This window comes from Xiphophorus maculatus, chromosome 8, assembly GCF_002775205.1.
Source record: "Xiphophorus maculatus strain JP 163 A chromosome 8, X_maculatus-5.0-male, whole genome shotgun sequence".
Lineage (NCBI taxonomy): Eukaryota > Metazoa > Chordata > Actinopteri > Cyprinodontiformes > Poeciliidae > Xiphophorus > Xiphophorus maculatus.
In genome coordinates, this window is record NC_036450.1 from 15236620 (window position 1) to 15305820 (window position 69201).

General features: G+C 38.1%; 7 protein-coding genes and 1 long non-coding RNA gene across 11 annotated transcripts in view; 3 read left to right on the forward strand and 5 right to left on the reverse strand.

Annotated features, from left to right (window-relative positions):
- Window positions 1-1247: 1247 nt before the first annotated feature.
- sapcd2 (suppressor APC domain containing 2) lies at window positions 1248-14517 on the reverse strand. The gene is made up of 6 exons (XM_014470504.2): window positions 13547-14517; window positions 9622-9755; window positions 5721-5867; window positions 4998-5099; window positions 3327-3446; window positions 1248-3252 (listed from the first exon to the last, which is right to left on the reverse strand). Exons 1-6 carry the CDS (start codon window positions 14313-14315, stop codon window positions 3124-3126), a joined length of 1401 nt encoding a protein of 466 aa, XP_014325990.1. The 5' UTR covers window positions 14316-14517; the 3' UTR covers window positions 1248-3123.
- On the forward strand, window positions 13911-18165 carry LOC102232619 (microfibril-associated glycoprotein 4-like). Of its 2 annotated transcripts, none has more exons than XM_023338763.1 (6): window positions 13911-13992; window positions 15897-16052; window positions 16826-16864; window positions 17008-17104; window positions 17193-17360; window positions 17715-18165. In XM_023338763.1, the coding sequence occupies exons 1-6, from the start codon at window positions 13957-13959 to the stop codon at window positions 17966-17968; spliced, it is 750 nt and encodes a 249-aa protein (XP_023194531.1). In that variant the 5' UTR covers window positions 13911-13956; the 3' UTR covers window positions 17969-18165. The 2 variants fall into 2 exon arrangements, with proteins under 2 accessions (XP_023194531.1, XP_005803802.1); XM_005803745.2 differs by lacking the exon at window positions 13911-13992 and adding an exon at window positions 15482-15733.
- Window positions 18166-21818: 3653 nt separating this feature from the next.
- Window positions 21819-23879, reverse strand: tmem141 (transmembrane protein 141). The gene is made up of 5 exons (XM_005803746.3): window positions 23708-23879; window positions 23484-23550; window positions 22558-22641; window positions 22346-22462; window positions 21819-22213 (listed from the first exon to the last, which is right to left on the reverse strand). Exons 1-5 carry the CDS (start codon window positions 23759-23761, stop codon window positions 22152-22154), a joined length of 384 nt encoding a protein of 127 aa, XP_005803803.1. The 5' UTR covers window positions 23762-23879; the 3' UTR covers window positions 21819-22151.
- A 4953-nt stretch (window positions 23880-28832) lies between these two features.
- On the reverse strand, window positions 28833-33905 carry zmynd19 (zinc finger MYND-type containing 19). Its single transcript, XM_005803747.2, has 6 exons — window positions 33664-33905; window positions 32237-32296; window positions 32031-32137; window positions 30513-30653; window positions 30210-30390; window positions 28833-29011 (listed from the first exon to the last, which is right to left on the reverse strand). Exons 1-6 carry the CDS (start codon window positions 33712-33714, stop codon window positions 28868-28870), a joined length of 684 nt encoding a protein of 227 aa, XP_005803804.1. The 5' UTR covers window positions 33715-33905; the 3' UTR covers window positions 28833-28867.
- Window positions 33906-36387: 2482 nt separating this feature from the next.
- On the reverse strand, window positions 36388-38294 carry LOC111609456. Its single transcript, XR_002753131.1, has 2 exons — window positions 38226-38294; window positions 36388-36604 (listed from the first exon to the last, which is right to left on the reverse strand). It is a non-coding gene; the product is annotated as an uncharacterized LOC111609456 (long non-coding RNA).
- On the forward strand, window positions 36601-44549 carry bspry (B-box and SPRY domain containing). Its single transcript, XM_005803776.2, has 6 exons — window positions 36601-38711; window positions 39129-39227; window positions 42708-42938; window positions 43076-43101; window positions 43195-43319; window positions 43547-44549. The coding sequence occupies exons 1-6, from the start codon at window positions 38196-38198 to the stop codon at window positions 44080-44082; spliced, it is 1533 nt and encodes a 510-aa protein (XP_005803833.2). The 5' UTR covers window positions 36601-38195; the 3' UTR covers window positions 44083-44549.
- Window positions 44550-46729: 2180 nt separating this feature from the next.
- Window positions 46730-55678, reverse strand: coq4 (coenzyme Q4). Its single transcript, XM_023338819.1, has 7 exons — window positions 55502-55678; window positions 54127-54279; window positions 53040-53136; window positions 52337-52439; window positions 52066-52195; window positions 51816-51909; window positions 46730-50150 (listed from the first exon to the last, which is right to left on the reverse strand). The coding sequence occupies exons 1-7, from the start codon at window positions 55575-55577 to the stop codon at window positions 49961-49963; spliced, it is 843 nt and encodes a 280-aa protein (XP_023194587.1). The 5' UTR covers window positions 55578-55678; the 3' UTR covers window positions 46730-49960.
- A 1109-nt stretch (window positions 55679-56787) lies between these two features.
- LOC102233408 (TNF receptor-associated factor 2) overlaps window positions 56788-69201 on the forward strand; it is a 12486-nt gene continuing 72 nt past the window's right edge. Inside the window, exons 1-11 of one of the 3 annotated variants that reach the window (XM_005803748.2) lie at window positions 56788-56907; window positions 61297-61502; window positions 62341-62419; window positions 63007-63105; window positions 64904-65065; window positions 65170-65244; window positions 65651-65725; window positions 66899-67111; window positions 67677-67980; window positions 68228-68376; window positions 68473-69201. The exon at window positions 68473-69201 is cut by the window's right edge and continues 72 nt beyond it. In XM_005803748.2, the coding sequence (XP_005803805.1) occupies window positions 61327-61502; window positions 62341-62419; window positions 63007-63105; window positions 64904-65065; window positions 65170-65244; window positions 65651-65725; window positions 66899-67111; window positions 67677-67980; window positions 68228-68376; window positions 68473-68691 (1551 nt within the window). In that variant the 5' untranslated portion in view covers window positions 56788-56907; window positions 61297-61326 and the 3' untranslated portion in view covers window positions 68692-69201. Of the gene's footprint in view, window positions 56908-57224; window positions 57347-61296; window positions 61773-62340; window positions 62420-63006; window positions 63106-64903; window positions 65066-65169; window positions 65245-65650; window positions 65726-66898; window positions 67112-67676; window positions 67981-68227; window positions 68377-68472 lie in introns of those variants that run through there. The other 2 variants (XM_023338867.1, XM_023338868.1) reach the window with 2 other exon arrangements.

The window sequence follows — 69201 nt, forward strand, 5'->3', positions numbered from 1 at the left end:
CATACAAAACCCAAGGAACAGACCAGGGAGGAGATCAAATCAGGAAGAAGCAAGTTTCAAAACAGGTTGGTTTGAGCTTTAAAGGACGCTCAAACCTACCATGTTCTGGATGTCTACCTGATCTAATGGGCAGGGAGATACATAATCAAAGAAAAGGTCAATTACCTCTGAACCTCTGGAGGAGATTCAGAGGTGATTCACTTTAGGTATTCTGCTGTCCTACTCTAATCCTGAGCAATTTGCAAAAACAAGTAACATAAATTTCATTGTCTAACTGTGCAAAGCTAAGAGCAGCACACCTAAGGTGATGCAGCTGTAAATACAGCAAATGGTGTTGAATCAGTGGGAGCCCAATTCAAATGCATGCCACACTATTCAGACTATTTGTAAAAAAAAAAAAAAGAATGGTTAAAAAATATATATATAATAATAATCCTTTGTTTTTCTTGACTGTTGCCATACTCCCTAAAGAAGCAATAAAATGCATTGAAATGTGTGGCCGTGGTTTCCAGGGGAACAGTTAAGACATAGTAAAAGAAGTAGGCATGTTTTAAAGTACTCAACAAGAATCACCTCATAACCTCCTGTAACCTCTGGCCTTATTACTCCAAATTGTCCTAAATTTAAAAGAAAACTGTGTGTAGCAGTCACTCTCTGAAGTTCACTAAGTGAAACAACATTAAACCCATTTTTCTGTCTCTCTTTACTCTCCTGCCAGTTGTGCTGCATTTATGGTGATTAACTTCCGAGGTGGTTTCAAGCTGTTTGAACTGTTTTATTGCTGGAGTTGGACTGTGATTTGTTTATCTTTGTGTGCCCCTCGCCTCAACTTGTTTGCAGAGGTGTTGCGTTTAACAGAAGGAGCCTCTCTTTCCCACATGGCAGAAAATTTCCACTGGTTTGGTAAATTCTGCAGAAGTGGGAGAACACACTCCAGATGTTGCAGCAACACAGCTGTTTTTTTGGAGGTGGGGGTTTATCTACTATTGTAGATACCGCAGCTGCTTTATGAATTTATCAAATTTAAAAATAGTACTTTGCATTCTGTAAATTAAAATTATTTAATTTTGGCTTACAATTAAGGAGATATCCTGAAAACACAGTGGTAAAGAAGGAATGAAGTTAGGATTGTTAGTCAATCCTCTTGTTTTTATCCATCTTTTCTTTGACACTTCTGTGCATTACTGTGTAGAAAGCAGCAAACTGCAGACATTAAATTACGGATGCAGAAAGAAACACAACCAAAGTTGCTGCTAAGGAAGCACTTTTATTCATTTCAATCACCTCTTACGGAGTTTGGTACCCTCAGTGGAAAGAAAAGGGGCTCCACATACCATAAGGTGAACAGCAAAAACCCTAAACAAGTGGGAAACAGACCTGCGCAGACATCCCAGCAGTACCATTAAAAACTATCTCGGCCGTACCACCACCCACCAACTAAATCCTTCTGTAAACTTGAGGATGGCTTCATGCTTTCAAACATCTACACGCATCCATTTCGGGGAAGAATCTGGGAAAAGGGAACTCGTACAAAGACAATGCAGGTTTTCCATGCTAATCTTTAAGCTCTACATTTCAAAGTTAAATCTCTCAGTGGAAAATATTTTTGAGTTCTAAACAAGATCCAAGCAAAAAAAAGAAAATAAAAATTTCCACTGTAGCAACATGCAGATGGCAGGTTTTGTTTGTTTTTTTTTAGCTCTTTTTGCTTCTGGTATAATGTCAGAATCTTGTTGCAACATATTTACCATCTATCGAACTTATTCTCATAGCTTTCTTTCACATGCAAACTTCCAGGTTTCTCCTCATCTTCTTGTGTTACACCTCTCAAGGGCTTGTAGGCCAACCCTGAGTCATTTTCACACATGCGTCGCAGCACTGAAAGTGTAAGTTATCCTTTTCAAGAAAGCAAGTACGGAACATCTCAGAGCTGCCCTTCAAACAGAGTGGCAATAAAATATTAATGAGCTCATAAGGCCCCAGAGGAGGAAATTTCCAGTTAATTAACTTGTGCTTGTAGTGAAGGACATATAATCTAAGCAAACCATGCAGATGCAAGTCTAGTATTCAAAAACATGAGTTTATGTCCTACCTAGATTGTTAGATCATGTGTTTACTCTTCAGACTGATTGAGTAATTATGAGACTGATCGATTTCTTAATACAATCTAGTCTTGCTCAACTTCATGACATACTACTGAAATGTCCTACCTTGTATATTTTTCATATTTCTGTTATTGTCCATCAATAATTTCAGTAAAGTCTTAGAAACTGTCAGTTTCCTCTTTGCTCCTTTAGGAAGTTATTTCGAAACCTTCCTGGTTATAAACCCAAATATGTGGGAGGCATTCGATAAGTTTCTACGATGTTCCTCTGAACTTCATGTGTGAAAAAGACTCAAAGTACAAAACAAGTCTGAATATGTAACATCCTAATGTAAAATATATAGAGATTTTTTACTGATTTATCTTTGTGTTTGTAAAAACACTTCAAAAACCAGACAGAAATATAATTTGATAGCAAAAGGAAGGGAATACTAAAAGTGAAGGAACATTCCTCTCCTATATCGATTATATATATATAAGTATGAAACTAAAACAATGACTGCTAGGTCACAGCAACTGAGTGATAGCATTAGCTGGAGTATGGCGTGTTATTCCAACAGAATCCCCCCCAAATCATCCCCGCTGTCCAAACAGCCTTCTGTGCCATTTTAACTGAGCTTTGCTCTCAGTGAAGTTTGTGTTTTGTTCCTTGTGCAGCTGAGCAGCAGAAATACAAGTAAGTCCATAAGGAGGAGGAGTGTTAATCTTCCAGGTGTGGATCCTCGAAGAAATGGAGTGATTGGGATCGTGAGACCTGCGTGCTTTGACGAGTCCTCTTGTTTTTCAGCGTAAGAGGAGTTTGTTCTCAGCTCTCGCAGGTCAGGAGTGTTCACATCCAGGTAGCCTCTGGTTTGACTTGTAGTTGACTGGTCTCGCTTTCTTGTGTGCTGCACCTAAAAAGGTGCATTACTGCCATTAAAGTTCAGCCAGGTAAACAGAAATCTCCCAGCTCTCCCTCAGACCAGCACAGACGCGCTGGCCGCACAATGAATCGTCTCTGATGATGATTTGGAAGCCAATCAGATGAAGGTGGAATCCATGGTGCTGGCGTCATGTGCGCTGCGAGCTCGAGCCTCAAAAAGCTGCTTTATCAGAGCCGACTTCTCCTGCTCGAGCTGAGTAATGCGCTCGCTCTTCTCCGTCACCTCCTGAAAGAGCAGATGGAATAGAGACCATCAGTGGGACAGTCAGGAGGGACTTCAGGTGAAGATTTGTGTCGAACCTGAGTGAGAAGTCTGTTCTGGTCCTTTAGTCTCTGAATGGCTTGAGGAGGAGCTGGGGCCGGGGGCTGGGAGTTCGCTGAGAGCACTGCTGTCTGAGCACCACCACTGGGAAACGACGGCTAGGAGACAAACAGGGAGCAACGGGAAGAGGACAAATTTCAACATATTTAAGAATAAGAAAATGTAAAACATAAATAAGTCTCATTTAAGGGACACAAGTAACTTCAAAAGTGGAATTTTGAACCTTAAACACTGAAAGCCCCCATCATATGGGTGATGGTAAGGGGTAGCAGCATAGGTAGCAGCTTTGTTTCATACAGAAAACACTGATTTCTTCACAAAAAAGACCAATCATCTGGAATATGTTTATGGCACACAAAACATAATTAATTTCACAAAATATCCTATTTAGACCTAAGAGAATAGTTTGATTTTCTCCACTGAAAACACTTTTTGTCGAAGGAATATGAAACCAAGGGCGGAGGGTCAAAGTTAATCAGGAGACCACAGGTGTGTTTGTCAGCTTAAAGTTTAAAGGTTAAATAAATGTGTTTGATAGTGGCTTTCATTTTTGATGACTCTTCTATCAATTCAACATATCCAAACCAAATCATGGAATTGAATCAATAACCGCTCTATTCCCCGATTAGAGCGTCGTCACTGTAGTGCAGGGAAACCCGTATAAGTTAAACACTGTCTAATTACGTGTAGAAAAGGGAGACTTTCAGCTGCTTCCATTCACTGATGCTTTGTAACAACAACATAGATCCTGGTGACTAGACTGTTGGGAGAAATGGGACAAAATCAGACTGGACATGCAAATTACAGTATTTGTATTAATCCTGCCACAATTTTTTGTCATGTCGGTCTCTATGTTATTATTAGGTTTTCACATATAGGAGATGGAAACTTTGCAATTAATAATTTCTTCTTAAATATTTTGAGTTAATGCATTGAGTTTTGTGTTTTATATTCGTTGTTGACTATCAGCAGCATGTTCGACTAAATTCCTTTGGGGTTTTTTTTTTCCAAGTTTCTCAGCTTCACATATGAAAATGTGATGCTGACAACAGCTGAACTTAAACTCTACTTTAATATTTAAGCTGCAACAATGTTTCCTGTCTTGTATTTCAGAGTAGAATCTGAAAGGAATTCTACTTTTTGGGTACTTTTTAGTGGCAAATTTACAAATTCTTAGTTACTTATTGAATTTCTAGTCAATATTTCAAGGAGGCTTTGTGGATTTGTAATCAGTAGAACAGGAGGCAAGTATTTCACATAATGTTCCCCTGAAAAATCCAGCCAATTTCCATCCACATGGAAACAATCACAAAGAGAGACTCCAATTCCTTCTGAGATGGGGAACATCTTTAGCCTTGTTCACAGAAAGCAGACATTGGTTTGGATCTAAACTGGATCTACACTAAAATGTTTTAAACATCTCAATAGATAATACGCTGTTACAAGTTTCTGCTATCTGAATTTACTAAAATAAAGAAAGAATAAACACTTGTTATATTACAACAAAATTTAATATTGCACTTTCAGTGAAGAAACTAGACCAGAATTGTTAGTAGGAAAGACAAATATTGTAACCCACACAAAAATGTTAAGTCTTACACACGATTAGATTAAATTTTACCCTGTATTTTGAAGTATTTGACACTTACCATCCCACTGCAGGAAAGCAGGTCATTAAGGCAGCGATTGACTTCTTGCAGTTTAGGAATGAGAACATTCATGCGACTTGGACTGGCATCTGTGAAGAACTCCTGGAACAAATCAAACAGTTTGATGGAAAAAAGGTGAAGAAAACAAAAAAAGTCAGGACAGACAACGCCAGTCTCCAAAACACTTCTTTGCAATCGCAGTAGTTTTTTTCCTTTTATTAAAACCAAACATTTATGACTTGATATTTTAACTCCTTCGTGTGCAACCTAAGAAAATGGATTATATTTATTTTCACATTTATTTGCATATTTACAATGCTTAACTTTGTGAAAAGGCTTTTGCAGAGGACTCAAAGTTTTAAAGGACTGCAGCAAAAACACAACATCTTGGAGTTACCAGGAATCCTGACATGCTGTTTAAAAAAGTAAATCTGTCCTACCAATACAAACAAAAACATGTGGCATTTTCTATACATTGCTGGAGTTTTAACTGGATCTGTGTACCTCCGTCATATGGGATGAATGCTGAGCTTTTTGACAATAAACACTTGAGGACATTATGGCATGAAACAAAGAATATGGACAGGTCTGCTTTATTCAGAGGAACTGTCAGAAACACTGGAAGGTGGTGTAAGGATTTCATGTTAGACAGTGCTTGTCCACTACTTATCCAGTTATTTTTTAGGTTATTTTTTCCTGGACTGGAGCTGCATTTGAACCTACCGTGCAGTGAGAGCTTTGTCCGACTTGCCGCTGTCTCTCTGTGACATTGTGGATTTGGCCTTGGTACCACTCTCGGGCCCGCTCTACCACTTCCAGGCCTGACAGCAGCGAATCCTTTTCCTGCTCCAACTCCTTCATTTGCTTCAGCTGTGTGAGATGAAGCATAAAACGAGGAAGTGATGCGGGACAGTGAAAGGGAATCACAGGGAAACTAAAAGCATGAACTTCTTGCTTAAAGTTGAAATTTTATATATAACGTATAAACAGACATATGACCTAATCTCCTGCTTTAGATGCATTAGCAAAATGATTTCTATTTATTTTTATTGGCTCAAATATTGTGGGTATCCCTCCATAAGCTCCTCACAATAATTTGCTGGAACTTTGGCCTGTTTCTCCAGACTGAACTTCTGTAACTGAGTCAGGTTTGCAGGTTGCCTGACTCTCATGAACATCTTCGGTCTTGTCCACAAATTTCCAACGGGCCTGAGATCAGAGCTTTGTGACATACACCATAAAATATCGACTTTGTTATCCTTAAGCTAACTAATTTCATGGTATGCTTAAGATCATTAATAAAAGACCCATTCGTAAACAACTTTTAACTTATTTCGCTCAAATCCTAAGATGTTTCTCCAATAATTCCACATAATTTTCTTTCCTTATGATGCTATCTATATTTTTAAGTGCACCAGTCCCTCCTGCTGCAAAAGGCCCACATATTATGATCCGGCCTCCTCGGAGCTTCACAATGGGAAAGTTTCTTTTTGTTGTTTTTTTTTTAGGCCAAAATGCCTCTCCTTTTTTTCTTACCATTAAACAGTCAACTTTATGGTTTAGCACTTCAATTTTTTATGTCTCAAAAAATTAATCTTTGTCCATGAGTGCATATGAAAGCTGTAATCTGTTGCTTTTGAAGTAATGGCTTCTTCCTCGCTGAGCGGCCTTTCAGCCCACCTTGTGTCACTGTGGGCGTACAAAGGTATCTTATTGTGTTTTAACTTCAGGCGTCTGGAAGATCACGCCTGAAGATGAACGAGGCTTGAGGAGGTCCTGATATCTGCCTATTTCCTTTTTTTATTTTTTTTTCCATGTTATTATAGAAGTAAGCCATTTGTCTTAGGTACGCCAAAACACAAATTCACAGGCGAGCCTCAAATCTGTCAGAAATTTACCAACCCATGAGATCATCAACAGCTATGACTAGAATAATCTTCGTGTAAACTTTTTTTTTAACTTTGAAGCAAGTAATAAATTAATTAATGTGGGACAGGGAGGAAAAAAATTACTTTTTTGTCTGTTCTCAACTGGATTTCATCAAGCGACCGTTTAAATAAAGGAGTAAACTGTTTGCCGTTTCCCACGCAATACTTATTAGGACAATTTTCAAACTGTTGCCAAGAATAAATCTAATCATAGTTCTCGGTTCGCCAGCAGTTTGCATAGCAGACAAACTCCCGTGTTTTCACCCGGGCATCTGCAGCCCGCTCTTTTGTGCTGGACAGAACAATGGCGCCACACCAATTGTGCCGAACTCTCTCCCATCCTGGACAATGTTTAGAGGGAAATTGAGTCCGCCGTCATGGCAACCACACAGCAACCCAAGAATAGGGGGAAACAGTGGATCCACTTCAACTATGGCCACCCCAGTGTGTGCTTGTTAAAGAGACCGAGGGAGAACGATGTGTGTGAGGGGAAAATGGGTGTGTTTGCGTGTGTTTGCGGCACAGCAAGGCTGCATTGAGTTGTGCTGACCGGGCTATCTGTGGACCACGCTGAAAACCAGGCCTCACTGCTGGTTTTCAGCCACCTGATGTGTCAACTTTCTACAGTCCACTAACAATCGCTAAAATGGCCTGCATTTTGGCGATTGTTGCATGGGTAAAAATAAAACCATGCAACATGTTTTAGCTCTTTGCCAAGAAGCCTGAAGAAAGTGTTTATAGAGGAAGAATAAAATGGGCTGGGGGGAGAAGCATAGATCAGTATTGGGCCACAAGCAGGAAAACTCAAAGAAGGGATGAAAGGTTTTCAAAACCTGTAGGTGTCCGTGCTGTTATCCGAGTGACTGAGCAAACACAGACACATACAACAAAGCACATAGAATAACACGGCGCCCCTCTGCATAAGCTGTTTGGCTTAGACTCCAAAGAGAACCCAGCAGCTGTACAGCTAAACTGTACAAAGAACAAAACAGGCTCAGGGGCTGCAGCCAAGTCGCGACACAACACTCATCAAAAAAGTCTGCAATTATTTTAAAATATGTATTATTTTAGTGAATAAGTAATTTAAAAAAATGTATATTAATGTCCTGAAATGTTGACTGTTCCAGATATAATGTGAGCTCCACAACAACTTTGAACCAATAAACATGTCCTTTAGTCTCCAGAGTAACAACAGAAGATTAATCTTAAACATCCTGTCCAACAAACAGCAACATCTAACAGCTCGACGGTGAGCCCAACCAGTCACTTCATCTGCCGTCACAACACAACCTCAGAACCGAAGCTTCATGAAATTACCTCAAACAACCTTATCAGTCTTCTTCAACCAGCCCCGGCCTACTCACCCAGAGGAAAAACTGCAGAGCCTTGTTGCTGTAAAGGCTGTTGCTGAGCGGGATGAAGACGGTTGTGTAGGCGGCCCACACAGCCGTCCAGGCTGGGCCGGGTGGGCCAAGCGAGTCCTCTACTTCTACCAGGCCCCCTGGCCCGACCCGGCTCACTACCATCAGGGCAGCGAGGGGCCAAGACGGCCTGGGTGGGAGGGATGGAGGGAAGGGGGTAGGTGGGAAAGGGGCAGGGGCGGAGGAGGAAGAAGAAGAAGAATTGAGGGGGAGAGGGGGTTGATCAGTCAGCCTCTATCTAGACACAAGGTGCCAAGGGGAGAAGAGACAGAGACGGCAACACAAACACAGAAAGAAAGAGAGAAAGAGGAGGTGAGCAGGAAAGAGTGAGAAATGATGAAGTGTGTGTGACGAGTGGGGGGGGGGGGGGGTGAAAAAAGAGAGGAGGCCTCAGCTCAGCTGGTTGGTCGAGGGAGGGGTTAGAGGGAAGGGAGGAGAATCCATGGACCAATAGAAAGTGCTAGAAGCCACACTGACTTTTCAAAACCATTTTCATGTCTTATCGTATAAATAAAATATTGTTGGATTGTTTGTTTCAACATAGACCTCAAAGACGAAGCTTCACACTCAAAATCTCAGACAATTCTCTGGATGTCATTAATTTAGACTGAGTCATTATTAAGATGAATATTAAGAGAGCATTAATCCAGAAATACAGTACTCTTTTGAGGTTCCACAACAAGCAGAAAGACATTATTGATAACACAGGCAGACCATCTATTTGTTTCTACATTGTCAATTGTAGAATTGAACAAAAAATATTTTTCCAACTCAAACAAACTGGTTATCATTGTCTTGAGAGACAATGATATTTAATTGGTTATCATTTCAGACAAAACACAGCAGCTTAAACAAAGAAATTTGAGACAAAAAGCAATTTTGATAAGAATTAGTTTAAACTAAATGGGTATTTGTCTATTTTATCATTTTTAAAAATTACAAAAATAATTACTTGTATATGCAGTGATGCCATTAGAACATTTTTCTAATTAAATGATCTAACTTATGCTGAATTTAACATAAAACTTCACGATTCTGTTTTTAAAAAAACTTCAGAAACTTACCAATTTTTAGAATGTGGTTTTACAATAAGGAGATGTTAACATCTGTCAGTTCAAAACACTATTGGTGTACGTAGAGTGGAAATCTTAATGATGACCAAAACCGAAATGTAAATGAGTCTGTAGCTGAGTTCGTCGCCCGCTATCAATAGATGTCAAAACAATGACTTAGGCAAAGGATTGTGCAAATGACGATGTGGGATTTAACACCAACCATTCCATAATCCACTCCGTTGGAAATGGTATGCCTCCTATGCTCTTCTCGACTCCGCCCGTGTCGCCTGGAACCACTGGTTAATCCTGTAGCTGATTCACTCTGCGATCTTGGCAGGCCTGATTTTGTAACACCTAAACACAGTGAGATGAAAACAATTATCAGCACCACATCGCAACCTGGAAGAATGTAAATAGAGCAACAACAAAAAGAAAACCTGTCTGATCCTGATTATGTTTTGTTAATCAAAATTTTATTCAATCTAAAAAAAATTTAGAAGACAGAGTGCAACCTGAGATGGAATAACCTTGTAAATAGATAAACAAAAGCATTAAAACTGTGCAACATTACTGTAATAACAAGAATATGACAGGAAAATTGTTATGTTCTTACATCAGGAATAGTTTGTAGCTGTTAGAAGGAGTTTCGTCATTTTAGTTAATAGATGTCCACACCTCACACTGATGACAGTGACCAAGACACTAAAGATCCCAGGGAATGTTGGGGGTGTCAGCAAAATGTGAATTTGCACAATCTTTTGAAAAAAATATCACAACAAACACATGATTTCCCAATATTATGCAGCTCCAAGCAATATATATATTTTTCACGTCGGAGAAACTTCCATATGCTTTTCTACCAAGCCCTTGTCTTTTGTTAGTTTATTGCCACCTGATCAAACAGAAGCACTAAATTGTGCAGAAATTTGTTTTGAATAACCTTTGGTCTAAATTTGTTTTTTATATGCCACAGGAGGGAGCTCTAACCTCTGAATTAGGCTGCTGTCAACAGCAGGGAGGCTTTCATTACGTCATGTGTTCAGTGATGCATTAAAAGAGTTCAGTATCTCCTTGAGCCTGGTTTGATTGCTTCACTAAGATAAGCTCACTGAAGAAAATACAATATCTGATCTGATCCTTCTTCATTTCATTTCTTCATAAATACCCACTCCTTCAATGAGTTTCCAAAATACAATTCTGGCACATAGATACTTTATTATATTGATTAAATGTTCTTAAAACATGACTCTCCATTAGAGACTGATCCAAACTAGGCCACTAACAAAACCTTCTTCTTCTTCTTTAATGAAGCACGATAAATTTTCCAATCTGTCCAGTTGTTGCTCTGTTGTGTCTGTTAAGGGTTTTTTTTATTGCTATCAGATTCTGAAATTTCGATGAGGAGCACCAGAGCTTTCCTTGCACCAAAGCATGATAGAAGGGGAGGTGAATGTTAGGAATTTGGGGAGGATTTCACTGCAGCAGCAAATCACTGCGCTCTGCTGTGTTTGCTGTAATCTGGACTAAACCATCGGGCTTTGGCCGCACATGAGAGATTATGTCACAGTCATCAGTGTCTATGATGTTCAATCTGTATTTTAGCCATACATGCAACACCTGTCAAGGGACTTACAAGCAACATTTTGCTAATATTTCAAGTCCAGCTAAATTGAGAGAGCTAGGACATTGATGAGGGGCAATAAAGCCTCCGGTTCAGGTCAGGACATGCTCAGTTCAGAGACGGATGCCATGTTGTTAACAGTTGGCAACAGTCTCAGCATTTCCCTTAATGTCATCTCAGACAGCTAAATCAAAACAAGAACATCTCACCAAAACAAGAAAGTGTTTATGTCTGGCCAAAGTGGAACTGATTCCATTCAGAAGTGATGTGGAGACATCAGATAAAAACTGAGCTGTGTGAAAAAGATTTAAAATGTAATTTTACCACGATTCTTAACTAACGATTCTTTTAGTATTGATTATTCTGCTGATTAATTGAAGATTTTTCATTTAACCACTTAATCTTTCTTCTGTGCAATATTAAAAGATGCAAATAAACAAAGAATTAACTCAACTTTTTAAATAAGAACATTTCTTTGTTTAAAAGAAATGTTCTTTTAGAGCATACACTAAAAGAAATGTTCATTTAGTGTATACTTCATCTTTTGAAGCAGAAGGTGGATCTGTAGCTAAAAAATACCAGCAGGCTCAGCCCTTTCTACTTGATTTAACATCAGTGCAGTGTAGTGCTGATCTGTTGACTATTTTTTGCATTAGCCAATTAATAATTAGAAAGCAAAAAGTATTTAATAGATTTTTTTTTGAGAATTTGAACCAGGTGACAATTAAAACTATGCCCTTTGACAAATTCTGAGAAGAATATTTACACAATTTTTTTTTCTTAAGATTCAAAATGTATTTATAATTTCTGTGCAGATTAAATGATTGCTTAATTGCTTCTCTGACTGTGTTGTTCTTTTAGCAAATCACCTTTTTTTTGAGTCTGTATAATCAATTAGTTGATCATTATTTCCATAATTCATCACAATTAATGTGATTAACTGTTTCATTCTCATATTATACAGAGATGATCCAGCCAATCGTCCAGAACTTGAAATAAACTTTATTTCCTTGATGGGATGTGATCAGTGATCAGCTGGTTAAATACTAAAAGATCATAATAAAAACTACTAATGCAACATTTTCATTCAATAAACCACTCAAACAATTGCAGATAATTTATTGTACTTTCTTTAGATGAGTAAAAATGGAGTGAAGTTTGGGAAAAACATACTTCATTGCATACATCAGCATAACCTTCTATTGTAATTCCTTCATTTCTTTTGCATTTGAACCACTTCATCTATCATGAAGCCTGCTCTTTTACCTGTCCTAGCGCTTAGAAAAAGAAAAAAATCAAAACAGGTCAAAATTGAAGGTGACAATTTATATAAAATCAGAAATCTGTAACAACCAGAAAAAGACTGATCAAAATAATGTCAGTCTTAAGATGCTTTACATTGCAAATGAGCATCTCTTGGAATGAAATGTTGGGATTGAAAAGCTGTGTTTCTTGTTGGTAACAATTTAAACTCAAGCAGCAAATAAGATGATTCTCTCATTGTAAAAATGCGTTAAACGTATATATTCCAATATTTTTAGTTTAACTGGGTTAACAGTTCGGGAGTTGCAATCTCACCATATCTATCCATCTCTCTGAATGAAAACCAACGCTGTCCTTAGTAAAAGTGGTTTAAGCAGTAAAAGCCCTGAGGGTTGGACAGCAACAGCGAGAAACTATCTAATAATACAGCTCTGGACAGGCCTGTGTGCGTGCAGATGAGACAAACTCTGACAGTCACTAGCTTAGTGAGTTAGTGTGTGCATGTCAGAGACAGAGAGGAAGGGTTTTTTGTGAAGGAGATGCAAGCGCAGAATAAGATAAGGACTGAAAAAGAGATGTGGAAATTTCTTAGGTTCTTTGACCTACATTTATTGCACAGGGGCAAAACTGGGTGATGGCCAGGCTGCACAATCCTAAAGGAAAACTCTGAAATCACTGAAGCCTCTGACATGACCTCTGACCCTGCCTGTGGTTAACAACAACAGTTATTTAATCGGGGACTCGTGATTGGAGCAGAGGCCTCTGGCCAGGCCCTGTTTATATTGTAACTCTAGAGTTGGGTTGTGAAAACCAACAGGTCTCTCTTACTCAGTCTTTATGAATTCAGCTCATTGTTGCCATTTTAAATATCATATAACAACAGCTGATATGCAATTATCTCAGTTTAGAAATGGCTAATTGGGTGTGCAAAATTGGGATATTAATTGATGATAGAATAAATTATGTATTGCTACTTTATGTTTATATCTATTTTCTTAATATTTCATGTCGTAGGCACAAAGTATTTTTATTTCTTTTTACCTTGGAAGGACAGAGCAGTTAAGCAGAATTATCTTAATAAGCTAGAATTTAGCAAATATAAAAAGATGTAAAAGTGGATAGCGTGAATTGTGAATATTACTTAAATGACCTTTCACTAGTCTTACACAGATGGTTATAGTTTGAGCTTAGAACCATCCCTGAACTTCACTAAACTCCAAGAGTTTATCCCATTGCACAAAGTTGATTTGCAGCCACTTACATGGTTGGAGCTGCGGGGACTCCAGCGCAAGCGACTCGATGTTCCTGATTCTGCTCTGCTGCGGCTGTGTTGCTTTGCTAGCATGGCCCGGGTCGGCGTGGTAGCACAAATCCTCGGGAGAGACGGGGATCCGCTCCACACTCCGCCCGGACCTCTGGAAGCCCGCGCCGTACCGCGCTTGTCCACATGCGGGGAAACCCGTCCCTTCCTCCGGACGGGCCCGGCTCTGCAGGGAGGACGCCCGGTGCGGCTGGGTGTTCGTCACGTTGCCCAGCGGACGGACTTTGCTCTCCACCCGAGGTCCGACGCTGCATGTGGACGGGGGAGCGGGTTTCTGGGGATGCCTCGGACCCTGCTGCGGGTGCACAGCAACCTGGGCCTTGAAGTGGGAGCTGTTCTCCGGGTTCAGCATGGAGTACCGCAGCCCGGCCACGAACCGCTCAAAGGTGAGGCAGCCATGCGGAGGAGTGACCCTCCTGAGGCAGCTGAGCACTCCGCCGGGCAACTCCCTGGTGCCTGCGCCCTGCCACCGACTCTCTATCTCCGAGATGTGGACATACCCCCTTCTGTCGTCGTCCAAAATGTCAAACAGAGTCCTCAAGCTGTGCAGAAAAGCTTTTGGTAACCCATCTGTGGTATACTCTGTCTCCTTGGGTTGCATTTTGTTCGCTTTAAAGCCGTCCACTGGGACTTGAATCACGTCTTTTCTTGACCCAACTCTCCCATAAATCGCAGCGGTTCCGTTCAGGTCACTGGCTATCAAAGCCATGAAAAAGGTATTGATAACTTACACAGGATAATCATTCAGAAGAAATAAACTAACTAATACGAGCTGCCCCGCTTTAGAAGATAAGTTACAAAAATACAAACCGTGTCTTTTTTTAAGTTATTTAACATAAAAAGAGACTCGATAACCTGAGGACTTCAGTAAGACGCCCCTCATCGAAACTCAACAGCAGTACTCCGATCCTCTGATCCATACTTTCCTTTCTCTACCCGGACCGCCCTTCAAACTACTCTGCGCGAGCGTCCTCTGATCAGCCATTGGCCGCGGCGTGCGCGAGCTCAAGGCTGATTGGTTGCGATCTGCAATAGTCTGAAGTTTGAGTTGCGCTTTTGTTATTAAATTCAGAAGAGACGTTATTCATAAAGATAGAATGATATTTTACCCCTCCCCTTAATTAAAAAGAGCTATCACCTTAAAACTCTTACACACGCCGACCATACAGGAAAAAGCCTTTTACGTTAGCACTTTTCAATACCTCTGAAGTTTTCTTTTACTAATATGTAATAACAATAATGTCTTTTACTTTGGTTTTAATTGAACGACGAAGAAAAACATTAGTTTAGGGCTGCTTTGGTAAAGCAATTAAGGACGATGTTTATCCAAAAACAGAACATGAATTTCTGCTCATCCTAACTGACAAAAACTGCTTTTAAACTCAGAAAAACCACACTCGCTGGGTCTAACATAAAATGACCTTTTAAACCTTATGGTCTCATCTGTATCCCACCCCTCAACCTCACCATGGGTACATTTTAAGACTCACATAAAGGATATGAACAGAAACATGATTAGATCTTGCAAGCTAATTTGCAATTATTTAAATTTGGTGAGACATCAAAACATTTGAGCACAACTGATTCTTATGTTTTAACTCTGGTGGCTGATGAGTGACACAATAATCAAACCTCTTTGCTACAGAAACATCAGCTGCAGCATTTTACACTGCAAAAAAGCTGCTCCCAATTTCTGCAGAGAAATAAATTTTCCTTTGAGCTTACCTGCTAGCTAACCATTCAACAATTGAATACAGAGTATTTGGTTGCTCAGCAGTTATTAGTCAGTTAAAATTCTACTGCTATACAGCTTTAAATTCCCTGCTCTCAGCTTGTCTTTACCTCTGATAAGATAACATATCAGCGGGTATTTCTTATCCACCACAAAGGACATTTCAGTACAAATAGTCTGTATGCAGGTGGTTAAATTGCACTCACAATAAACAGTTTTCTCAGGGACAAACATTTCTACTTATGCAGTCAAAAGTGTTATCGAGGTGAAGCTGCAGCTGCTCAGTGTGTTGCTATAAAACATCAGGCGATCAGATCCATGCAGAAGAACTCAGAGCAGCTCCAGCTGACAGACATCCCAGTTTACATCCCTGCAGCACAACTCTCACCATGAAAGTAAGTTCAGGACTCTAAACTCTTAAAGTTAAGCAGGAGCTTTGGCTCTTCACAGCTTCAGTAGGTTTCTCTAAAACATTCTCCTGCTTTATTTTCTGGCTCTCTGAAACAAATATTCAGTAAAAACTGTGAAACTGAGATGTAATCTCTTCTGCTTATGCAGCTGCTGCCCGCTCTCCTGCTCTTCCTGGTTCCTCTGTTGAGCAGCTGTGCAGCTTTTCTCCTTCCTCTCGACTGCAGCGACATCTATAAGCAGGACACAAGGCGACTCAGCGGAGTTTACACCATCTATCCCATCGGACCCCTGTCTGGTGTCCAGGTACGCTTGAAATCAATTAACATGTTTAATTTATTCTCTTTTTTCCTCACCAACCGCCAGAAAAATGAGAAAGTTATTACTCCTGAAAATGTGAGGAAGATGTATTCCACATGTGAAGAAAGAGAAAAGGGAGCATTTTCTTATTGCATTTGGAGATTTTGTCAAATTTGGCAACTGTAAAAGGAGATAATTAAAAAAAGAAAGCTTTATGCCTGTTATAAAGTAATTTTTTCTTCTTAACCTTTTCATTTCAAGAATTTTATTATCTGAATTATCCTTTACTTGGGGAGAAATAAGGTTTCTTCAAATATCTGTTGGCTGATCACTCTCATGGAAAAGCAAAAGAAAACCTATTTTAGAGGAAAACAGCACATTTTCTGCAGGATATGAATATGGATGAAAGGAGTGTATTGACTCTATTCTGTAAAAATAACTGCGGTCTTAAGGAATAATGAAAATAATCAAAGTAAAACATGTACAATAATTATATGTTTCATCTTTATGTAAAAATGCAGATATTTGTGTCATTAATTTCTTCTGTTAGCCCTTATTAAGATTGCTGGTGTTGAATCAGACCCCAAAAACATATCTCGTTTGACACACATTGCTTTGTTTTATGAAATATGGAAAATCTGTAATGATGTTGCTGTAAAAAAATTTTAAAAATAATTCCAGTTACAGGATGCAGGCTGCAGGTTTAAACTGATTTCTGCCTGATGGAGTCACTAGTGGATCGAACAGCGCACATTCATCACTTCCTCCTTTTTTTGCAGGTTTTCTGTGACATGACCTCTTTGGGAGGGCAGTGGACTGTGAGTATCTGAACACATCACTTTCACCTTATACTCAGACTGATGGCTCTGCCCCCCGGCTGCTTTGCCACCAACAGTCAATCTCAGTTAAACTTCTGATTCCTGTTGTGTTCAGCTGGTTAAACGCCTCCTTCTCCCCACAGGTGTTCCAGAGGAGGATGGATGGCTCAGTGAACTTCTACAGGCCCTGGGCTTATTACAAGTTGGGCTTTGGGAATGTGGCTGGAGAGTACTGGCTCGGTAAGATATGAAGCTAAAACTATCATGGAGATCAGAGAGAACCAACAAACCTAAAGATGCTCCTGAAAGACTGTGTTTTTGTTTTCAGGTCTGGGGACCCTTTCCCTCTTAAGTCAAAAGAAAAGGTTTGAGCTGCTGGTTATCATGGAGGATTTTGAAGGACATACAGTTTATGCACGTTACCGCTGGTTTGGTGTTGGTCCGGAGTCTTTGGGGTACCCTCTCCGTGTGTCTGGATTCATTGATGGAGGGGCAGGTGAGTACCAAGGGGAGCAATGCTGCTTTGGGACAAACAAAACTAATTCGTCTGACTTTATTAAAGCAATGTTTAGCATTATGTTGGAGGAACTCTTATTATTAAAATGAATAAAGGAACAAATGGTGATATGTTGATCTCTGAAACCTGACTGAAAGTTTTGTCCTGGTGACTTAGCTCGGTGTCAACAAGTATAAGAAAGAAACACAAATAAAGAACTGAACTATTTGACTTAATATAATGATGTGTTTAACCTCTGAGATTTCTCATTCTGATAAGTCCTTTAGTTGATATTTCTGAGCGTTAGCATGATTTATCTTCTCAAACATTTCTTCCTGATTTTTGTTTGCGCAGGAGACTCCCTGAGTTATCACAACGGACACAAGTTCTCCACCTTCGACATCGACCTGGACAGTTATCTTTTAAACTGTGCCAAATTATTCCTGGGGGGGTTCTGGTATAACAACTGTCATCGCACAAACCCAAACGGGGTTTATCGCTGGGGGCCTGACGATACCATCAACTCTGTTGGAGTGGAGTGGTCCACATGGAAGGGCCGTAACTACTCCCTGAAGGCCATCAGCTTTATGATGCGTCCTGCTCAGTAAAGCTGCAGGACAAACGTCCTCTAGAATATTACAGGTTGATGTTTCCTGTGATCAAACTCAATCAGAAGATCACCTGTTACCTGCCAGAATTGAATCCAGATGTTGGTTGTGACTTCAAAACCTGTTTTTGGTGATTTGTTTTTTCAAATTATATTTCTTTTCTCTACTGCATTCTGACAATAAACAAGAAACAAACTGATGATTTGTGTCTGGATTTAAAGCAAAAAAAAAACAACAACCTGAAACCAGTTTTCAAACATTTTGAAGCTTCATCTCAATCTCTTCAGACATCGTATTTGTATTTCCACATGAGAATCAAAGTCCTTCAGGGGTACACCTAAACGACCATTTTATGACACAATAATTTGGATTTGAAATGGAAAAGCGTCTAGTGTGGCAACTCAACATTATCCTCTGGTAAAAGTGGATGTCATTTACTGCATAGGAACTTTCTGTTTTCACACCCAACACTTCACACCAACAGCAGTTATAGTTATTAAAGTTACAATTAAAAACAACAAAAATATTATCATTGGAACAATGTTACTTTTTTTATTTTCCATCTTAAAATTGCTTTCCATCTTAAAATTTACCTTTTCGCCTTACTTGAGGTAAATCTGTCAACTATTTTAATTTTAGAAATCTGTGTAGTAACTCTGAGGCTCATATTGAAGTGGTAGAGTTCCATCCCGGCATACTGTTAGTCGATAGTCAAAACAAAACAAACTAGTCTCAACCAGTGTCCAATTTGTGTATTGTTACTTTAGCAATACATCCAAATACAAAAAACTGTTTTATTTAGAAAAGGTCAGACATGCAGCTGAACAAAGTTTCCAGAAGTGGAACTGCTCCTTATTTCACCTCCTTTCTTCTTTTTTAAAATTACATTCTAATCACTAATTGAGCATCTGCACAGCACAGAGTGGAGAGGGAGTGACATTCACTCACTTTTGATTGGAGATGCAATAAATATGTTGGGGCTCAAAAGACTTAACTCATTTCTGTCTGGGCTCTTGTGCTGCCTCCAAAGAAATCTCGCCCTGAGTAGTAAATATTTACACTTAAAGTCTTCAGATTCCCTGTTGGCAGCTGATACACAGCTATTATGAACCAAACGAAGGAACTGGCTTACTGCACAGTAACTCTGACCTGCCTAGGCATGAACTCCCATCCTGTCGTCAGCTGCAAAGACTGCACTGGTGATTAATCCTAAACACGCCATCACGTTGTCACAAAGGATCTCTCATAACTATTGCGTAATGCAAACCTTTCCGTTAGTCGACCTGTCAGACCGGATTTTCGTTCGTTTTCTCTCTTTACCAGTGGTGTAGTGGACTATACATGTATCTTTACATTGTTTTTTTTAAAAAAAAAAAGCAAAACCAGCAACTGTGTTTCCTCTATCAGTCAATACTTAACATTCGCCCTGCTGAACAGGGTAAGTGCCTGCATTTAACCTCCTGAGACCCAGCAATACATTTTTGTCCTCTGTGGAGGACATAGGTTTTTTTGTTCATAACTCTGAAACCATACATGCCACTGTGTTAAATCCTGTTGGTCCTTAGAGAGGACATCCTGGGCCTCAAAATGTGTTCATATTTGCCACAAGAGAGTCCCGATGTCCTCTCCAAAGGACATACTGTAATAAATAAATAATAACATGTTTTGAAACTTTTTCAATTGTAGTGATGTTTTTTCACTCCAAAGAGTCATGTAGTGAAAAAAAAAAAAAATTCAAAAACTTTTTTTTTTCTGGGTCTCAGGAATATGGCAGTATCAGTGCATACATGACAAGGCTTATTCAGTTCATGGAGCTTGTGTTGGGATGCAGAAATACAAAGAATAGGCTTAAAAAGTATTCAAGAGGAACTGAATCAGATTTTTGAATTGCAGTGAGTGGGTGAGGAACAGGCTGAGGGAGATGATTCACGCTTGAAAAAGATGTGGGGAGGGAAAAAGGAATAACGAATCAATGCTAAAGCCTTCTTAAAATAGATTGATGTTCAGAATTGTTCTTATTTTCTTTCTGCGTCACTGGTATATTGTCAGCACTTTATGTCGTTCCTTAGAGTGGCTTGGACTGTGGCTTGCATTCATCTGTGATGTGAGACAGTTTTGGGACATTTCTCGGACAGGCTTGATGTTCTAACATTTTGGGGCATGACAGTAATATTCGTGTATTACATGATCAATAAAAAAATCTACATAAAAATCCATACATTTGGGGCCCAATGAAAGACTTTAACCAGGTCAAGTACAACTCGCAACTCCAGCAACGGGACAGAGAAACTGAAATGCAAACTCAAACCATTTCAGCCTCAAGACAGAATTGACACCACAAAAATAATTCTGCTTCAAAAACAATGTAAAGATATTCAATATAAATGATCCTCCCTGCTGAATTCTTCTGCATCACTCCTTTATAGATTGCAGAAATGAGCCAAAAAATCTCTGCCGTTCTTGTTTTTAATTTGAATTTCCATAATTTCTTTTCTGTTTGAAAGATCTTGCAATAAGTTGATAATATTCATCCTTAACCTGTGTTTTTAATTAGCTTTTAATCTATATTGATTGATATGGTATATGTTAAAGAGGGTGACATGCATTGATTCATGCATACACTGTTATCAGGTCTTTATCCCCATTTTACCTCACTCTAATCCTGACATTTAGCACGGTACCTTGAAAGTATCCTGTCTGGACATAATTCAGTTTTATGGAATCTTTTTATAAAAGCTACACATTGAAAAAACTATCCAGGTGATTCTGTTACAAATTCAAGCTGGTTTAACTCCACCTTCATCAGTGAATTACTCACTTTTTCCTCCATTTTTCAGATTAAAAACACACAAGTGTGGGTGTACTAGTCAAAAATTGCAGAGAACAGGATGACACACTGTTAACTTTTTGCAGGTTGATTGCTATGATCTCTGACAAAACCTTTAACGTCTTCTTTGAAGATTCACATTAAATAACAGTTTACTTGTGTCTGCAAACCTCATGGAGTGTCTTCAGTGTTAGGATACTTTTATTGATTCATATACTGTGCCCCTGCATTTAGCAGTGGAGAAGTTTGCAGCAGAGTGTGAGTTGGTTTGGATGAAAGTTACTGTAGCGCCTACTTAATGGAAACAAGATCAAGTAGGAGACTGGTTGTCTTTTTATTGAGCTCACATTTCTGTACTAGAAATGTTTTTTATTAGTGTAATGTAATATTCTAATCTCAAAAGTTCAATTTTTCATAGCTATAAGTGGGAAATTGTCATAATTATCAGAAATTAAGATTTGAAAACATCAGTCTGCCTGCAATTATTCTATTTAATGGGTTTCAGTTAATGAAATAAACTTTTTAATGACATTCTAATCTGTTCAATAGGTCTGTGGATTAACAGTAAACAGAACTAAATTAGTTTATTTTCCAAACTGTGAAGGCCCTAAAGTGACTGAATCATTAACAAGGTAAATTGTTGTGTTGTGCATCAAGTAAATAGAGAAGTTATTTTGCAGTCTTGAGTTTGTTATTGTGATATTGACAGTATAAATAACAAAAATAAATTAAATAAATACTCTTCTATAATTCTGCAGAACAGTTGAACATGAATAAAGTCAATGTTTCTTTGAGACATGATGAGTTTATTTAAGCTTTTGTGGATTGATGGCAGGTCAATAGATTTCTAGGGGACACAAGAGACAGCAGCAAGCCATTTTCAATTGTTGGATTTCAGCTTTTACTAACGTTCATGTCCTTAGAAGCAAAATCCGATCATTGGCTGGTTTAAATCCCGAGAGCAAACAAGAGTACCAACAAACAGCTTGATACATCCCATAATACGCGCACAGAAACAACCAGTGGCTGGTGGTAGGTTTAATTCTGTTGCATGACAAACCAACATGTCCACACAATAATACCAGATCAAGAAGCTTAACATCAGATTTCTGCTAAAAACCCAAATTAATCCCTGACCTGCAATTTAGCGAATTCAGTTCTTTTCAATCTATTTTAATGCCGTTATGAAATTCAAAAACCCTATGAAGTCTGAAACCAAACAATAAAATTACTTTCTTGAGGCACATGAGGAAGTAAGATGAAAAACACTTAAAATAAATATAAAATGTATGTTTTTCCTCAGTCTTTATACATATTTTTTCCTGGCAAAGAGACATCATATTTGAAAGACTGTGTTTATTCCATGTCATCTCCATATTTTGTCTTCTGAGCAGCTTTTGAATCCTCTGGATGAGATACTGGAAGACCAACACAAAGAAAGGTAAGCATAACTGCAGACTTAATCCATAGGAATTGAAGAACTAGGTTCCTTAAAAATATGTTTTCATCCATATTTAAACAATATCAACAGGGATTTCCATTAGTCCTACCTGTTGGTGGTGGCGGTGATCTGTCTGGGACTTTACCCGTCTCTAGCAGCAGCCAAAGGTCTGAGCATTTCTGTGTTTCCCAGCGAGTTACTGCGTAACTACAAAACGATGACGCCACTGACAGAGGAGGTTTCAAATAAGGCAGTCAGAAATTGGAGCAAATATCTTTCCAGTCTACCTAACATGAGTATTTAAGAAGTTTAACTTCTCACTTATTGATATAAGCAGATTCCACTGCAGGGGGTAGGGGAGTCTCATCTGCAGAGCCTTCTGGATGGCAAAAAACCCTGCAACACCTGTAACAGCATCACAGAAGGCGCCTCAGTCAGACAAGCCAGGAAGGGAATAAAAACTTAAATACTGGAAACTCAAAGGTATTTGAAATTTAAATACATACTGTTGCTTTTGCTCTGTTGTTCATTGAAAGGTTTTTAGAATATTGTACAATAACAACAAAATGTTAGAAGTAATTTTGGGGGTAAAGTAGCTGATTTCTAAAATATAGACAGAGGAGTTCATTATGAATTTATTTGGGCTATTCATACAGTGGGAAAGCTTTAAATCTAAGGAAACTATAGGTGAAAAGGAAAGAAAATAAAGGATGAACAAATGACAGACAGATACGCTGATAAGTTTTAAGCAGCAAAGTTACAAGACAGGAAAATGTTTTTCCATAATAAACGTTCCTTTTCCACTCTTATCAGAAGTAACTCTGTCATTTGTACTTGCAGATATATGCAGATTCAAACTATAGTTTAGAACTGCATAAACAAACAAAGTGATCCTATACTTCTCAATATGGTCTCTAAAAATAACCCAAAATGTTTCATCTGAAATTTGAAACAGCATGGTATCTTATTCATTTGCTTTACTGAAAAAGAGCAACTAAGAGGTGACTAAATATTTTCCAGAGTTTGTACCAGATAGTCAAAGAGTACAGCTCCCTCCTGTGGCTAAAAATGCTTTTAACTCAAGTTTACTTTCACGCAGGTATTAAATGGGCACAGAAGAGCTGTAATCCATTTAATAATACAGGAAACAGAAAAATTAAACACGTGACTCTATTGCACGCACGACACTGTTGAATTAATATTATTTTTATGTTATTTCAAGGAATATATTGTAATTAAAACATTACCTAGTGCAAAGGTTCCAGTCCCCTTCATAAAAGCGTGAGACTGACACGCAGCGTAGCTTTGCAACCCCTGAAAGACAAACAAAACAAGACAGAATATCTGATATTACGGCATGTTATTCAGCTATATATTAAATACAACGTTTTTAAAAATCTAGAATATTTTTATATTCATGATAAAGTCAAATGTCCTGCAACTTCAGACAAAAACAAACAGTAATTCTCACGGGATGTTTGGCTGCTATCGCGTCGTCCACCTTCGTCAGACCGAGGTTCACCATGTTGACAAGTAGGTTAAAATCACAGGCTTCTGTTTTAAGGATTAAATTCAAATGCAACTTATGTCAACACATAACTCCCCTGTTATGAAACTTCCGCGTTGAAGAACAAGAAGAGAAGAAAAAAGAGGGGCGTGTATAAAACAACAGCGACGCTTAAGGGCCGGAAAGTGCTACTACACATTTCTTCTCTACAATGAAACGCAGTGACGGATCGAAATAAATATTCGTTAAATTATTGTAGTAGTTCCATTATTATGTTAAAGAATTAAGAAACGAAAAAGAGAATAAGTACATTTAATTATTTATGTGCAAACGTCCAGGGTCAGTCGTTATTTGTTGTTTCAAGGATCAAAACTTAAAAACTGTAAAAATCTTTCTAATTTCACTCCAGTGTTTCTGGGCTTTCAACTCAAAAAAAGTGTCATGGTCCCTTGAATTTAAGAAGAAGAAGAATATTAAAACGACGCTCACGACTCTTAAATATCCTTACATTTTTATCCCATTATATGCATACGTGTCAATAACTGAGCACTGACCAACATATAATGTGTATTGATGATTTCAAAGGTGGCACTTGACAAAATGTCATGTCTGTTAGACGTGTTTATGACGTTTTTTATGTTTTCATGAAGCACTTTAAACTGCCTGGTTGCTAAAAGGTCCTTTGCAAATAAACTTAATTGATTCAATGTACATTTTTGAATTTTTTTTGTGACACATTAGCACAAAGTAGCCCTTACCAACAGCAGGAAAATTAATCACATGCTAACGTCTTGGTCACATCAACATCAAGTCTATTTTATTTATTTATTTATTTGTATTTTAAGTTAAGCACTTTGTATTGCATTGTTGCTGAAAATGAGCTATATAAATAAGATTACCTTTACCTTTTACCTTTATTTGAGTTATCTATCTGAGTGCATTTCTACCTTTCTGTCTGTAAAATACCAGACATTTAACTTAACATAAAACAGCATTTTAGCTCCAAAAGGGACATTTCTAAAAAATCTGTTAGCTCATATGTCAACATGCAGTAAGTTATTTGCTTTATTATGATGCATTTATAATATCTTGGGTTTTCTATTGGTCTAACCATTGTTCTGATCTGAAAGATGGATCTATTTGTGCCTGTAGTTTAATCATTAAAAGTATTCTAATGAATGTAACCATTTTTTTAAATAACTTCCAAAAAAAAAAAAAAGAATCAATACACACTATAGTGTTAGTTTAAGGATGCCATGCTTCAACAATAGCACCTTTGACCTCCCTTCTGACCTCTGACTTGGCACAGCGGCCTGAAACAACCTAAGTTTTCTCCTGGAAATAGCGGGAGAACGTGAGCAGAGGAGGCAGATGGAGAAAATTCAACTACTGCTGAGACACAAGTAACAACATGGAAGATAAAGTTACCAAAGTGCCGCAGAAAGCAGCTGCACATCTGTTACTGGTTACACAGAGAAAAAGAGGAAAAACTTCATGGATGAGAGCAGGCTTAACAAAGGAGCCTTGTTTGACTCAACATGGTGACAAACTCAAAGGTTTAAGTTTGATTCATACAAGCTGAGTTAAAGCTTATCTACATGTGAAAAAAAAAGTACAGGACTGATTGAATGCATTCACTCAAGTGCTGTTAAGAAAATAACACGTTCATGTGAAACATGAAACTGTTTTTATATTTTGTTCACAACAAATTTTAAACAAAAACTCAGAAAAATGAATTGCAGTGCTTTTACTTTTTTATATCTCATCACATTACAGTATAAGCACAATGTATTTTTCTGTCATAGATGAACATGGCATGGCACTTGATTTCATATCTGAACGAAGACTATGTCGTTTTTAGCAATTTGCACGTTTCAGAAACAGCTGCAAGTTTTCTCTACCAGCTTTGTTCATCTAAAGAGGGACATTTTCGCTCATTTGACAGTGCAGTACCTATGAATGTCAATTTTCAAGTCTGTCACAGATTCCTAATTAGGTCTGGATGTCAACTGGGCCAATCAAACGCGTTGTAGCTCTGGCAGCTTTATTAATCATCTCCTTGGACAGTTCATCTCCATCTTAGTCTTTTTCGCCTTCTGGCAGATTTTATTTGCTCTCAATTTACCCAACAGACTTTAGTATAGAGATAGGGTTATAATGATGTGCAGACTTAGGTTTCCTTAACATGTAGTAATTTGCATGTTATTTGTGATCTCTTCCATCCAGAGCACCTCCTTCCCCGTGTCCCTGACATTAAAACAGGATTTCTTAAGACTTTATTTTGATAATTTTTTTGTGTGTCGTTTGGCCCTCATGCAGTTCATCAATGTTCTCTAACAAACCACAGAGGCCTTCACAGGACAGCTGAATTTATACTTAGGGCAAACTGAAATGTATCCTATTTACTAATTCAGTAACTTCTGACAAATGGTTTTCCTTGATTTTATTCAGGGTTAAAAAAATATATATATATATATATATATATATATATATATATATATATATATATATATATATATATATATATATATATATTACCAGTATATGCACTGCTTATGTTGGTGTGTCACTTAAAATCCCAATACACTGACATGACAAACTGTGAAAAGGTTTTTTGCGAGGCACTGAATATTACTACATTTGTATGATTTTAGATTGTTGTAGTTTTTAATCTCTGAACATCTGGTTACAGTAAAATAAAGCAGAAAATCTTAATATTAATGCTATATTTGCTGAATATTATAATTTTTTTTACTCTGAAAGAGGATTTTGTAAAGTGCATCCATTATTTTTAATAAAAGCTGAAATATTCTCACATTTTTCTGTGGGAAACAATAGGAAAGGCTTCCAGTTTGACAAAGAATATTGTTTTGGATTGAACTGACAAACGTAGCCATTTTGATATCCAAGAATATTTTAAAACAAGCTCTAGCCTTGGCGTTCGTTTACACCAGTGTCAACAACCTGCTTGAGACACATCCCTTTTAAAACTGAGCCAACAGCAGCAACTGAGGTTCATTTAACCTTTATTATCATTTTACAATGGAAAAGCAACTGGCAATTATCTCCAACTCTACTTCCTTTCACATAGTGTAGCTCTTTATTTCTAGGTGATTAATGCTTAAATTTTATTTAGAAAAACAAAACTTTTGAAGCAATCTGTACACTCTGGGGGGAAAAAAATTACATCCCTCCTTTCAATCCATCAATGAAATGAACGCAAACAGCAGGAACCAAGTTTTAGTGCAGTATTGAAAACCTGTTCAGATTCAGACACAAAATAAGAAAAAAAAAAACTTGCATGTACATGAGAGAAAACACGTGCTCAAGTGTTCGTACTCCTCGTCCAAGACACAAGAGGACACATTTAACAGGTGTGCATCGCAGGAAATACAAGGAAGGCAGGTGATTGGAGAATAAAGTCCACCAGTTCACTTTTTGTTTTGTAGGAAACAAAGGCAGACGTTGAGAGCAACCAGTCTCCAAACTTTTCTGTCGCAGGAAATTCAAGTTTTCCCTCTCCCCAAGACATCCCCCTTTATGGAAGATTTTAGTGACAAAGACAGTGTGCAGTGTATTCACCAAAAAGTAAAATAAAAAAAAAATTAAAAAACGGAAGGGCAACACTGAGGAGGTCTCATTTGGGTTTTTGGGAAAGCACAAAAATCCAGTAGAAAGGAGAAATTTTCAACTCAACCCAAATGCAATCAGCTAGAAAAGGTCCCGTTTTTTATATTTACCTTCAAATATTAACACGTTTCACAATCAAGTTATTAAATAAATATATCTCCATAGATTTTCTTCAAAAACAAAACAAAACAAAAAAAATGAAAGCAGCACCCTCTCCAATTAATGCATACAAACCATAATCCTGTAAAAGAACACGGCTGGAGGCAAACAGAGACGTACTGGAAGGAAGGATTTGAACCAGTTAGGAGCAACAAGCTACAGAAACCAAGAGCAGACTTTGGTCAAGATACTTCCTGCGAGTTGTGGGAACATGATTAGTCTGATTCTGCTGCCATCACTGCTTTTATTTAAACGGGGGTGATTGGAAGGGGCAGTTTGAGTAGCATAACATTTTCCAACAACAGGAAAAGATCAGATAAATAATGCAAAAATCCAGCATTGGGTGGGACAAGTAAGAAAATACAAGCCTAATCCAACCAAATAAAGCAAAAATAAACAGGAAAAAATTCTAGTAGAAAACTAAGCCTTTATTTTGGCAGCTATTTTTCTCTTATAGAACAGTGAAAATATTTTTCAAACCACCAATTTCTGATTAAATAGGACATTTAAAATTGGGTAATATGGCCCCTTTAAGAGCAAAAAAAAATACATTAAACCTGACCAATGAGCCACCATTTTTAATGTCCTTCAGCACATATTGGCAGTACACACACACACACACACACATACATACACCCACTTGCATTCACCCACACATATGCACTCAATACTGGTAGTGTGATCCAATCGGTGAAATCAGCATGGTGGGGAGAAGGATGAGACGAGGTGCTTTGGGTGTGATCATGAACGCAGCAGCCATTTATTTGCATGAGGGCGGTCGGAGACGGAGCGATACAGTGAGAAGGTCCATGTCCTGTTGTACCAGCTGAGAGACGGGTCCTGTAGCCCCGTCGTCCCACCTTTCCTCCGCAGTTAGCACAGGCGTGGAAAGTGGATGACAAGAACGGTCTGTTCGACTGTGGTCCAAAGGAGCTTGTCAAGTTCGTCAGTGAGACAACTCTTCCGCCCGCCTCCCCTCACTTAGGAAATTATAGCAGCAGGTTGAGCTCAATGTTCTCCCTCCATGAGAACTATAGAGACAAAAAAAAAAAAACGAAGAAAAAAAAATTTCCCTGCAATCGACATGAAAAGCAAGCTATGGAGAGTTGTGAGTTCTGGGAAGTGACAGATGTCTTTGCTGTGTTCTTCTTCCCCCTCCTCCATGTCGTTGGCGCCTGAACTGTCAGTCAATCAAACATTGTCTTTTGTCATCAATTCTCTTGTCAGCGAGTTCATGTTTGTCCCCTCCCCGGATCCTCCCGCAAATCTAACCCTGCCCCCCCCCCCCCCCCGTTGACCCTCCTCCTCCTTCTCTCAGTCGAGAGTGAGGGTTGATCACCGTTCGGGCTCCGACTCCAGCGCCAGCACCCGCTTGCGCTCGCGGCACTGCTTCTTGTGGGCGGGCCAGTCCCGCTGCTGACACTGGGAGCCGCAGTAGCGGGCCACCTGGCAGCGGCCGCAGATGTTAAACTCCCGCAGCTGTGAAGAGAAGGGGGTGAGACGGTCAATATTCCACTTGCAGGTTTTAGTCTGTCCTACGATGTTGAACTTACAGAATTTACAGTCCCTGTAAAGTAAAAGTCAAATCAAAACGAATCTGAGGGTGTGACATGAATTTAAATTCAGGCAATAATACTTTGTACCAATTGTTCAAATCTAAAAGGCTTTGCAAAATGAATCAATCTTCCTGTCAGGTTTCTGTGTGTTCACTAATGTGCTCCAACAGACTTATGAGGCCTTCACAGGACAGCTGGATTTAAACTGAGATTAAATCCCACACAGGTGAACCATCTTCTGAGGGCTGGGCAATATGGCTTAAAAATAAAATCAACCTTTCTTTTTAAGATGATCCAATTTTCATCCATTTTTTTCTAAAAGAGAAATTAAAAATGAGCAAAGACATTTTCAAAAAGCAGTTTCTATTTCAATTATCCCTACTGCGATAAAAGGCTTTTCAAAGTGAATCGGATTAGGGCCCAGCTGCAAAAGTGTATGTTTAATTATGACAATATAGCTATAATAGAAGCAAATAGATATGCCAGAAAAATAACTTCTTAAAATTATGAGAAAGAAATTATCAGGATCTGTTGTGATGGCCTCAGTCCATGAGGTTTTTCTTTGATATAGATTCACTTCTTTTCACCTTAGTTCCAAAATTTGCCATCTGTTAATTTGTTACACGATTAATTATTTCTATTAGGTATTAATTATCTGTAAAACTTATACCAAAGTATAACATTACAAGATTCTCTACATTCCTCATTTTAATATTTGTTAGCTTTGTGTTAAGAGTTTTTGTTTAAATTACTATGTTTTTCTATGAATATTGCAACTTTATTCTTGTAATTAAAAAAAATATTAAAGTTGAAAATTTACATAATCGAAAAGTTGATGTACATTAAAAGACCAAAGAAATAAAAATAAAACATGCTTGTCAAGCAAGATGATAATACTCTGAAATATGGAAACCCAAGGAGTGAATTGCTGAAAAATATCCCAATATTTCAAAACATTTAACCAAAACTTTGATGTCGATGTCATTGATTAATCGCCCAGCCCTAATGTGGTGGAAATCTGGTGTATTACAAAAATTAAAAAGTTCCAGGAGTGTGAATACTTCATGCCTCCAAGCAAATCAAGTCAGACTAATTCCAAAAATTTAACACTGATTACTTACCCTCCTCTCAATGAGTGAACAAGGAGGGTAATGACACTCATAGTATGTACAGGAGCATTCCTCTTCCTCTACCAGCTCCCCGTTAGCATTGTAGTAGCGTGTGCGGCTCAGCTCCAGATACTGCTCCTCCACTGGATCAGCTGGGACCTGCTGGATGGCCAGCCAGTACAGAGATTGCTCTCTGGACAAAAAACAAAATGTCACATTAAATGGTTCAATACCAATATTGCTATTAAATGCTGATATTTATCATCTTATTGGTTGTGTAAGGACTCTGCCACAGATGTAAATAGGTGGCGTTACCTCTGCTTGCTGGAGATCTCCTCTGGCTTGGGGCTCCAGCCCACCGGTACCAGTCGTAGGTTGTCTAGCCGGTTATCCACCGTCACAGAGTTGATGTGGATAACTTGAAAACTGGGGGCAATGCCTCCTCTGTGCTTCTCCCTGGATAAAGACCAACAAGTCAGACGCGTTTCCACCAGTGCACAGGAGGAAAGTAAGCAATATTGTAGGAATACGTCAAGAACTCAAATCTTTAAAGGATGGTGTTACTCTCGTTTATCCCGAAGAGAATGAATGCAAGGGGTCTTAACTCAAAGTTTTATGATCATCTCCATCATAAATAATGTTTAACTTAATAAAGGATGAATCCACCCCCCCATAGTGGGGGGTGTGGGTGGTGTATAGCGTCAGTAATCCAAGCACTAAAGCTACAAGATTTCCACACATCAGTGACTTTAAAGCCAGGTACAGATGTGTTTCAACTGAGAAAACTATCAAAGTAAGAACTTGTTTTTAACTCTTCCCTAGCAAAGTATTTGGAAAGCTATAACTCCTGGCCTTTGAATACCAAGGAAATGTAGTATCCTAAACTAATTGCACATTACTTTAAGTACTTTTTGTCATTTGGTATTTTATGTCATTTGTTAAATAACCCAATAACTAATAGCAAACCAACTAAAAGCAGTTTTAGTGCATTGTTTGGCCTTTTGAAACCCTTTTATGAACCACATGTCCTGTTTTATTTCATTTTTACGCTGCCAAGACAACCGGAAGTGCAATATCTGCGATGTGAGAAATCATACAAAAGCATAAATGTAATCCTGCTCTTGGAAAACAGAGAAAAGAAAAAAGTCTGGAAAAATCTAATATTTCAATTCTCATTTTTCTGTGAACCCTAAATGTAACAAGAAATCAAACTGTTTGGTGGAAGCAAATCCATTTTAGGTGTTAGATATACAGGAAATAACTTTAAAAAAATTTTTTTTTAAAAATCAAGAGCCAAGCTGAGACACTGTTATGGTAGGTGAGACTCCTGACTGAATTTTTCTGACTGTTTCCATACGAGGGAAACAGTGATGTTAATAGCAACAAAAGGTAAAATATTTGCTTAAGCATCTTCTTTAATACAGGGCACCATAGACCACCTATGAGAAAATACAATCAAAACTTCACACTCTGAAACTTGGTGATTTAAAATACATATAAAAGATGCAGATTGTGTACAATCATTTTGAAATGAAATATTTCTCTTTGTTGGCTTTTCTTGCTAGAAAGTGTTAGACGTTTCACCTCGGCGATTTTGCAAGAAATTACCTGCAAACAACGCACCAAGGACTCATCTCACAAATTATCGAAAGAGACTTTTGTGGAACAATACATTCTGACTTTATCAGTTTGCGTATAGTGTCTTACAATATTTTTGCTTGTTCTGATGGCTATTTCTGTAAACGTCAATACAAAAAAATATGTTTCAATCACAAGAATGATTTAGCTATTGAGAAAATGGAGAAAATGCAATGTACAAAATAAATTACTCACCACAGCAGCTCGTGCAGCGGCCTTCCAGCCCAGCGGCCTTTGCCGATGTCAAAAGCGTAAGCAAAGATTTTTGCACCATTGCCGTCAGCATCTACCTCCATGCGAGCCTGAAATAAAAACAAAAAAAGGAAGTGAGGTAACCGGCCCTCGCTGGTGTTTTGGAGAAATGTGGTGCAGGCCAAAAGGAACCCATTCTGACACTTTACCTCAAAGGCATAGTTTTCAACTAGTGGTATGTCCTGCTCGTCAATGAGAGTGTATTTTGTCTGAAATGAGAAATGCAGAAAAAATTGAAGTCGCTGCAAGGCAAGAAGTGCTCATCGCTGCCTCACTGTGCAGCAAGACAGCTAATAAAAACAGATTTACTCCGCCACGATATTAATTAATAATACTTTTTATACTCCAGACACAGGAAGGATATCAATTTTCACCTAATGCATCTAAAATCCAAAAGCTATTTTCTTAACAGAAGAAATGAATCATTACGCAATCATTTTCATTCTCTGAAAAGTTCTCCATCCACCTCCAAATGTAGAGAATTTGGAGGTGGACACTTCTAAAGTAAAATGCATGCAGAGGCTGCGATATCAAACTGTTGAAACTAACTATAATAATGCAAGGTAGGTGATATTTGCCACATGAATGAAGAGAGCGCAAATTCTGGGTATAGAACCTAAAATTTTAACACAAACTGCTGGGATTGTTCAGATGAGTCACGACCAGGCCTTACATAAAGGAGACTCGTTTTAACCAGTTGAGACCCACCTGGCAAACGCCAAGTTACAAACACATATTAGGTCAGCGCTGGAAATAATGCAATGCACAGGACGCGGGGGTCTGTCTTCGCACCAGACGCGTAGAATTATGCAACATGACACCCAGTTTCCACTCGCAGATCGCAGAGGATGAGTCTTTCAGGTGTAGAAAAATCATGGCCAGATGACTGACTGGAGGCAGAGGAAGCAAGGCTGGTCACAGCTTCGACCGCGACTCGCAACACTGGAATCGGGAGTGTCTTGTGACACCGTCAGCCACAGCTTAACTTCACGTTTTTGTTAAAAAAATATAATTATTTTTTTTGTAATGCAAGAGCAACAGAACTATTCTATATATTTAAAGTAGGACACTTGTGATTTGGTGTAGCGTGGCGTTGATTTCCTCATTCGGACGCTACAGTGTTATCCACACATCACGGCTAACGAGGTGATGCTAACGGCACCGCCGCAGAATTTTATCCATTACCGTGAAAATACTTGCACGAAAATGATAGAAAAAGCGACAGGGGTATCGACAGCTATGGACATAGACACAAACTGACTAGATGTGTTCAAAACTTGGGACATTTCGCCCTGCTAAAAGCTATCCAACGAAAAAGCTACATGCTAGTGTTAGCTTGAATCCGCGATAGCTGCAGAGTTCAGAGCAGCAGTCTGACTCGGCCGGCTTTTCTAATCCGCTCAAACGCGCATAAAACGGCAGAGCTAGCCGTTAATCGCACACACAGCCGCACTGATATCACTACCGCCTTTTGTTCCTGCCAACTAGCCAGCATTAACGAGGTTTTTAATACGTCTTCCGAGATCCCCGCGGGCCCTCCCCCGGCCGCACATGGCAGTACTGGGATCCAGCTCACCTTCCCGGCTACACGGCCGAGCCGTACAATCCCAAGCTTGAAATCCGACATCAGGGGAACGGACGGTGATGACACAGTGGGCCGTGAGATTCAAACCTGCGAGGTTTATTCGGGCGTGAAACCGGACGGGCCAGCCCCGCTGCGATACCACCTTTGGGCTAAGTAACGCTTTCCAGGCTTCCGTCTGGCCGCAGCCCAGCCTCGGTGACACACGGCCGCTGGAGAGCGAGAAACCGAACGAGATGTCGAGGGAGAGGGGCGGGGCTTAGCAGGAAACCGGACCTACTCATCAGGAAGACCAATCAAATTGACTTTTACTTACACACAGTGCAATCACGTCGGACAATAGAGACGGATGGCTAGTAAAGATCGCCCCTTTAAATTTTGACGTCATGGACTCTCGTGATCACATCCGTTTATTTTCGCGCGAAATGTCAGAAGGCTTTTGCTCCCTGAGATAATTGTTTTGGCGCTGCTGATGTTAGTTTTCAGCAAGTAAAAGATGCAATGGCTGGAATTTACTATAAATTGCCTTTGTTTGGGGTAGGACAAATGAATAAAAATAGGATTCATAGAATCTGTAAATTACACAAGAAATAAATTGTGTAAGTTTAGTTTAGCTGAACTGTTTCCTGTACTTAATACATCTCCTATCATACTGTTGGTTTGACGGCTTTTTGTACTGCCTTTATCTGTCTTTTTCCACACTTTATTATTTGAACTCAATGGTGGTACAAAAATACGTTAGAGGATTAGGACCACTGAAAAAAAATAAAAGAATTCACTTCAATCTCAAAATTCTGACTTTTTTCTAGGAATTCAAATTTTTTATCAGAATTCTGACTTTAATCTCAGAATTCTAGAATTAGTGGCCCTAATCCTCTTCCATAAGAAATACTTATGTCACATGCTCTTTATCTTTCTGCTGGTCTTTTCAGAGGCCAGAACTTACATGCAGACTCAGGAAAATTTGGTGTCAGACCTGGTACAAATTCACACATTTAAGGGTCTTGAAAAGGTCAACACAAAATTAGCTCCAAAGCACTCCTGTAATATATATATATATATATATCCATCTATTTTCTTTAAATCCTTATCCCTAGTGTGGTCGGGAGTGGTGCTGGTGCCTATCTTCAGCTAACGTTCCGGGTGAGAGGCGGGGGTCACCCTGGACAGGTCGCCAGTCTGTCAGGGCAACACACAGACATGACAAACAACCATGCACACACACTGTGTGCTGTTATCAGTCTCTGATTTGGAGTAATCGTACATAAAGTATGTTATATATTAAAATAGTCACTGAATAAAACAAATGAGCAGTAATTGACTGATCAGGAATTCTTTGAGAACGAGTCACTGAGCTGTTATCGATCACTCATAAAGAAGGAATCCCTTCAAGTCGATTCACTCATAATTTTAAAAGTTTTCAACGCCTCATTCCAGTGACGTAATACGCCCAGTCCAGTCATGTGCTCTTAGATCTGTCAGGTGACGAGAATGGGTTCATTTGAAATAGTGAAACCAGTCAGCGCCCTCTGCTGACGTCAAACTGTATTACAGCTCTTCTTTCTGCATAGCCTCGTTCAGAAAAGGGTTTTCTGTTGAACTGAAGACAAAAAATAATTTTAGATTTTAGATATTTTCTTTTCACTTGAATAATATTTTTAAAATAAACAAAAGTAAGAAGCTTTGATCTGTTCATTTTTGTATTGTTAAATAAAAGCATATCTTAGAACCTAAAATAACGTCGTAGGTTTTTGTCTCTAATTTTAAACATAATGTGTAAATAAGAATTACTTTAAATCAGTTTAGCAATCCAAATTATTAGCTGTCTCTATTTCTGAGGTAAATTTTAAAAATGTTTTTGTATCTAGCTGGTAGAGATTTGGAATTGGGTACAGAAATAATCACGTGTGTAAAAAGAGAAACATGAAAGTTATCTAACAAAGTTTACAGAGTTTATTGTTTATGTTTACTGTGGACGTTTTACATTTAGTCATGTATTCTTTCTTCCACTAGTGGACAAAAGCCCTTAACCATCCCCTGAGGGGAAACACTTCTGTGTCTTTGCTGGTTTTAACACGTACACAAGAGTTTATTCATGTTGGTCAAACAATGGTTCTCCTCAACTCTTTTTCACCTGGTTTGAGCTTGGATGTATTCAATCTAGTATGTGACTTTTATCAAATACCCCCGAGTAACTTGAGTGCAGGATTTCTTGAGCTTCTGCTTCCTTTGATATTCAGAGCACCTTCTTCTATTTGTTTCCTATGTCCTCACATGGCTTGTAAGGAAATAAAAATTTGACCTTTTTTGTTGCCTTATTCCAATCTGGCACTGATAAACAACATTGATCATTTTTATATGCTAAATCTTTATGTCATGAAGTGCGGTGAGTGGTGGTGGAGGCAGACGCTGAGACCCAGGTAGGATGAATGTTGATCAATTTAATGGCCCAAAATAATCCAGAGAATTCCAAAAAAAACACAAAGTCCAGGCAGCACAGAGGAGCGGAGGCAAAAGCTCTCAACTAGCGGCAACAGGTGGACTGGACAAACACAACAAGGACCCCACAGAGACACAGGTGACACTAAATACACAGGAGGTAATCAGGGAATGAGACACACCTGGGAATAGTCAAGGGGAGACAGGACAACATGGAGACTCAGAGACAAAGACACTCAAAATTAAACACACAGAAGACTCAACCCATGACACTTTAACTTGTTTTAGAGATCAAACTTTTATTTTTCTACTAACAGCTGACAGAACCGTCGTTTGGGGTGTTTAAGCCACCTTTCGTTTTTAAGATTCGTTGTAGCTTTCCATGGACCAGAGTGTTGCTCAACTATTTCCAAACCAGCTGTCTCCGAGGAGTGGCTGTATCACTGATCCCGGCGCATTACATGATGAAACCAAGTATCTATCACACCCATCCTCCCTGAAAAAAATACAATAAAATAATAAGATGTTCTCTTATTGTATCTAATGCCAAGGAGAAACAAACAGAACATTTTTATCAAGCACGGATAACGGAAATCTGAAGTCACTGTCCTTGAGCAAAACAATGAACACAACAGCAAAGGGAATTTTATGGTCAATCCAAAGCTATTTTTGCTTCCCTTTTTATCTTCTTCCATGTAACGTTTTTGAGATTGAGATATGATTTCAAATAGTCCCAAATTTCAAGACAAAGTAAACAGAGTTGAAAATAAATTTACTTTCCATGTTTATGCATTTCTTACCGCATGCCTGCATCCCTAGTTTTTATAGAAAAAAGGATTTCTGTGAGTTTGTCATAGAGTGGCTTGCAAAGTTATTCACACCGTTTTAACTTTTTCACAATTTGCCAAGATACAATCACAAACTTTAATGTATTTTACGGAATCTAATGTGATAGATTCTTAACACAAATGGTGCATAACTGCGTAGTGAAAATAAAATAAAACATTATTTTCAAATTGTTTTGAAAAATAAAACCTTGGGAAGTTCAGTAAGCATTTGTACTCAGCTTCCTTTACTCTGATTACCCTAAATAAAATCCAATGTGACCAACTGCCTTCAAAGCATAATACCACTCCAGCAGGTTAATCTTAACGTAAATCCAGCTATTTTTGAAGGTATTAGAGGTTGGAATTATTTATATTATATTTGTGAGCAAATACCATCATGAAGATCAAGGTTTCAAACCAAACAGGTCAGGGATAAAGCAATGAAGGAGTATAAATCAGGTATAGGTAGGCAATGAAACAACACACTAAGCTTTCAGCATCTCAAGGGGCACTATTTGATCCATTATAAAACAGAGACTGTGTGGGGCAACTGTACATCACCAAAACATGGCCATCCACCTTAAGACATTGCAAGGTGAATTTTAAAAAAGCAGACAGGAAGAGAGAGATACAACAAACATGTGAAAAAAGTTTCTCTGCTCTAATGAGACCATAGGTTAAGTTTTGGCATAAAACTACCACTGCACTTCACTCTGGACCACCATCCTCTGTGAAATATGCTGATGGCAGCATTATACCGTGTGGATACTTTTCTTTAGTGGGGATGTTGACAAGAGTTGTTAGAAAGATTGATGGAGCCATTGAAGTTCAGTCGCCTGATGTATAAACATTGCTGACTTTTTTCGACTTTTCCTTTACACAGCTTGTGTTGTTTTACCACTGAAAATCCCATTAAAAGCACTCTTGAGTTAGTGATTAACGTTAGTAAATGTAAAATAGTAAGCAAAAAAGTTCAAGATGCTATTATCACAAGGATTTTGAACCGGTTACACAAGAATGGCTAAACATAATTTCCACTTAAGTGGATGTAAAAAGTCATTGCCTGTGGATATTCTTGGTAAAGTCCACTGCTTAACAGAGTTATCAAACCATGAAGATGCACTAAAGAGTTTGTTCTTTGGCTGTTTGTAAAACATTAATATGCGTTTCTGAAACTCTAAAGGCGGTTACAGCTGACGCCCAAGAAAAAAACAGAAAAACAGGTGGGACAGAAAGATTTGCTTTCAGCTCTGACCTCTCATGTCCGTGTCACTTCCGTGTTCCGCTCACCTGTTACACCTGTGTCACAGCGCTGGTCCTCATAGGTACGAGTCTCACAGCTCCGCCGGTGCGCACCTGTTCTCCTATTGTGCCATGACTGAGGGATTTACCGAATGTGACTTAACATGCTCGTCTCCTACTACATCTGTGGAGACCTTAAATGCCGTGGCATGCCTGAAAATTGATCCCGAGCAGCCCATTTTCTCTGTGCTGACCGGCGGTATGAAGGAGCAGCAGCCGAAGCAGGAGGAGGCGGACATTGCCGTGCCCCATCAGAGCACCTGCGGCGGGGGAGCTACCTCACCGACGTCCGCCGCCTCTGACACCGAGTCCGGCATCTTCTCCGTGGAAAGCGAGGTCTGCGCGGAGCACGACTCCGAGCTGGACTGGTTCTGCGCCACGGAGCAGAAACTCATCTGTTCCCGCTGCGCCAACTCGGGCCCCTGTCGGGAACACAGCGTGGCCCCGCTGGCCCGCAGAGTCGGCGTGGTCAGGGTAAGACTTCACAATCAAATTTAAACTAATCTCCAACAGTTGCTTTTATTTAATTTTTTCCGGTGAAACTATATGTTACTTTCATTTTAGTCAAGAAACCCATTATTTTACAGCAATTCGTATAAGTAATTTGCATTCCAAAGTTTAAAACTATGTAACTTTTATTACAACATTCTGATAGTACCACTGATAAAATATGGAAACTACATTAAATGTATTTTCCAAGTCAATATTTACCTGAATTCTCTCCTGGGTGTGCCACAGCTTCTCTTTTGCTGATGTACCTGGTATTTTAGAGGACAGGATTTTCTTGTTGTCCTACCAGCTGGCCTGGTTCTGCATTGTGACATTCTCCTCCAACGGCCCTAACACTGAGCAATCATATGTGTGTTTGTGCATGTGTTTGGTCTTCTCCAGAACCAGCTGGTGGATGTGTGTGAAAAAATCCAGCTGCAGGCCCTGGGGATAGAGAAGTTCATCCAGCAAACACTGGCGGCCAAAGAGCAAAAGCTGCAGGTGAGAAATGCTGCTGGTCGCACAGGGAAACCGGGAGCTGATGCTAGGAGTGGAGCCTGTTTTACTAGAAAGCAGGTGTTTCCTAAAAGTGCTTTTCCCTTTAGTCACTTGAGCTGTACAGACACATACTGGGATCCAAGGGCCTCTGGAAATCATTTTAATTACCTAATTTACAATAATTCTATAGTTTTTTACTAAGTAAAAAAAGTATAGTTCAATGTTTTAAAGGGCTGGAAAGGGGGTGGAGGGGGGGGGGGGGTAAAATCAAGTTTTCTGAGCGTTATATCATGTCATAATGTTTTCCCCTCATCAAAAACATACCTGGAGTGTTGCTTTGATTATTTCATGCTTGCTTGAGGACTCCTTGAATCTCCCAAAGCAGCTATTCAGGAATTTTACACAAAGCTTCTCCTTGGAGTTATAGTCCCAAGTCGAGCTTCCACCACACAGTATCCCTCCCCCACGTATTTCCCGCAGAGCTCCTCTAGACTAGTGGCAGCAGCAATTAGCAAACACCTCATTAAATTGTGAGTTTAATCAGTTCTTCATACGAACTACTTCTCACTTCAACACGCCTAAGAACTGTTGCGATGATGTGCTAATGGCAGAGTGTCGGAAAGAGTAGGAACTTCTTAAAGAGACAGAGGCCAGTTTCAAGACGATAAATTGTGAAGTAAGTTTTGTTCAAATTATGTTTGATATATACATTCCTATAACAACTAAAGGTAACATTTTTACTTGACTGTGCGTGTCGGGAAAATACACAATATCACCCCTTCAAGGAATTTCTTAATTGAGATGATATATGATGGATTGAAGCCTCCATCCGAAAATGGACAAATTGCATCACACAGACAATAAAAATAATCAACCTAATCTATATCTGTCTGTTGGTCTCATCAGTACCAGTACTGATTAATCATCTATTGTAATATTTCTAATACCTCTCCTCCTACAGAAGTCTAAATTTAAAATATACACCAGTTTTGCAGGTGTATAAGACATATGTCTTTAGCATTCACTCCAAATATTTTTATTTGAAAGCTAACATAGTTGCATCTGTAGTATTAACATTAGGGATGCATAACCGCAATATAAATGTGTGCAATGTATGTTGTTGTTGTTTACTGCAACATAATAATGGAAAACAGGCAGTAAGTGGGTCAAGTCATTAAGAAAACATAACTTACCTAATTTTGTCCAAAAAAGGCTTTTTTGTTGAAATGAACATAACAATTGAAAAAATGATACAAGACTCGTCACTAACTATAAGCAGGAAGAGATTAACACTTTTAAATTATTTGCTGATTTATCCCAAGTTATGTTGTTACTGTAGCTGTCACTAATATACTATCATATATCACTTGTTTTTGTCATATTGTGGAACCCTGCTTTATATCTTTTCCAGCAGTAAGTGTTCGTAGCTGTTTATATTCACACAATCCTAAAAATGTTGCATTAATTGATACAGTAACCTGATAACTCCTGAACTTTTTAACATTTTGTCATGTTACAACACAACTATATAACCCTTCTTTAAACCTCTCCTCAACTTTTCTCTCTCTTAACTATGGCCTTACCATAATTAAAGGTGCAAAATACAAATACATTCCTTTCTTTTCTGGATTTTAGCTGATGTTTCTTTCAACTTTGTGCACTACTTTGTGTTGGTCTCTAACATAAAATCCAAACTCAATTGATGGAAGTTTATGGTTGAAATGTGACAGAATGTTGAAAAAGCCGAAAAAATTTAAATACTCATGCAGTATAGTAGTAGTTATTTTGGTGACCTGGTCATGACCTTCCAAAAAAACCAATGTGACCCCCTTGTACTTATTAAACTGCAAGCAGACTTCGTATTAGAGGGAGCCCCTCATCATGCTTGTGCAGTTTTATAGGTGGCCAGTTTGCAAACAAAAAATAAAACAAATTCTTTTATAGCGTTAGTGAAGATTCAGACCTGTCAATTCAGATGTATTAGTTTGTTTGTTTCCACCATCACCTTCTTCTTCTTCTGCATATGAGAAAATTCCAGATCAACAGTGTTTGGTCAAAGGTTTTCTTTCTAAGAATATCACAATGTGGAGATTTTGGTCAAAGGTTTTCTTTCTAAGAATATCACAATGTGGAGATTTCAGAAAATTCCCATGTTTACGCTGTGAATGATTAAAGGTGTTATATTTCTCTTCAAGGACAAATCTATGACCGTCTGACATTTTGTGTTTGTACCTGTCAGGGTCAAAAGAGACATTATAATTTTTGCAGTGAAAGAAGCAGAAGTTATTGATATGACCACTAATTACAGAGAAACATGAGAGGGAGTGCAGCAAGTTCCCTTTTGAATATTCTCTTCATAAAAGTTGGAAAATTTGTATAATACATGTCAACAATAAAAAGCCCAAATATCTATAAACCAAGATAAAAAACGTCCAATTGAACAAAACCTGACGTATTAATTAATGATGCATTGCTTAATCAGTAGGCGTTAAGTGATGCATTCTTTATGCTAACTAATTGGGTCAGAACAGATGTTTCCCTCTGATTTTTTATATAAAACGTATTATTAGATTTTCTTTGATCTGGAAATTGTATAAATCTTAATTAATTAGTAATTTCTTTAGCACGGCAGCCTCACTGGCAAGAGTCTGTCTTGGAGAACGAGACAATATCTCTCAGTCGGCCTTAATGTAATAGACATATCATTATATTATTACAAAATAATCCTCACGGATTTCTTTGTACACCAAGATTACTTTTGATCCTTCACATTATTACAAGGGTGTGCATACAGTACTTAGGCAACCAGATGATTGCAACGTTTTTGTGTATTTAAACTTTCTTGCTTCAATAGATTTGTTTATTTTTCAATTGAATCACACAGGGCTTTCCTCACATCAAAGTTGCAATTTTTCAAAAATAAGTAATGATTGTGTCACTATTTAATATCACAAAAACAACAATCTGCGCAGTCTTGCATCCACTGTAAATCTATCTGTGTTTTCATCAAAGAACCTTCAGCACATTTTATTTTCATTGTTATTTATTTTTGTTAAATTCGGTTACTAAAATAACATATAAAATAAATGAGTTTGAATGAATTGCTTTCCTTGGAAAGAGAATAAAGCACTGTGGTTATGTATTGCATTTCATCTGTCCTTGAATTAATCTCCTAATAAGAGTGTTTACTGTGTCTAGAAACATAAAACCTTAAATTTGCAACCAAGTTTATTTAATCGTGTTCTCACTATGTTGCAAGTTAGAGAGATGTTGTCATCTTGCGGGTTCAAGCTGACTTGCTAAAATAAATGCATTACATATAATACATATCAAATACATTGCAAAAAGTCCTTGCTGTGTGAAAACTTTAACAATGCACTTTGAAAAATTTACCCAAACCAGAAGGAATTTTAATGCAATCAGAAGGAAAAATAACTGATACTGAAATCTACCTCCCACACCTTCTGCTGTGTCTTCACCCAGGCGTCGGCTAGCAGGGCGAGGGAGCAGGTGCTCGCGCAGGTCGCCGCCGCCCGCGAGGCCCTGGAGGAGGAGGAGCAGCGCCTCCTGGAGCAGGTGCAGAGGGAGGAGGAGCGGGTGGAGCAGTGCCTCCTCACTCAGAGAGCTCACTGGAACCACGCTCTGACGAGTCTGTCGCAAACACGCTCCCGCTTGGTGCACACGCTGACGCACGCTGGCGACGCACAGCTGGTGGTGAGAGGCTAGGGGTGTTTACACATGATAGGGTTATGACGGTGGTGGGAAAGTCTTAGGTTCATAAATAACTGCAGGCCGATAAGAGCCATAAACTACTGAGAATAATCACTTTCCTCCTGGCTCATTTTTTTCAGACCAGTGTCCAAGAAATTGCTGAAAGGTACTACTGTATTCATATGACTAATATTTGTTTTTACTGACAAGATACGGGAGGTTTTGCTTCACTTCTGATGCTTCTGTGTGTTTGTGTTAGGGTGGAGGAAGCTGAAGGAGTCGGGAAGCCCTGTGACACCGACCAGCTCAACTTGAACCCAGCCTGTATCGACAGCAAGCTGCTGAGGGGCCTCTGGGCGACTGCTCTGCTGCTGGGGCCCAACGGTTTGTACATTTAACTACATCCTGGAGATTCAGCAGGGGCATACGAAATGACTATGTGCTCACTATATGCTCTTGAATGTACATTTACTGTACGTAGGGGTTCACGCACACACACACACACATACGTACATACTCATAATCTGAACATAATTCATAGCTTGTGAACTAGTTTGGCTTTATGTTTAGAAACAGCCCAGATTCTGACCCATCTGTTCCTTTCCACACAGCTTATGGATCACCTCTGTTAAAGTTTGATGAGCGCACAGTCAGCCCACTCCTCTCCCTCTCTGAAGACCTACGCACTTTGACTTTCCTCCAAAAGAAGCCCCGCCAGTCTCTCCCGTACGACCCGGCTCGCTTTGACTCCTGGCCCAATGCTTTGGGATCTCTGTCCATGTCCTCTGGCACCCACAGCTGGATAGTGGACGTCGGCAAAAGTGGCGCCTTTAAGATCGGGGTCTGCTACTCCTCTCTGGAGCGCAAAGGTTCTGAGAACGAGGCTCGGCTAGGCTACAACAGTAAGTCGTGGGTGCTGTCCCGCTATGATGGCGACTATTCCTACTGCCACGCAGGGAAGAAGGTTCCCCTGCAGGTGGTGACGAGGCCCCAGCGGATCGGCCTGCTGCTGGACTGGCTGAGCCAGACGCTGCTGTTTTACGAGCCCGACTCTGGTTCTGTGCTGCACTCTGTCACTCAGCCCTTCAACGCGCCGCTGCTTCCGGCGTTTGCTGTGACTGACCGCAGCATCACCATACTGCACTGAAAGACCACATGAGTGCACAAATGTTGAAAAGCAGAAGGGAGAGACATTTCTGTATCATAGAAATATGATGTGCAGGTGAACAGGAGCTCTGTGCAATAATGAAAACTTCCAACTGCATCAGTTTTTTATTTATTCAAATTTTTTTTCTAATTACTTTTGTATTATTTTTAATCATTTTTTATGCTTATTATTTTTATATGTTGATTATATTACATTGTTGTACTGTTGTAATTATCCATTAGGAAATTATTTTGACTGAAAATTATTGTTTTTTTAATAGAAAGATTGTCTTTGTAATAAGAAAACAGAATAGATTTTTATTTTGTATTATGTAACGCTTTTAAACGTTATAGATAACAACAATAAGACTGGTTGATCCAGACTTTTAAAATCACAGAGCTTGAACACTTGACTACTAATTTAATCCTGTTTACCTTATGATTAGTAAAGTGATTATTGCTGTTTCATTTTTGTGTGTTTTTGTTTCTTCTTTTTTTCCGCACTGAAGTATTTCATAAAGAAGATGTTTTTTCTGCCGTCAGATGCAGCTTACTGGATCACACTAGCAGAGTATCCTGCATAATGGCAACTTTTTCCTGCTCTCATTAGACTAAAGGTTTATATGTCCCACGCAGGTCATAAACACTTGACCTGCATGAATGCAAGAAAAGCCAAATTTCTTTGCACATTTTCTGATGTTACCATTAGAAATACATAAAATATAGTCCAGTTCACTCTATTTTGGTAAATTATCATTATTAAATAATTTATTTTATTGTAATGATAACCCAACACAAAGTAATGCATACTGTAATTGAGAAATGAAAGACTAATAATGCGTGGTTTTCATTTTTTAGGAAATAAAAAACGTGTGGCTTTGCATTTGTATTAGCCCCCTCTACACTGATACCCCTAAAATGTTTAAACCAACCGACTGAATGAAAAGAAAAATAGCAGTTGTTAAAAGAAAGCCATAAAAAGTATTTTTTTGCCCTGAAAGCTATGCAAGCAACAAAGCAAACATGTGGGAAAAGGTATTCTGGTCAAAAGAGACCAAAACTGCAAAATAACCTAAACACATAATCCCCATAATGAAACATGTTAGTGAAAGACCCATGTGGTGGGAAAGCTTTTCTTTTAAAGGATACAACAAAACATCTCAGAATTGTTGGGAAGATGGATGAAGCTAACACCGGCCAACCTGGGGGAAGAAATACGTTCAGAGGCTGCAAAAGACTCAAGACTAGTAGTGGAGGTTCACTTTCCAGCAGGATAATGACTCTAAGCATGCAGCCAAACGGTTTGGTGAAACAATGTTCATGTGTTCCAGTGGTCCGATCAAAGGTCAGATGTACATCCAATGGAGAATCAGTGGCATGGCTTGAAAATCGAGGTTTACAGATTATCTCCATTCCATCGTTGTGAAGTGAAAACCAGAGCTATTCATATCAGTATGATTTCATTCCTTTCATTCAGTCAAGTTTTCTGTGATTCAGCACAGTTAGTGTGTATAGATAATATGCATTGTAATTTAAATTGAAAAGTTAGTATGTAACTATCAACATGTCTTAAAAAAACATGATTTGGTCAACTGTATTAAGGAGAGATGCTGCAGAAGTTTAAAAAAATCTAAAGTATAGGTAAAACGCCTGTTATAAACTCTAAAAACGAATATTTTTGCAGTCAAATTAAGTATATTAGTGATCACAAACTATGACTTAAGATAACTGATACAAGATTTTTAACATCTAGGAATTATAGATGAGTCAAGGCAAGTTTTTTTTGTATAGCACATTTCAGCAAAAAGGCAGTTCAAAGTGCTTTACTCCACTAAAACATGATACAGATGTTGAAATAAGCAATAAAACATTGTCTTGATTCAACAAAAGAAACAAAAAACAGCAGAGAAACATTTACTACTTTACAGAATTTTTTTTCAGCTTCAGTAATATGTTAGAAATCGTTGAACATACAGATGGAAAACATTAACTCATTAAATATCTATTTTTGTAGTTTTCCAGTGCTAGAAAACTATAAAAACAGATAGAAGCACTTAAAAATGACTGGAAAAGTAAGAACAATTGGATATGGATAATTTATAGGAAACCTATTATTTAGTATAAACTGAATGCATAAGAACAAGGCCAGAATAAAAATATCTTCAGAGTTGCAATGATTGTTACATGTAGCTTTTAAAAATAACACAAAAAGCCAAGCTATCTAGTAATAAGTGAGACAAGAATAGTTTTGTTTGCTATTTATTTGACTGATTTATCTCCCTTATACACGTTTATAAAAAAAAAACAACACCAGGGGGCAGCAAAGTCTAATCAGGCCTCCATGAGCGTCCATAACAGTTTTGCTTCTCATTCAAAGGTTCCTCGTGGAGCTTCCAGGACCACAGACAGCTACAAAAACATTGAATAAAAACCAATGAGCCTTTTCTATAACACATGATGTTATAGAAAAACAGAACAAAATTTATGGTAGCAAGATATGATTCCTATTTTATTTCAGCCATGACGTCTAAGCCCTGATTTATACGAAAGGAACAAACTAATAAATGTGAAGTGTCCTTTATCACTGAGAAGAGACCAGGGACATGTAAAAAGGACACAGTCACACAATACAAAGAGAAAAAGAAGGGTACATGTCCAAACCATGATTTTATTGTCTTAACGCTTCGACTTTATATCCATATTGTCTGATGAAACAATCTGTAAAATATTTTAACATAAAACTTGTCTAAAATGACATGTTCATGAGAGTGTGTAAAACCTTACTGTTTGTTTATTTTATTGAACAGGGATCATGTACAGAAGCATTAATCTCAAAGGAAAATGTATTTTATACCAGATTTTAGCTCTCAGAGGTATTTTCTATCTTCACTTAGTGACACAAGAACACTGTAAAAAAGAGAACAATACAGAACATATATACTGCAGGTACATTCATGAGATAATATGTTGCCTAATAAAAGTTTAAGTTGAAAAAAAGGAAATATCAAAACATTAAAAATAAATGTTCTGTAACATACAACCTTATATTCCTATAACCCAGTATCAATACAGAAAAAAAACCCTCCACATTCACTAACTTGGACCCCCTAAAGAACATTTTCATCACAAGATACAACTTCATTTCATATATTTGTGTATATTTTATTTCCATTATTATTCTACATGCTCAGTCCTTCATATGATTCATTGAGGCCAGCCTGAGCTGTGCACAGGGGGTGTTAGGAGGAACCAAAAACAGACGTGACTGCTTCCAGGAGACACAATCTGTTTCCATAACAGTAAAACCTGAAGCCTCATGTCAGGCTGGGATAGAGCCATGCTGGTTCAAACAAGGAGTTTATATTAAAGTGTTCCTGGAGAAAACTGTTCTCTGTGATGACACCCTGTATCCTGGTACCCATGTTGACTCTGAAGGGGATTTTCAGTAGGAACTATATATAGAGGCAGACTAAAATATGCTAAGAGGTCGAAAAGCGAAATATGGGAAACTGTTTGTGCTGTGTGTACGCCTACAAAAAGGAGCTGTGATTATAGTTCTTTGGGATTTTTTTCTATGTTCTGCTTAGATTTCTGCAAAACAGTGCACAGACCTGTTTTTAAAGTTTCCCTGGTTGAAATAACATCCTGCTTTGTTCAACTACTCATAGTCAAAACACTCTCTTCCCATTCTGAAGGTGACCAACCTTCAAACACTAAACATACTGTATACTATATTTTGCATATAACTGAATTTTAAAAGTAAGTTTTTATATTCAGTAAATTAGAAAAGTGTTGAAATGTTTAATTCAGTGACTCAGTTTACTAGGTGAAAAACATTAGACTACACACAGACTGATGTTTTAAAGTCTGTTAATTATAATTTCGACTAACAGATAATGACAAAATGACATTTTAAGATCAGAGTCAAATAACACATTTTAAAGGAGAAATGGTAGCTTAATGAAAAGTTTTTCCTTGCTTAACACATGCAAGTGGCTTCGAATTATCTTCACCACATAAGTTAGTCCATTAATTACATGAAATAAAATGGAACTGCAAAGAATATGCAGATATACTTTTAAAAATATACGATGTAAAAAACACTTCTTATCGTAATTACGTTTTCAGAACAATGGGGTCGATATCTGGCAAAAAAAAAAATCCATCTTTAGATACCTTTTAAGAATCTCTGCTTGTTTATTCTCTTATTCTTTCCCCAGGTGTATAAAGTACAACATGTGAAAAACATCCTCATATTATGTTTCCACCTCCGGTCCTTACTCTTGTTCTGGAGTTACATTTTTACATTTAAAACTTTACAATCTAACAAAAATACACATTACAAATCAAGTTTTTAGTGCCACATGTATATATTATATTTTATCATCTCAACTCTAAAAATAATTGTGTTATTAACTAATACGCAAAGTTACTATATTCTTAGAGTCATCACCAATTCTGGATAAACTGTTTATTTTATTTTTTTATTAAAAATGGCTATTGGAGTCATTGCTTTCAATATAATGCAAAACAGATGTTTTCCAAAGGAGATTCTCTATACACATGGAAACAGAACAATTAGATGCCTCTTTCCAATGTCGCCCTTATAGGTAACACTAATTAGGACTTAACCAGTTAATATTAATTTGTACTGATATCTAATAGGACTGGATTATCTTGTTGGCCATTTATAATTTTGTACTCAATACTTATTTCAAAAATTGTAAAAAAAAAAAAAATTTAGTTGATTTCTGTGTATGTGAAGACTTTATATCATTTGCCTCACTTGAAATACTTTTCCAGAAAAAAAAAAAGTTGACTAGTCCCAAAATGTATTTCATCCAGAACATATACAACATTCTAAATATTTAAAGCATTGAAAGCAGTTAGGTTAAAACATGAAACCACACGCTTTTTTGTGTCTTGTTTTGTTTTCCACGGCTATTTACATTTTACATAAAATCATAATTTAGTTGCAAACTCACACTATGTATTACAACAATGACTGCTGGACTATTTGTGCTCTATGTCAAAAGTTCACTTTTAAAAGTTACACATAATCTTTAATATTTCAATCGTCTCTACAAGCTTACTTCTCTGTAATCATATACTTAATGTTGGACAGTGACAAATGCTCTCTATTTTCTGTAGAAATGAAAAACCGATTGGGGGAAGACCAGCTGTATATTAGTATAATTTCTACAGAACTTCTGGGTAAATTAATCGCAGACTTCCTGGACTCTCATTTCCTGGTAATGTGGTTTTACTGCACCTGATCATTATTAGGTATGTGCTATTAGTCAGAACAAAAAGCAGATAATGAAACTTCTGCTCACCATTTTATTTCATGTTGATGGCATTCTTGCTAAAAGTGGTTTTTGTGAGAAGAATGTTTAAAGGTTAAACAGATGCAGCTGCACCAACGCTACTTAAACCACTCGGTTAAAACAGGTTTAATCAGAAGCACTTAAACAGACTGTTGAGAGATGATATCAGGTTCTAGTAAATAAGATTGTGGATAATAATGGCCATTATGTAAATGTGAAAATTATATTTGCTAATAGAACCGTCCATTTTTAGGATCTGAAGTGTAGCTTTGGTATTTCCTGCTCCAAACGAATCACATTCTAAACTGACTGCTGAAGTTCTTGAAGGATGAAGTCACAATAAGAAGGAAATGGAAACTTAAATATGCCACACGTTGAAAACGGAGTCAATGAATGCTTTTTGTGAATAAGATAAATGAGCCAGTCTTTCCCAAAATCAAAATTCCCCCATGTCCTCTGTAGATAATTACATCCCACAAGACAAAAATCCCACACTGCCATTCTTCAAATATTTTTGGTTTGGCTGCTGATCAGTTTATGGCAAGGTTCTTGTTATATTTGCCTCCTCCTCTTGTTTGAGGCACTTAGTGTGAGTGGAGGTGGCTCGATGTTCAGCTCCCGCCTAAGATCCTCCAGGCTCTGCTCCCATCGCCTCTCGTAAAAGATGCTGAGGACGCAGCGGGCCCGCCTGCCGTTCTGCAGGGCCCAGGGGCCCAAAGATGTGAAGAGTGACTGTAAACGACTAAGAGAGGGAGACAGAAGAGTACGGTTAAAGGCCGTTATCACAACCTCTTTATTTCAAGTAAATCAACAAATCCAGATTGGCAAAGACAGGAAATCACAGCGAACGAATGAGGAAATATTTAATGATTAACAGACAAGAGAGACAGTTTATAGTTGAACATTATGTTCTCATATACTCACATGCTGTTGTAACAACAACAAATGAGCCACAATGGTGGCTAGTCTATGAATAACGCCCTGGGGAAACCCTAAACCAATCAAAAACCAGGAAATCATCTAAAACACTCCTATATTTTAGTGGTTATATATTACAGGCTGTTTTTCTGTGTTTAGGTCTTTCAGAATCAATTCAACACTAATTATTATCTTAGCTTTTGTTTAAAAATGGTTGATTGATCGATTACTGGTCACAAATGGCTTTGAAAGTATTTGCATAATCCTTGAGCGTCGTCATAAAATTAACAGTCTGCAGAGTTCAGACATCAATCAAAAAGAAAATCTTGAAACTCAATGTGACTTCTGCAGCTTTGCCAAAGTCAAATGGGCAAAGATTTCAGCCCAGCAAAATAAAACTAATTTAGAAATAGATTTAAATGTTACATGACGCTTTGAAAAATGGCAACTTGTTATTTTTGATGAATATCAACTATAGGAAATGTGTTATCATTTATAAAATGTTACCATTTTATGTCTCCTTTAATATTTTTAAAATAAAGAGGAGGAAAAAATGCTCGCTAGAAAAGGACGGATACATTTTCTTCTATTTCATGGTGACATTTTTGGGAAATTATGTAACATTGTGAAACACTGATAGATCATTTATTATTTTCAGCCAGAGTTATAAGAGCCATTCTGAAAGGTTCAAAGAGCCGCAGGTTGCAGACCCCTGCTCTAGATGTCTAAAACGGACGTAGACTTGGTGGTTCTACAAATTAACGACAGACTAGCTTTAACTCTAAATTAAAAACAAATAAAAATATATGTATTTTATTTTTGTTTCCTTTCCAAATACAGTACAGACCAAAAGTTTGGACACACCTTTTAATTCAATGAGTTTCCTTTATTTTCATGACTATTGACATTGTAGATTCACACTGAAGGCATCAAAACTATGAATAACACATGTGGAAATATGCACTAAACAAAAAATGTAAAACAACTGAAAATACCCCTTATATTCTAGTTTCTTCAAAGTAGCAACCTTTCGCTGTGATTACTGCTTTGCACACACTCTGCATTTTCTCGATGAGCTTCAAGAGGTCGTCACCTGAAATGGTTTTCACTTCATAGATGTGCCCTGTCAGGTTAATAAGTGGGATTTCTTGCCTTATAAATACTCATGAAAATAAAGAAAACCCATTGAATTAGAAGGTGTGTCCAAGCTTTTGGTCTGTACTGTATGTGCTCCATTTTCCTCAGTACATGCACTCAAAATAAAACACATTGGAGTTTGCGACTGTAACATGATGAATGTGAAAAAGTTCAAGGATTTTCATTACTTTTAAGGGACATTAACTTTTCCTCATCAACCTAAAACTTCATCTTTTTGTGGGAACATTCAAGTGCATCGGCACAAGCAGCACTGGTTTAAAATTTAAAAAATTTTACATACATCAATTCATATTTTCTTCAAACAGAGCTAGCTCCTATCTGACATAAGCACCTTGCATTCAGCCGAAGTGGCCCCAGCACGGCTCCCAGGGCGCACATGGGAAGCCCCGTCTGAGCGGCTTCGAACCATTTCACCGCCACCTCACCTGAAACCAAGAAATGTGCAAATTACCAACAGGAAGGGGAGACATCACAAGGGAGTCAGTCAAGAGTGAAGATTTCATAAAGTCTATTTTGGTTTTGAGTGTTTATAGAGAACTGGAACTGCTGCTCTTTTTAGTTCTATATGCACCTTGACTCACCCAGCATGTTAGTGGGCATACCCAGTAAGGTGTGCAACAGGTCATGGACCTCTCTATATCTCAGCATGATGTAAGCTAGCTCCTCGTTGTCCACAAACTTCACCTCCGCTCTAGAGTCAGGCGTCACTTTCTGCAGCCAAGTTGCAAAAAACAAAAAAAAGAGACAGCTCATCCACCAGAAACAGAGATAAGTGGCAACAGGATGAGACTTGTGTTCACAAGTGAAGTCTGGATTTGGATTTGGATTTGTTAAGCATAAGCAAAGACATACATTTTCCTCCAGAAATCTGAGATACTCTCGTCCAAACGACTCATCTGGTAGGGAAGCCATCTTTTCCAGATCGAGTGTAGACAGACGGATTCTTGGCCTTTCTCTGCAGCGTCAGTTTATAACAAAGGATAGACTAAATCAAAATGTATCCACGCAGTGGAAGAATGCTGGTCATTTCACCCCTTCACCAGATTATTATTTTTTTGTTGTTGCAAAGTTTGATCTTTTTTCTACTCTTTTTTTAAAGTTATCTTCTTCTAAAAAATGTTCCTGCTGAAAACACATCAAATTAATAGAAGCGACTACAGCAACTTAAAGTAATTTTCTAAGGTCCAGTGATCATTTTCTGTAAGAATATGTGGCTAATTGACTAAAAGAAATAACTTTCTACCATCTGTTACATTTCTACTAGTTTATATGAGGATCAGAAGAGTAGGAGTGATATATGGCCATCAAAACAACAAAATGCAGTGAAATGATGCTGCTTATTTGAACATTTCAATTCAAAATGTTATCTGTACCCTTTTAAAATATCTAACTACCAGAAGGAATATAACAATAACCAATGATTAAGTGCCTGGTTAAGAAATGGAAGGAGGAAATGGACAGAAAATATAACCTTGAACTAAAAATGCGAGGATACGTTGGAAAAAGGGCGAACTGACCAAAACAATAACATTTAACTTAAACGAGGGCGACTCACGTCAGGATCGTGTAACCCTCGGGGTCATTTTTCATCCGCTCCCTTAGATTTATAAGTGCTAAATGTCCTGTAGTCTCTCCAAGCACAGCAACCATGTCTGTGAAGGCAGCACGGGGATTCAGGGCATCAGTAACACTTTATGACGTTTTTACAGCCTAATTAGACTCAACATCACAAATTTTAAACAGAATGTATACGAATGTTCATAGGTGTAATGTTTAAACCCACAGAGCAGCTCACTGGTTGTAAATACAGCTCTGTTTTGTTCCTCTGTGCCTTTTAGGGAGTTTTTGTTGCATTTGAGCAGCTGCCTCTGAGTCTACCAAAGCATGAGGTAATCTGAGTCATTTCAGTATTGGTTTACAATGTGACTATTCAAACATGTGGAGTTCCTATCACAAGGAAACAGCAAGGTTCAGACACAGAGTACATGCTGCAAGTCAGGATCTTTACAGAAATCTGTGGGCTAAACCTGGTGCTAACTTTCAGCTGACAGGTGTCTCCTCAGCTGTGAGAATTTTTCCATTTTAAGCTACTGAAAGCGAGAAGCTGGGGCGCCATTTCAGCGAAGCTGTTTTTGAATGAGGAAATTAGGATGTGAAATTTATCTACCAAAAACCCAGTCTTGCTAAAACAAAGAATAACTGATTTTAAAGACACTAAGCTGCCGTAATAAATCACAGTGAAAATATTGCATTACAGTATACACTAGAAGAATACATGCAAGGCCCGGAATACCAAGAATAAAGTCTAACTTTAAGGTAATTTTTCAACTAGAAAATTTAAATATGCCCTTTTTAAAGGTTTTATTGGGTTTTGTTTTTGACAGTTTTGCAAACTGTGCTAAGAAATAAAACTGAAGCAACAACAATAAGGAGATAACAACAACAATAAGGAATAACAACAACTAATTTGGAGGAGAGACGAGTTTAAAAAACGTTTGCCACTGATCAAATCACACGGGAGCAGTAGTGTTTTATTAATGGATTCGAAACGCCAAAACAAGGATGGAAAATAAAATGTTTGTTTTCACACAGTCAGTAAATGTGTTGAAACTGCTTGAACTTTTCTTCACGTGGATTTGTACCGTGTCTGTAGGGGTCCTGCAGAGCCGCCACTCCTGATCCGACGGCCAGCAGTGCTTTCTGGAAGGAGGTGGTCTGGATGTGTCCAGGGTACAGCCCATCATAGCTGTAGGTCAGCTCAGCACCACTAGTGAACAGTCGGTGGACGAGCAGAGCTGAGCCAAAGGTGGAACAGTGTTAAGACGCAGGAAGCTAAACATTTCTACTGCAACGGCATGTCAAATGAATGACGACTTTTAATAAATGAACAGCCTTTTTGGGTTTCTTGATGCTAATTTTAGTTTTAACATGGTTTTTTTCCCACAGTGCATGGTGTATTTTGCTGTAGGTCGAGATGCTAGACAGTAAAATATTCAGCTTGCTGCAATCACGCTGCATTTTTGCAGGAAATGTAACATTTTTCTAGTTTATTTACCTTTTCTCTTAAAACTTGTATCTACACTCATGCATCCGATAGAAGTCAATAAGTAAGTAATGAAATAAAGTAGTGTGAAAACTACATAATAATTTCATATTACACATTACAGCCAAGTAGAGTTTGGATGCATTTAAAATGTGTACTTTATTTAACCCGGAGACCACCTGAAATTCCAAATCTCATTTACAACCCCGTCAAAATGACAGCAAATCAAATTAGTGCAAAAAAATACAACAAACATGCAAACATTTCAAACACGTTTGAAATATCAAATGTCACTAATCTACCAGCAACACTAAAATAAGTGCAATTACAAATTCAACAGTATGATCCAAACATCACATCCAAGCACTTCTGTGAAATTCTGATGTTGCATAAAATGTATACTGCAGTGGCAACAGCATTTTAATATAGTAAACATTTCTATTAAGTAAATGAAAAAAAATCCAATTATTTAACTGTGTAAATTAGATGCATAAATAAACTATCAGAAACAATTAATTAAAACTTTAAATCACAAGTTATACCTCATTAGTTTTGTATTCATCCCATTGTTTAACTTGAAATAATTAAGTACGACAATGTTATGTCTACAATTACTACACATATATTAAATTAATTCAACTCTTAAATATATTTGTTTTTGCATCCAAACAATTCACTGTAATTGCAATATTGCAAGTATAATCCATTCTACATTTAATGAAATGTAACTATTTTATGATCAATGTAAGTTATTTGATACATTTATCAACATTTAATTAATACCATAGCTCTCCATTGAACTACTGAACCGGATGCTAAAGCTCCAGCCTCTTGTACCGTTCTGTTTTGACTGCTAGAAGTAAGCAGCTAGGCTAACACGCAGCTAAACAGGCAAGCAAAAAACAATTTAATAACCTACTCGTTGCTTAAAAGGCTTTTGCAATTGAGTAGAGAGCAGCGGTGTAAATCCGTACCTTTGAACCATTTAGATGTTAAATAACTTTGCGTTTGATTGAGCCGTATGAAGGGATTTGACAAGCACTGCCACATTGTTAGCCAAACGTATTGCGCATGCGTCGATGATGCTGCGTCATTAGGGACGGATCTTCTCGACCTGCCGTAGAGTCGGCTCCTCTGTCGGTGTCCATTAGTCGATGCTCAAAATGAGTTGTGTATTACTAAAAATTAATCAAACAATAAGTACCATGACATATTCACACTAAATAAGCTCATAATAAACAAAATATATATTTTGATATATCAAAATATATTTTTTGATATATTTCTTCTTCAAAAAGAAATTTCTGCTTTTTGAAGAAGAAATTTCTTTAAAATAATGGCATGAAAAAGTCCGGTGTTGGGGATTGTTCGTGCATGATTCACCTTGGGTAGTAACTCACCTTCATGATGACAGTGCAGTCTGGACTAAGAAGTATCACTGCATAAAATGTGTATGTACTCAATATAAATGATGCGTCCACGGAACATTATTAGAGCCGCTGGTGTATATATATATATATATATATTATTGATTAATAAAAAATGTCATCTACTTATTTTTTTTAATCACATATGTGAACTCATATTAAATTTATAAAATCTAGATGTATTTATTGTGCAGTCATAGTAATGTTTAATGACAAAGGTGAAACTAATTACATTTGCTCAGCTAAATTTACTTGAGCAATCTTTTACTAAACTGTTGTTTTTACTTTTATTTCAGTATATCAATTTAAAGTAGCTATTGCTACTCTTATTTGAGTAAAATGTCCAATATCTCTAAACACCAACTTCAGTCATTGAAGAAGAAGAAGAAGCTTGTTTTAGCCAAAAATGCACCAGACACAAACCTACACCTTATGTTAATGTTTGACTTCTTGCTTATACATTAGCTCTGTTGTCTTTTTCCATTTGGAGGTCAAACAGAGCAGTCACTGCAAGCTGCCTTACTCTGTTTGATGATGAGGGAAAAACTCGGCGTTTCTTCTGAATTATTTTGTATTTATTTGCGTTAATTCTTTTATTTAAAGTACTTGAATTTACATAAAACATTATTTGTCTGTTGTCATTTTTCAAACATGAAACCAGATAAATACTTGTGTACCTTTGCTATTAAATACTCCTTTAATTCTTTCTTGGATTGTTAATTTCTTTACTAGAATTAAATGTGATGTAGTGTTTTTGCTCGAGTACAATTTTGGGAGCCCTGCTACACAACTGCGCCCCCATTTGGTACAATTGTGCAGACAAAAAAACCGCAAGCGGAAGTTGTTGTTGTGCGTTCTTTGAACTGCGCACAGACTGAACTAGGAGTGTTCGGCTTTTTCTCCGTTCGTGAATAGTTTCGGTTTCCGTCCAACCTAACGTCCAAGACTCCGAGGTTAGTTGACTAAAATTGATATACACTTGCTCTCTTAAACGAGTAAGTTAGCAGTTAGCAAGCTGGCGAGTAACTTAGAAATGAACTGTATCAATAATCCACTTAATTTTGCGCTGAGGTGAACTACACGCGTTGTTGTTCCTCGTGGCAAAATTAAGTGTTAAAAAGCAGCACGGGTTCTTCCTTAAACACACACACACACACACACACACACACACACACACACACACACACACACACACACACACACACAAAATAAAGTATACGACTAGAAATTATTTGCGAAAAATAAAAGCGCTAGAGCTCAGAAGAGAATGGCCAGGGTATATATATACCCTTGAGAAATGTTTATATAGTGAACTGACGTCATTCTGGGTGTGACTAGATTGTACAAATACTACCCTCAAAGTTCAGGCTGTAAGGATTGACAGTGTTTTCGGTGAGTAGAAATCCTGTTCAGTTTCCTTAGAACTGAGATCGTTACTGACGTGGAGACGATATTGAGCAATATCGTAGTAGAAGTGAGATCAGCGACAGATGGTGCATTTCTGGGCAGTAACAAAGTTAACAAAGTTGTTACTGCTGCTGATTTTGTGTTTGTTACTTACAATTTGGCAAAGAAGCTGAACTTAGCTTTGTGTATAGATTTGCAGACTTTTTTTTTTTTACATTTTACCTTTATTTAAAGATTGTTTATATATATTTTTTTGCGGAGTTACTACTCATTGCTTTTTTTACTTAATGATTTCTAAAAAATCATATTAGTTATGATTCATTTCTAACAATGTTCACGTTAGAAATGAACATCGTCTTGACTTGACTAAATTTGGCAAGAATAGTCAAGTCAAGACGATGTTCATTTCTAAATTTGCTGAGAAATCTACAAGGCATGCAACAGTCATGGCTGCAGAGCCGTGCCTTTATGACTGACTGCATATCAAAGGTCATTTTCATATTGGCTCTTTGTTAGTGTATGAATTGTATGACTGTCTGAAATCGAACATGAAATGTTTTTTTTTTCTGTCTCCGACTTTAAGAAAGAGACTATAGTTAGTGATCCAAACTTAGCATCAGGGAATCTATAATTGCTACCTTCAAAATGTATGTTGATACACAAAGTAACCATAGCAGTATCTGCCAAACACATCACACCTAGTTACTGTGTTTATTTGAAAAGTTTTGTACGAGTCATGCAGGTTTTTTCCTTTTCTTTCTTTGCTGTATTTGTTTTTAAAGTTGGACTAGTTTGACTGAACTAGCTGAAACTCCAGTGTTGTGTCAGAGTTTCATGACGGAGAAATATCAGTCATTTCACCAGAACAGCTCTGAGAAAACTTCACAGAATTTCACCAGTTTAGACTTCCAGTTAAGCATAGTACCAGACCTCAGGCCATAGATGGGTTTCTGCAGAGAGGTGTTAAGAATTAACCCAGCCATTTAAGTCATAGCTTGGATGTGTAGAAAATCTCCCGACTCAACATTATACTGTCTAATTCAGCGTTCAGCCTCCTTGATTTCATCCTGGGGGAAGTGTTGTTAGATATGGAGTGATGGACAGAAGTCATATGAAATACAATTTATTTATTTACTGTATTGACTCAAAGTTAAGAAATGTTTTCATGCAGTCCAGCTGAAACCGTCTGGAGTTTAAAAATGGTTTTCTGGTTTACTGGCGTGGTGTTTTTGCGTGTGTGGTTTCTTTTTTTTTTATTGGTATTTATTTCATTTCCCCACACAGAAGTTTTTCAGAGGATGTCCTGTCTGTGAGAAAATTGCTGATGTAATGACTATCTTCACAGAAAACAGGATTTGGTTATATTAAATTATAGACTCAGCAACATGTATACTGGTGTAAACCCAGAAAGAACAAATGTAGTTTGTCCATTTATCAAAAATGGAGGGGGAGTCCTTCTAATCATTTTATCTAATTTCCACCAACTTTCAGTTTTCCCCTGTTTTTCTGCTGTAGAAGCGAAAATAGAGACATGCTCCGGCTGTGAAGTATAGACAACATCAGTTATGGAAATCAAAAACATGCCCACTCTTTCACCTCAATGGAATTTTATGAACTAAAATAAGTGATGTTGTGTTGAGAAATTGCTTCAGACTTTTCCAAAAGTAGGCACGTTTACAGGGCAAACAGAAAAAATGTGGCGGAAAATGAGTAATACCTTTGTCTTTATCACCGATGTTAGCTTCAACACCTAATCATAGACCATAGAAATCACTTTAAATTTCAAGTAAAAAACACAAAAAATGTTGTCACGTTCTTATTGTTGGTAATCAGATGGAAGGAAATGACTAAGTTTCCAAGCATTTCCCAACAGGGAAATGCTTGGGTAGGGGGGAAATTCATGATTTAGTTTCTTGTAATTAGCAGGTTACCTGACAATGACTGTGAGGGCATTTCCTCTCTGTCTCTTGCCAGTTCTTTTTTTTTACACAGTCGTCTAGTTTTGACTTTCCATGTGTAATCTACACCAAATAACCAGATGAATTTAGTCATTATTTTAGTTGGTTGAGTCTAACAAAATCCATTAAAGAACGCATTTAATTTAGTCGTTGGGCAAAGACAACGTACAATAAATATCAAGTAGGGTTAAAGATTTTCTAGCTATTCATACGGTGGAAATTTATAATTATTAAACTTTAAATTACAAACCTAAGAATGAACTCGCTTTCCTTTAGTTTTTGGTGCAACAGCAACGTCTTCTAACGTAATACTTATATTCTAAAATCTAAAGGCTTTAAACAAAAAATGTGCTCAAAGTAGTATTGAGAAAATGTGCTTCTTTATAAATAAAATCCGCAGCATCCACTAATATTTACGTGACATTTACGTTACCCCATCACATAAATGCTAGTGGCTCTTACTTAATCCACCAGATGGCAGTAAAGAGAAAACCAGACCACTTGCACCATTAAACGTACACTGTGCAGGCGAGAAATGCATTTCAGAATCCAATTTGGGTTCATGTGTTATAAAATACCGATGCAAATGTGAGCATGGGAGAAAGATGTGCACCGAATAATGAAGTTAAAAATACGACAAGTGATATTTTTGTGGCTAACCAGATAAGTAGCTTAGTAGGGTTAATTTGTGTTGTATTCCTGGGTTATATTTCCAAAAAATCTAATACCAAAATACGATATTAAGTATTTTGCAGCCTTCATGCAGATTACTTGTACTGACAAATAGGTGGCAGTGCAGGTGAGGTTATGAGTAAGGGTTTGCGTAATTATTGTAAGTAAGAATCTGAGCATTACAAAACCACTTTCGAAGTTCGCACAACATTACGAGAATTATTTATATTCCATGCCACAAATTTTGTTACGTGACTTTTAGGATCTCTGTTACATCAGGACTCATGTTGTGTAAAGTTGTTCTGGAGAAACCAGGTCAGCAAGTTTTATTCAACAGTTGAAAAATTATGCTTACATGCATAGTCTTGTATTGTTCAACTGCATAGAAAACAGATTTTTGTGCATTGCTTTCATTGAAAAAGTTAGTTTGGAAAAAACAAAACATGGGATACAACACGTAAATAGGAATAAGAAGAACAGCATGCAGTCATGTTTTTCTTTCTGTACTTAAACCTGCACAGCTTACTGTGATGCAGTAGACGTTTTTGAATATAATTTGAAAAAGCTGAAACCTGGCCACAGCTGTTTGCAGTGAAACAGAGACGCATGTTTATGATGGTTTTTGCCTGGTGGCTCAGTAGTAAAATGCAGTAATCTGGAATCTGCTAGTTGGTTTTCCCCTCTGTAACCATCTGTTCTGCCTTGATAGATCCAATAACACAATTAGGAAACAGCACAAGATCAGAAAGTCCAACTGTACCAGAACCAAGACATTCACTTTAAAACCAGAAGAAAGAGTTTCTGACAACTTTAGTAGTTTGTATTTCATTTTCAAGTTGGACAACACATAAACTTTTTGACTACCATTTTGTATTGGTATCAACGCATCCCATGTCTCACGCAAACAAAATATTTCACTGGAATTTCATGAGCATAACTGTAGAAGTAGATGATGGCTGGTTTTCAAATTTTATACAAAATAAAATTGAAAAAGAATGGTGAGCATTTATATTTTAATTTCCTTCAGTTCATATTTTATAGAGTGAAGTTTTGTAGGAAACTTAGTGAAACTTTGCTGGTGTCATGATGTAGGGAAAATTTTCTTTAGTACGAACAGGGAAGCTAATCAGTTGATGGTGGCTAGCCTGACCTTTGTGTCGGTCTGTAAACTCCCAATAAAATCCACTGCAGTTTGTGGTTGTAAGCTGAGAAATGTGGAACATTTTCGGCGGTTTGAATATATTTGCAAGTCAAAGCACACATTGGGAGTGTTGACCTCTGTTTTCTGCTGCTTTTCTTCCACAGTTTGGTGCATCATCAGTTTCATGGAGAACGATGGCTCGCATCTCTTTGGACTCTCAAAACTCTTTACCAGGAATTCCTTTGAGTGTGCTGTCTGTGCCCATGGAGAATAAGTACAAATGTCAGCAGTGTCTCCAGGTCCTGAGGAAACCTGTCCAGGCTCAGTGTGGCCACCGCTTCTGTGTGCACTGCTTCAAGCTGCTCACCAGGTAGACCGAAGGTCCTTAGACCACCCACCGGTTTATGACGTGTGACCTCCTCCTCCCCCAACACTCTGCCGGCTTAATGCTTCCCCTTATTAGTGGATATGCCTCAGCACCGTCCCGCGTTCTTGTCTCTGCTCCAGCCTGGATTTGCTTTTTTGCACCCAGCGTTGTTTTCTTAATGCTGACTCATTTCTCATATGGTTGGACTAAATCTGATGAATCACGAGGATCTGGTCATGCTGACACATTTCGGCTTTGCTGACTCCTTCCAAGGTGTTTCTTTTTTCTTTTTTTTTTAATCTACCCATTTCTTTCCTTCTCACCCATTCAACAGTTGTTTCTAAACACATCAGCGCTGATAATAATACTCTACTTCGTCATGTTATGTTTAATGATCCACAGAAGTGTCATTGAACATAAAGAAAAGATGACATGTCGGTGAAAATGACTCAACTTTACCACACATAGCATTGCTAATTAAGTCAAGCAGTTAAACTATGATTCATTGGTGTAATCCTGAAAGCTTATATCTGCTAAAAAGCTTGTGAAATTTTAGTTTTGCAATGCTTCTGGTGTCAAAGTACAGCAGTGTGGCAAGTTGATCACATGACATCCCCTTATGAACTAATGTGTGTCCAGGTTCCAGGCGTCTGAATGTGGCTAATATTTGGTTTTTAGCTTCAAAAACCAAATGCATTCAGTGTGCTTCCACTCTACATCCCTTCTATATAACTTCTGTTGATCTACTTGAACTGTGATCTGTGTTGGTGAGGAGATGATGGGGGAGCAGGTCTTAGTTGCTGCTTAAACAGGCAAATCACAATCCCTTTGTTTTTATTAGCGCTGGTCCAAAGCCTTGTGAAGCCTGCCGCCAAGAGGAGATCTATGAGGAGCCCATGTCCATCCTGAACAGTAATGAGGTGAGATTCCAGAGAGGAGTAAGACGACTGTAAAAGTGCTTTCGGTCACTTGTTATGCTGTTCCAGCCACGTATTTTAATTGATTTTATTGATAGACCAAAACACAAGTAGTCCATGATGTGAGATAGCCACAAAAAGACACACAGTTTTCAAAAAAGATCTTAAAACTGTGGATAAGATTTGTATTCCACCACCTTTTACTTTGATATTTCTAAGATCCAGTGCAACTAACTGCCTGCCTGAACACAGTAACTCTGAATACTAATAAATGTTGTACTTTCAGATTTCTGGCTTTCAAATATTTGAAAAAGATGTTTCATTTTCCTTCTACTTGCATTGTTTTGTATTGATCATTCACATGAAGTGCATTGCAGTTTGTTTTGTAACGTGAAGAAAGGGTTGTGAATACTTTTGGAAAGCTTTGTGCTACTCATTTAAACCAAAGGTGATTGTTTGACCACACAGTCTGAAGGGAGTTTCCACAACCACACAATGAAGTGCACTGTGTGTTCTTGTCAATATAATTACTGTCTTTATGTCCACTGAACGCTTTGTTGTTGCCCCCCACCCCTCTCCCTGTCCACCAGGCATTTCCAGACAACGCAGCCGGGCGAGAAATAGCGAGTCTGCCTGCCAGGTGTTTGAACCAGGGCTGCAGCTGGACTGGATCTATAAAAGAGTACGAGGTGAGGTGTTAAACTGAACCGCTCTTGTCTCGCTTGGACCTCATGTTAAGCCTTATGTCGCGCTAAGGGGTCAGGTTACCCCAGGTTAACTTGTGGACTGCGCTATTCATGTCACTATGACCTGAACTAGCTATCCTTGGTGCATGTTTTTCTCAATAAGCTCACTATGACCTCTATGTCATGCATGTTGCTTCAATTCATGCGCTGCAGAAACAGGAAGTGAAACTAAACATGCAGGCTGGAAAGTCCCTTACGTGTTATTCACAAACAACTCATTGGAAAGTACCAGAAGAAAGGCCATCTGATATAAGGGAGGAGAAATAGACCATGGAGGATTTACTGACTGTAAATCTGCCCTATGTAGGGAGACTATCGAGAACTAAGATTAAAGTTTGATGGTGTGGAAATACGAGGGTTAGAAAAGTCCCGGTAAATTATGTAAACAATATTTTATGTTGCTGATTACCAACTTGTCTGCAGTTTGTTTGTGTTGTAAATATGTTTGCCAGGATGTAGTTAGTGGGTTGGATTATGAAGGAGATGCTAGATGGACGTCATATTTATATAAGGGGAGTTTACCAGACACTGCAGTCACATTGAACTCTAATCCCTGACGATACAGTGGAGATGTGCTGCTACGTTTTAAAATGTTGTGTTGGGAGGATATATATTTGGTCACAACATTTTGCATGCTGTGCAAAATAAAATGTCAGCGTGTCGGTGAGACGTCCTCTCCGAAGAAGCATAGGCAGATCAAAATGTGCCGTTGGTTGTTCGTTGTTGGAAAGGATTGCCAGGTGCAACACCCAAATATGTGTCAATGACAGCCGCTTAGTCACCGTCGGCTGAGAAGCAGACGGCTCTCCCAGCGGCTTTCCGCACCCGGCCGAGAAGGCAGTGCTGCTTTGGAAAAAGATGCTAATTGTGGCTAACCCGTTCTTCGAGTGGTGAAGTGTGGGCAGATTTCTCACAAGACACCACTTCAAGATGACTCATTTTCACTTTGGCTTTTGGATTTATGGGTGGTGAGTTTTAAAATGACTATTCAAATCGAAAAACATGCAACATACCTGACTGTTTCGCTGAGCCGCTCACGCGTGGATGTCCCCATTCATTAGGAGAAAGGACTTCCTGTTAAACCTCTTCCTCCAAACAAGCTCCGCCCCTTCCTTTGTCGCAGTTTTTAAGTGTAGTTATGCCGCCAAATGACTTGCAGATTTGAATCATTTTGAAAAAAAACAACTTGTTTCTGTGTTGCCGTTTTCGTTTCCCTTTTTATATTTCTTCACTTCTCAACATGTTTGTATTTACATAATACAGGCATGTATTATATAAATAACTGACTTCTTTATAACTTTTGTTAAAAGTAAGTTTTTTGAAAAGGCCTTTATATAGTTTCATGTTTCACAATAAAAGATTAGCATTTCTTTTTTATATATAAATCACTCTTTTCTTTTTCTGTTTTTCTTTTGAGTTCTCAACAAAAGAAAAATGTCTGCTTAAAAGAAGCAAAAGTAAAACAGGTTTTTAATCTTGTTTGAAATACCAACACACCCTGTACCACACCTGTTAAGTTAAGAGTATAATTTGTTTTAATGCATTTTCAGTGACTTATAAAAGATGAGTGTTCCTTTTTTATTTTCAAATCTTATGAGGTTTAGTTGTCGTAAATTGGACATACTCGCCACAATGCTCGTCTGGCAGTCGTGAACTGAAAGATAATGAAACAAATGGCAGACATATTTACCTTGTGTGAGAACTGCTTATAACATCAAATCACCGTCTTCTACCTCTTCAGGCTCAACATGAAGGCCGCTGTGAATACGAACGGGTGCAGTGCGAGGCCTGCCAGGCCTCCATCCTCCTCAAGGACAAGGACAGACACAACGAGAGAGAATGCGAGGCGAGAACGCTCAACTGCAAATACTGCAAAGTTACATTCAATTTTAAGGACATTAAGGTGAGAAATGTGTGGAGTTCTGAGCATTAAAAGCAGTTTCCTGGTATTGTGTTTGCAAACATGAGCACGGATGATAACGTTCTGATTTATGAAAACATTTTCAGGCCCACGATGAGATCTGTCTCAAGTTTCCCTTACAATGTAAAGATTGCGGCAAGAAGAAGATCCCCAGAGAAAAGGTTAGAGCTGTTCTGCTTAGAAGTTTTTATTTTTATGTTCCAAGTTTTTTTGTTTTTCATTTAATCTATGCTTAAGAAAGGAATGAGATTAGAAATTAGAAATAGACCACTCAGCCCATATCATGAATGTATGCAAATGTCTGAAAGGAATATCATATCTAAACATGTGATTTTAATAGAAATTAACATGCACAGCACTATTTACCATTGATAATGGCCATTTTAACAGAATTAAAAGATACTTGGGTTTCTGAATAGTGAAACTGACTCATCTCAAACTGATAATTCCCCTGTTTGACCTGTTAGTTTCCTTCTGACTGAGTCTCATGTCGTTGGCTTTTACTTTTATTCCTGCGCTGACTCCACGCTAACTCTTCACTTTCCCTTTTGCCTGCTCTCTCTTCAGTTCAGTGACCACATCAAATCCTGTGTCAAGTCGAAGAGCGCCTGTCCATTCAGCGAAGTGGGCTGTAAAACTGTGGTATGTGCAACAAACTACAAACTCCGTTATGTTAAACTTTAACATCAAATGCTGTTGTAGCTTAATGCAACTGATGAAAAGGCTTGGAAGCTCTGTTGAATCCATGTCTAAATAAAACATGATTCATCTCCACTCAAAAGTATAAAGAATAAATATATCAATTATTCTGACAATTAATCAGATTAAAAATGGTCACATTCAGCAGATTTTTCATTAAACTGCTTAAGCTTATTTAATAAGTATTAGAAGAAAATGCAAATAAACAAATATTTCAATTCGTTTTTTCCTCCAATAACAGTATTCCTTTAGTGAATGCTTGATCATTTGTAGCAAACAATGCATCTGCAGCTAAAGAATACTTCTGACATCAGCATGTGAAAAATTTATTATAATTGCAAAATGTATTTATTGTTTGTACAGTTTTGGCTTAATTACTGCTCTGAGAGTTTTGTTCTTTCAGTAAATGTCATGTTTTTTTTCCAGTCTGTCTACTCCAGTTAGCAATTATTCGATTACTAATTAAGTTGACAATTATTTCAGTAATCGATAAATCTGATTAACTGTTTCAGACATGTAAGTTTTACATCTTATGGTTGAAATTAATTGATAAGCAGACACATCAGCTGTCTGCTGTCAGTGGCAATTATATTTTCTCACGTCCAAACATGACTAATGAGTTCACATAAAACGCTCCAATGAATGTTCGAAATAGTTCTGCCTGTTTACATGCACTTCACACCAGATTAGTTGGAGGTGTGTGCAGTTCAGAAGAAGTTCTTTGACCAACGTTCAGCCACATTTTTGTAATACCTGAGAGTCTTCAGATGCTTCTCATACCTGCTGTCAAAGTCTGGAATATTTTTCATCAAAACCGATGAGAACAATTTGGGGGTTTTTTTTACATCTCTGTTCATTAAATAATTGAAAACTGTCCCTTATGGGTGCGGCGCGGCGCTGCCTCATGGCGAAGGCGTGACCCTTGCATCGAGGGTGAAGCGGCAGTCACAGGTTCAGGTCTCAACCTGATGACCTTTGCCTCATGTATGGGCATAAAACATGATTTGCTGACGTTGTAGACATCAGTTTAGTTTGTTGTTCTTTTAGACAGAGTTTTAAAAGCATTTTCTGTCTGCTGAAATAAATCTTAATATTCCTCCTTCTTCTTGTTCTTAGATAGAGAACGGGAAGCTGAGCGACCATGAGCACAGCAGCACCATGGAGCATCTGCGTCTGCTGCTGCCGATGGTGCTGACGATGACCCATCCGCGAAGTGAGGCCCTCGGATCCGGGGAGCTGCAGGAGGACTCGGGTCTGGGTCTGTACAGAGCTCCTGAGGAGGGAGACGGAGCTGCAGCCGCCGCACAGCCTGTAGACCTGGAAAAAAAAGTGAGCCTCTCTTCCAAACTTTATGGCTTCTACTAATGGACGCAAATGAAGGCAGGCGGTTACATTTACCAAATAAAAAACACATTAAATCAAGTTCTACACTTCCTATTTTAGGGAAGTTGTAGAAATTTTTCATTAAATGACAAAGAATGCTGCATAGATTGATTTTGACTTTCTTCAATCTGAAAAGTTTACATTCATACTTTTTTATTTGGTGGAACTGCCCTTTAGACTACAGGTATAATTTCCTAAGCTGTAGCTAAAATCTATTTTAGCCCATTCACTCTAAAACATGGACTTGTTCTTAAGCCTCTTTGAAACTATTTTGATTCTTTGCTGAGGATCACAGTCCTGCAAACTTCTCATTTTCTCAGAATGCAACAGTAAAGAATCTTTTTGTAATGGGAATCCTCTTTGACTTAGAAGAAGTTAAGTTTGATTTAAACCTAACTTCTTATAAGTTAAGGAGCTTAGATTTTCAATAAGGAGCCAGTTATTTTCAACTGTATTACATTTCGGCTGTATTTACAGGGATTATATAATGACTGTTGTTATTTTCCAACAGGTAATTGCTTTAGAAAACATTGTGTGTGTCCTGAACCGGGAAGTGGAGCGCAGTTCACTCACCCTGGAGGCTTTCGCCCACCAGCATCGACTAGACCAGGAGAAAATTGAAAACCTGTCGAACAGAGTGCGGCAGCTCGAGCGAACGGTGACCATGAGAGACCTGCAGCTGTCGGAGACCGAGCAGCTGGTGCGCGAGCTTCAGAACTGCACCTACGACGGGATATTCGTCTGGAAAATCAACGACTTCTCTCGGCGCAGGCAGGACGCCGTGGCCGGCCGAACGCCTGCCATGTTCTCACCCGGTAAGACGAGAGACGGGATCGCTGGGATGGATTCTGACCTCATAGAAAGATTTTTGTGATTGTGGGGAAAAAAGAGCACGTGGTTGGTGTGATGTTTTTTTTTTTTTTTGGCTTGCAAGATTGGGGAGATTCCACATCTCTATGATGATGTTTATTTTCAGGGAGGGAACCAAACTGAGTCTGATGACATTTCAGGATTTTGTCTTTTGTTCTAATTCCTTTTTTTTCCCCCTCTCTCTCTTTACAGCATTTTACTCCAGCAAATACGGCTACAAAATGTGTCTCAGGCTTTATCTGAACGGCGACGGGACCGGACGGGGCACGCACCTCTCCCTGTTCTTTGTGGTCATGAAGGGAAAGTGCGACGCTCTGCTAAAGTGGCCCTTCAGTCAAAAGGTGCCGTAGATTAAGAATCATTTTTCCCATCGGTGTTAATCGTCCTCCTTATGAAAACAGAAGCTGATTTTCTCCTCCTTCCTTCCCTCCGCCCAGGTGACTCTGATGCTCCTGGATCAGAACAACAGGGAGCACATCATCGACGCTTTCCGACCCGACATCTCCTCCACCTCCTTCCAGCGGCCGATCAGCGAGATGAACATCGCCAGCGGCTGCCCGCTCTTCTGTCCGCTGGCTAAGCTGGCCGGCAAGAGCCCATATCTGAGAGATGATACGATATTTATCAAAGCAATCGTAGACCTCACAGGCTTGTGATGTGCACTGTGGAAGATGCACTGAAATTCATGGAAATATTCCTCAGAAAATAATATTTGCCTATATAATTAGCCTAATATTGCTCCATATCTATATATATATATATACATGCTAATAATATATGAATAATAATGGTTGATAAACAATAATAATAAACTATAGATACAAATAAAAAAATATATTGTATTATTATAATAAAAGTCAGACAACATGTAACTGACTGTAGCATATTATAAAATATCTTTTATATGTTTTATTATAAAATTATAGTGATAATAGTGCTTTTATTGAAAATTAATGCATAGCTTTCAAACGATTTGTGAGAAAAGTTGAACTTTTCTCTAGAATAAAAATGGCAAGATAAATGAAAATTGTACAAATGATAAAACTTAACATTACATATAGAAATGAAAGCTATGACTTTCTTTAAAGGGGTATTTTAATGAAAAACACTATCACAATACCTCAGGATGTAAATTGAGTTCTGCAACTTCATTTGCTAAAATGGGT

Excerpts from the sequence above, each read along its gene's own strand:
- LOC102232619 (XM_023338763.1), top strand. The coding sequence starts at position 13,957 with ATGGAGTACCGCAGCCCGGCCACGAACCGCTCAAAG. Across the intron at positions 16,865-17,007 it reads CTTTGGGAGGGCAGTGGACT|GTGTTCCAGAGGAGGATGGA; the intron begins GTGAGTATCTGA and ends TTCTCCCCACAG. Across the intron at positions 17,361-17,714 it reads ATTCATTGATGGAGGGGCAG|GAGACTCCCTGAGTTATCAC; the intron begins GTGAGTACCAAG and ends TTGTTTGCGCAG.
- tmem141 (XM_005803746.3), bottom strand. The coding sequence starts at position 23,761 with ATGGTGAACCTCGGTCTGACGAAGGTGGACGACGCGATAGCAGCCAAA. Across the intron at positions 22,642-23,483 it reads GACTGGAACCTTTGCACTAG|GTGTTGCAGGGTTTTTTGCC; the intron begins GTAATGTTTTAA and ends ATGCTGTTACAG. Across the intron at positions 22,463-22,557 it reads GAATCTGCTTATATCAATAA|TGGCGTCATCGTTTTGTAGT; the intron begins GTGAGAAGTTAA and ends CTCCTCTGTCAG.
- coq4 (XM_023338819.1), bottom strand. The coding sequence starts at position 55,577 with ATGTGGCAGTGCTTGTCAAATCCCTTCATACGGCTCAATCAAACGCAA. Across the intron at positions 54,280-55,501 it reads AACATCTAAATGGTTCAAAG|CTCTGCTCGTCCACCGACTG; the intron begins GTACGGATTTAC and ends CCTTTGGCTCAG. Across the intron at positions 52,440-53,039 it reads GAGGGTTACACGATCCTGAC|AGAAAGGCCAAGAATCCGTC; the intron begins GTGAGTCGCCCT and ends CTGACGCTGCAG.
- zmynd19 (XM_005803747.2), bottom strand. The coding sequence starts at position 33,714 with ATGTCGGATTTCAAGCTTGGGATTGTACGGCTCGGCCGTGTAGCCGGG. Across the intron at positions 30,654-32,030 it reads CCGCTGCACGAGCTGCTGTG|GGAGAAGCACAGAGGAGGCA; the intron begins GTGAGTAATTTA and ends GTCTTTATCCAG. Across the intron at positions 29,012-30,209 it reads GTTCACTCATTGAGAGGAGG|CTGCGGGAGTTTAACATCTG; the intron begins GTAAGTAATCAG and ends TTCTCTTCACAG.
- bspry (XM_005803776.2), top strand. The coding sequence starts at position 38,196 with ATGTCCGTGTCACTTCCGTGTTCCGCTCACCTGTTACACCTGTGTCAC. Across the intron at positions 42,939-43,075 it reads CTGGCGACGCACAGCTGGTG|ACCAGTGTCCAAGAAATTGC; the intron begins GTGAGAGGCTAG and ends CATTTTTTTCAG. Across the intron at positions 43,102-43,194 it reads GTCCAAGAAATTGCTGAAAG|GGTGGAGGAAGCTGAAGGAG; the intron begins GTACTACTGTAT and ends TGTTTGTGTTAG.
- sapcd2 (XM_014470504.2), bottom strand. The coding sequence starts at position 14,315 with ATGGCTTTGATAGCCAGTGACCTGAACGGAACCGCTGCGATTTATGGG. Across the intron at positions 9,756-13,546 it reads GTCCCCGCAGCTCCAACCAT|GTGTTACAAAATCAGGCCTG; the intron begins GTAAGTGGCTGC and ends CACTGTGTTTAG. Across the intron at positions 3,253-3,326 it reads AGAACAGACTTCTCACTCAG|GAGGTGACGGAGAAGAGCGA; the intron begins GTTCGACACAAA and ends CTGCTCTTTCAG.